Source organism: Lolium perenne, chromosome 6, assembly GCF_019359855.2.
Source record: "Lolium perenne isolate Kyuss_39 chromosome 6, Kyuss_2.0, whole genome shotgun sequence".
Lineage (NCBI taxonomy): Eukaryota > Viridiplantae > Streptophyta > Magnoliopsida > Poales > Poaceae > Lolium > Lolium perenne.
In genome coordinates this window covers 201,419,134-201,491,222 of record NC_067249.2, presented here as the reverse complement: position 1 = coordinate 201,491,222, position 72,089 = coordinate 201,419,134, and the positions used below count along the sequence as shown (strand labels likewise).

General features: G+C 43.3%; 3 protein-coding genes and 1 long non-coding RNA gene across 5 annotated transcripts; 1 reads left to right on the top strand and 3 right to left on the bottom strand.

Moving 5' to 3' along the window:
* Positions 1-43,446: 43,446 nt before the first annotated feature.
* Positions 43,447-46,130, bottom strand: LOC127306398 (rho GDP-dissociation inhibitor 1). The gene is made up of 5 exons (XM_051337032.2): positions 45,403-46,130; positions 45,210-45,276; positions 44,152-44,370; positions 43,954-44,078; positions 43,447-43,837 (listed from the first exon to the last, which is right to left on the bottom strand). The coding sequence occupies exons 1-5, from the start codon at positions 45,673-45,675 to the stop codon at positions 43,757-43,759; spliced, it is 765 nt and encodes a 254-aa protein (XP_051192992.1). The 5' UTR covers positions 45,676-46,130; the 3' UTR covers positions 43,447-43,756.
* Positions 46,131-47,406: 1,276 nt separating this feature from the next.
* On the bottom strand, positions 47,407-51,926 carry LOC127306396 (threonine--tRNA ligase, chloroplastic/mitochondrial 2). Its single transcript, XM_051337028.2, has 8 exons — positions 51,577-51,926; positions 51,224-51,370; positions 50,943-51,090; positions 50,606-50,859; positions 49,841-50,218; positions 49,123-49,431; positions 48,830-49,030; positions 47,407-47,921 (listed from the first exon to the last, which is right to left on the bottom strand). Exons 1-8 carry the CDS (start codon positions 51,850-51,852, stop codon positions 47,661-47,663), a joined length of 1,974 nt encoding a protein of 657 aa, XP_051192988.1. The 5' UTR covers positions 51,853-51,926; the 3' UTR covers positions 47,407-47,660.
* A 1,614-nt stretch (positions 51,927-53,540) lies between these two features.
* LOC127306397 (ADP,ATP carrier protein 1, mitochondrial) lies at positions 53,541-56,964 on the bottom strand. Of its 2 annotated transcripts, none has more exons than XM_051337030.2 (4): positions 56,812-56,964; positions 55,039-55,539; positions 54,275-54,646; positions 53,541-54,151 (listed from the first exon to the last, which is right to left on the bottom strand). In XM_051337030.2, exons 2-4 carry the CDS (start codon positions 55,528-55,530, stop codon positions 53,855-53,857), a joined length of 1,161 nt encoding a protein of 386 aa, XP_051192990.1. In that variant the 5' UTR covers positions 55,531-55,539; positions 56,812-56,964; the 3' UTR covers positions 53,541-53,854. The 2 variants fall into 2 exon arrangements, with proteins under 2 accessions (XP_051192990.1, XP_051192991.1); XM_051337031.2 differs by lacking the exon at positions 56,812-56,964 and adding an exon at positions 56,593-56,698.
* On the top strand, positions 56,959-58,421 carry LOC139832881 (uncharacterized). The gene is made up of 2 exons (XR_011747555.1): positions 56,959-57,372; positions 58,322-58,421. It is a non-coding gene; the product is annotated as an uncharacterized lncRNA (long non-coding RNA).
* Positions 58,422-72,089: the final 13,668 nt, after the last annotated feature.

The window sequence follows — 72,089 nt, the reverse complement described above, 5'->3', positions numbered from 1 at the left end:
ATTTCTTCCACTTTGATTTATTTGGTTGGTGATCTTCACATGATCACTCTAGGGTTTTAGAGCATAACAAATACAAGTAATAACAATCATCATGGCATATCACTCAAATGCACAAGTCCTATGCATGGTACTATATGCAAAAGAAAAGTTTTTGTTGGTTTGAAATTTTGTATTTCTGGAATTCTCTAACTTTCTTTTTCATTGAAATTTGGGGTGTTACACATTCTGTCGAACACCTTGTTGGCAGGGTGAAAATTTGAGCCCATACCTCATTTCTACCTTGGACTTGGTCCAACCCTGCCCTCTCTGCACCCTGGAGCCTCCCTCTCACCTCACCACACCATCACCACCACTTGCACTGGTCAAGGAGAGATCAAATAAATCAAACCTTGCCATGCCGTGGCATGGCAAGTCCATTTCATGCCATCCTCTCACCTGGTCGATTCTAGCCTGCACCACCTTGTCCAGTAGCTCCCTCTCACCCTTCTGAACCTGCTCGTGCCCTCCTTTGACCGAGAGAACGTGTGCACACGCCAGCCTCGACGCGCCCAGACACGCCCAGGAACACCCATGCCACGCCAGAGCGCGCATGGCGCCAGCCCTGGACGCGCCAGAGCGTCAGCCGCCCCGCGCCCCTGCGTCACCTCCGCCCTCACACTCACCGCCAGTCGACGCACGACGACCGCCTGCAACGCCTGGACATGGCCCCTGGCCCGCGGGAACGCCGCAGACGACGTGAGCATCCACGCCCTTCCGCCATGACCTGCAAGCTTCCATCACGCTCGCCGCCGCTGTAGTGCCTCTTTTTCATCGCCGTCACGCGCGTCATCTTCGCCAGAGCACCAGCGACACGCTGCGCCCATCACTTGCCCCTTGGCGCCCCTGGAACGACGACGCCGTCGACGACCGCTACTCCGCTCCACGGCCACCTCCCCCAACTATAAAAGCAGCACCCCTCCTACTGATCTGAGCACGCCACTCACTCCCCCTCATCCTCACAGCACTCCCCGCCCCCTCAATTTCACCAGATAGCCACCACACCGCCGCAATTGCTAGCTCGCTGCCGCCGCCAGTAGCCGAAGCTTGCCGGAGAAGGAGGCCGCCCCAGGACGCGCCGCTGCTTCCATCGGCTTCACCATCATCGACAACGTCGCGGCGCACCCCTCCGACGCTCGCCGGAGCTCCGACGACCGCTCCGACCCCCTACTGCCGCCGCGCTCGCCGCTGCTTCTCGCCGTCGACGACGACAACCCCTGGCCGTTCGATCATCGCCTGATCCAACGCCCCTCCTTTCCCGTACCGGTTCGGTGAGTAACTCGCACTGACGCGTGGGACCCGCCGTCAGACGGCCTGCTCGCGCTGGACGCGAAGTGGGCCGGCCCAACTCCTTTTCTCTCTGCAGCCCAAGTTCTTTTCCCGCGCGAGCCCACCGTTTGAATTCAATTTTGGAAATTAGAAAAATACTCTAATCTGATGCAAACTTTGAAATTCAATAGTGACAAATCTACTCGGCCAAATTTTACAAACTTTATATTTTTGGAAACCTTAGGAATTTATCTACACAATGCCACTGGATAGAACCCTAGATCTTGTGTAGAATTAAAATGACAAAATAAACAAAGCAGGGACTTTTCTGCCTTATAATAATTCTTAAAAATCAACCATAAATGCTTTTCAGTTATTTCCACCTCCAATAATTCACTTTTCACTTATACTAATTGTTTCTACAAAAATATGCCATGCCTACTTTGAATGATCATGGTTTAGTTGTTTTAAATGCCCTTATGGCTATTTCTAGTCAAAGATCTTGTCCAAAACTATTAAGAAATCCTATGAGGGAGTTTCTCTCATTTAAATCTTGTCACCACCAATCCCAAATGAAGTGGAGACCCTGGTTATTTAGGTCCCATAGGAATTGTTGGTGATATTAAATCTTTGTTATGCTAGAATTAAATGGTATGAGGTGCTCACCTCATTTAAATCTTTTCTCCAAATGATAAGTGTGAAGAGGTTGACTTGGGTCAACCTAGGTCCCATATTATGCATAAGAGAAATTAAATCTTAATAAGATAATGAGAGGAAATTATTTCTCTAAATAATTCAAAGTAACATTTAAGTTTAGTATGAGAGGAAATTATTTTTCTTAATTAATAAGAAGAACCCATCCACCAACTTAATAGTAATATGTGATGCTAGTTTAAGTGTGTGAACCATGTTTGTGCATAGTTTAGTAGATTAGTTTGGTGTGATGATTGTGTACCCCGTATTCGTATTTTAGACGCTAGTACCGAGGAGTACCAGGAGGAGGAGGAGGTCTACTTCCAGAAGAAGAAGACCACTTTGACCAGTATCCCAACCAAGGCAAGATAATACTCTTGCAAAGTGCAAAGCTCACCATGAGCAAGGCATTACCCCATTTACTTTATGCTTATGATCCTATTTCCCAGTTTTACTTACAAGCTTTATTTACCTTTGTTTTATCAAAGTACCTTTGATTTATGTTTTACTAGGTTAGTACGAAGTTAGTACAAGAGTATCAAACTTAGCCTAGAAGCAAAGCAAATACTTAGCACCCCTCACACATAGTGGCTAGTGCTAAATTTAAAATGACTACTCTAGATGGGAACATGTGTTGATGAAATGATGATGGTGAAAACCTTGGAATGATTAGTCATTTCCATTGAAAGATTTTTAAGGTGAATATGACTGAAGTTGACTTGGTGACTTTGGCTAAAAACTGATGATTGAGTGGATGCGATACCATTCCAATTTTGAGTACCCCCACAATACCTGATTATGGGTAGGGCTTAGCTGGAAATTTATGTGTCTTAGTATGGGTTCCCTCTAAACAAGCGTCATCGGGGTTATGCCGAAAGCTGCCTCTACAACAAAGGAGATGATGTGATATGACGTGATATGAGGTGAATGTCCGGCCCAAGCTCTGCAGTTCCGGGTTAACGGTTGGTTTTCACCGGGAGGCCAAGCTCATGGGGAGAGGTGCCTATACTAGGGTGTGTAAATGAAAGGTTAACGGTTGATGATCCGCGTCTTGAGTTACGATTATTCAGGGTTTTATCTCGACGGATGTAATCAAATGTTGTGGCACAAGTGTGCGACCTCTGCAGAGTGTAGAACTATTCGAATAGCCGCGTCCGCGGATATGGACAATTGGAAAGGCCATTCTGTTTCCGTCATCAGAATTTATATCTTTGTGACTGGTGTTTTGAACTTGAACTTGAACGGTGACTTTGGCTTTGTATCACAACAGAGTTGTGGGAATGACACTAATGTTCCCACTTGAGTTAGTTAGCACTTGGGGAGTTGTTTACAAAGGTGTTTATGAAATAAAATTGGCTTTATGCAAATAAACTTAGAGCTTAGAACACCATTATGTCAATGCTAGTACTTACTTTAGTGTTAGATTGCGAGTACTTAAAGTACTCACGGCTTTGTCCCTGGCTATTCAAATGGCCAGAATATGAAGCCGAGCAGCAGTACGAGGAGGACGATCAGCAGGACGTCTACCACAACTAGGAGCTTCTAACGTCAAGCGTTGGCCTGTGGACTAGAGAGTCCTTGTATCTTACGCTTCCGCTATGAACTTGTGTTTGTTCGTTGATCATTAGGTCAACTATTTGTGTAATATGGATCATGTGATTCCAAGTTGTAAGACATTATGGTTTGTAATGAATGATGACTGTGATACTTAACTATTATGCCTCGCAACAACAATTTTCCTGGGATTGCGATGTATGACATAATAGGCATCCGGACATAAAAACCCGGGTGTTGACAAGTTGGTATCAGAGCCATTGTTTGACCTTAGGGGACCCTAGTTAGAAATGGACGTTCTGAAAAATTGAGTTTCAAAAAGGAATGAAGTATTTCTGAAAATTTTAATCTTTGTCTTCTCCTTGAGCTCTTTGGAAAAACAAAAAGTCATGCTCTTCCTTAGAAATATAACTAAAATTTTGCCACACCTGTTCACTTCTCTAACTTAATCCTTTACTTCACTTTCAGATGGAGCCCGTGAACACGAAGTTTTATCAGCTTGGGAATGGGGGGAGCTTGATCTTCGAGCACGACCTCAACGCCCTGTCCGACCACCTTGGTCGCCCGCACCCGGAGTTCCACGGAGCCCAGATCGCGAACCAGCCAGGAGGCGAACTGCAGTGGATCATCACTGCTGACTTGAGGGGCAAGATGGAGCCTCCCACTTCTGAGAGGATCCTCTTCTCCTTCATGGAGAGCAACTGGCTGGACGGACTTGCTCGCGCCCTTCAGGAGGGACTCGCACGCCTGTGCGGGATGAGCGGGGAGGCACTCAAGCACCCTCGCTTTTCGCACCTCGCGAGGCGTAACTCTGCTGGAGAGCCCATGGACATGTCATCGCACCCGGAGCTGAAGCACCATGTGGAGCATCTCGACTTCATGCTGTACCACACTCAGCAGGATCTCGACCACTCCCGTGAGTACGCCAACCAGACTCACGCCCGCATCATCGAGCAAGGAGACGCCATCAAGATGCTCGCCAACGACCGCCGGACTCTCCGCCAGCAGCGCGCGAAGAGAGATGCCACCATCACTCGCCTCCGCGCGAAGATAGCCGCACTCGAGGCCACTGTCAAGGCCCAGGAGGAGCAGATGAAGAAGATGGAAGAAGATGGAGAAGACATTCAGGGAGGAAGCAACTACCTGAGTGACGACAACGACTTCGAGGAGGATGAGAACACCGAGGGGGAAGACTACGACTTCTTGGACGACGAGGATGATGACCACACCCCCATCGATGTTGATGAGGAGGAGGAGTAGTTCACTTATGCACTATCGTAGGTGTGAGTTGTATCCCGCCCCATGTATCGTAGCTTGGAGAAGAAGGGTTCTTAAAACCCTTAGTGTGTTAGCTTGTAATGTGTGTTGTTTGCTATGAATGAATGTATGTTTGTGTCATCATGAAAAGACTTCAAGTTCTAAACTTTTGAACTCAAACACAAAACAAGCCATAGAAAATTTCCCTCTTATCTCATGATCTATCTCAATACTCAGATGGCCCCTCCAACTCGCAACACGAACCAAGACGCTATGATGCAGATGTTGCAAGTTATGCTGGAAGATAGAGAAGCAGAAAGAGCTGAAAGGCAAGCCAACATTGCAGCACTTCAACAGCTTGTCAACAACAATCAGGGCCACCATGATCATCCAGGATCTAAGCTCAAGAACTTCCAGAACACCAACCCACCAGTTTTCAGCAAGACTGAGGAACCACTTGATGCAGATGATTGGCTCCAAACTATGGAGAACAATCTAGAAGTAGCTGGAGTGGAAGAGAATGAGAAAGTGCTGTTTGCCACGCACTACTTAGCAGGACCAGCAAGAGCTTGGTGGACAAGCACCCGTGCCATGAACGCGGGACAGTTCATGACTTGGACTGATTTCAAGCTCAAATTCAGCAAGTACCATGTGCCCCCGGGTCTGATAAAGAAGATGAGAGATGAATTCCGTGAACTGAAGCAAGGCCGGATGTCCGTGGTGGAATACCGCGACAAGTTCCTCACACTGTCAAGGTACGCCCCGGATGAGACAGACACTACTGAGAAGAGGAAGGAAAGGTTCCTGAACGGACTGCATGATGAGATGCAGACTGTGTTGATCAACATCCCCTTTGCCGACCTCGAAGCCCTTGTTGACTCCGCCATCCAGATGGAAGGCAAACTGCACCAAGCCAGCGAGAACCGCAAGCGCCGCATGATGAATCAGAGTGGGCCTAGCAATGCCCCAAGGTATCGCCCCAACTCAGGAGGAGGTTTCAGAACCAACAAGCCCAATGCACAGATGACACGCCCGGTTTATCAGAACCGGAGTGGAGGAAACCCCAGGCCAGGAGGCCACAACAACAACAACAACAACTACAACCCCAACAACAACTACAACCGCGCTCCGCCGAGAGCCCCCAACCACAACAACAGCAACAACAACACCAACACCGCACCAAGGACCGGGAGCAATGCTATCCCAGTCGCGAACAAGCAGGACAAGACCACCATCACTTGCTATGAGTGTGGTGTAGTGGGGCATTACTCCAATGAGTGTCCCAAGAGGCTCGCCAAGCTCGCAGGCAACCCCGCACCACCTGCTCAGCAGCAACGCCGTGTCTCCACCGGCAAGAAGTTCGCCCCCAACAACCCGAACAATCGCGGGGGTCGCCTCTACCACATGAATGCTGAGGAAGCCCAGGAAGCACCTGACGTGGTGCTGGGTATGTTCTCTGTTAACTCAATACCAGCAAGAGTGTTGTTTGATTCTGGAGCATCGCATTCGTTCGTTACAGAAGATTTTGTGTGCACTAGTAAGATTCAACCAATCAGCTTGAAACATGTCATGGTAGTTCAAATACCTGGATCAACAACTAAAGCTAGAAAATTTTGCAAAGATGTACCCATCAGAATCCATGAAATAGACTTTTATGCAAACTTGATTGTTCTGGGAACAAAAGGATTGGAAGTAGTCCTGGGTATGGACTGGATGGCGAAACATCATGGATTGATAGACTGCGCCAAGAAGGCCATCACCATGACAAGTAGCACCGGAATAATAATAGAACACCTATCTGAAAAACTACCCAGAAAATTTACCTGCAACCAAAGTGTAGCCAAGCCAACTCTGGATCAAATCAGGGTCGTTTGTCGATACCCTGATGTGTTTCCGGATGATCTACCCGGTATGCCCCCGGACCGGGATATCGAGTTTATCATCGAGTTAATCCCTGGAACAGGACCTATAGCCCAGAGAGCCTATAGCATGAACCCCGCAGAACTGATGGAACTGAAAAAGCAACTGGATGATATGCTGTACAAAGGTCTGATTCGACCAAGTGCGTCGCCTTGGAGATCACCAGTTTTGTTTGTGGATAAAAAGGACGGTGCCACTCGTTTGGTTACGGATTATCGTAAGCTTAACGATGTCACCATCAAGAACAAATATCCCTTACCAAAGATAGAAGACCTGTTTGACCAGCTAACCGGTGCCCAAGTTTTCTCAAAGATTGATCTGAGGACAGGTTACCATCAACTGAAGATCCGAGCAACAGATATTCCAAAGACTGCCTTTACCACCAGATATGGACTGTATGAGTACAATGTCATGTCCTTTGGACTGACCAATGCCCCCGCTTACTTCATGAACCTCATGAACAAGATCTTTATGGAATTCCTGGATAAGTTTGTCGTTGTCTTCATCGACGACATCCTTATCTACTCCAAATCAGAAGAAGAACATGAGCAACATTTGGAAGTGGTTCTAGAAACCCTTAGGCAACATCAGTTGTACGCCAAGTTTAGCAAATGTGAGTTTTGGTTGAGAGAAGTGGGATTCCTGGGACACATCTTGTCTGTAGGAGGAATTGCTGTAGATCCCGCAAAAATCAAAACCGTTGAGGAATGGAAGGCCCCAACCACCCAGACTGAAGTCAGAGCATTTCTAGGATTGGCGGGATATTACCGCCGATTCGTTGAAGGATTTTCAAGCATCGCAAGACCAATGACTCAACTGCTGAAGAAGGACCGGAAATTTGACTGGAATGACAAATGTGAAGAAAGTTTTCAGCTACTCAAGCTCAGATTAACCACAGCCCCAATTTTGATCATGCCCGATGTCACCAAGCCATTTGATGTCTATTGTGATGCATCCAAGACTGGACTTGGATGTGTACTGATGCAAGAAGGCAAAGTAATATCTTACCTATCAAGGCAATTGAAGCAACATGAACAGAATTATCCAACTCATGACTTGGAGTTAGCAGCCGTAGTGTTAGCCCTGAAGGTTTGGCGTCATTACCTCATGGGTAATCGATGCGAGATATATTCCGATCACAAGAGCCTGAAGTACATTTTCACCCAGAAGGAGCTGAACATGAGACAGCGCAGATGGATAGAATTAATCAAGGATTACGACATGGAAATTCACTACCACCCCGGCAAGGCCAATGTGGTAGCGGATGCCTTGAGCAGACTGCCGTGTCAGTTGAACTCCATGATCGCAATAGAGCAACCAAGCCTGTACCAAGAGTTTGAACAATTCCGACTAGAGCTAGTGAGCGAAGGATTCCTCGCCAGCATTGAACTCCAACCCACTTTGGTGAGCCAGATAAAGGAAGCCCAGAAGGGAAATGCCAGCATTGAAGGAATAAAGAGTCAGATAGCTGCAGGAAAGGCACCAGGATTTACCGTAGACGAAGCCGGAGTTCTTTGGTACAAAGAACGTCTCTGCGTACCATCGGACTCTGACTTGAAACAAGTCATTCTGCAAGAAGCCCATGACACCCTGTATTCAATCCACCCCGGAGGAACCAAGATGTACCAAGACCTAAAGGAACAATTCTGGTGGCACGGAATGAAGCGAGAGATAGGAAGCTACATCGCCAAGTGTGATATCTGTCAGCGAGTCAAAGCAGAACATCAACGACCCGCAGGACTGTTGCAACCTTTACAGATTCCGGAATGGAAATGGGATTCTGTCGGTATGGACTTTATCACAGGATTGCCCAAATCTAGCAGAGGAAATGACTCCATTTGGGTAGTCATCGATAGGTTGACCAAGGTTGCACATTTTATCCCTGTCAAGACCACATACCAAGGCCCAAAGCTAGCTGAGTTATACATATCCAGAATAGTCAGCCTGCACGGAACCCCGAAGACCATTGTGTCAGATAGAGGATCACAATTCACCTCAAGATTCTGGCAGAAAGTGCATGAAGGACTAGGAACCCGACTGAATTTCAGCACAGCATACCACCCACAGACTGACGGACAGACTGAGAGAGTCAACCAGATACTAGAAGATATGCTGAGAGCCTGTGTGCTAGAGTACGGATCCAAATGGGAAGACTGCCTACCATATGCAGAATTCTCCTACAACAATAGCTATCAAGCCAGCTTACAGATGGCCCCCTTTGAAGCCCTGTACGGAAGGAAATGCCGTACCCCTCTGAACTGGTCGGAAGTCGGAGATAGTCAAGTCTTCGGCCCCGATGTTCTCCGCGAAGCCGAAGAAAAGGTGCACAAGATCCGCGAGTACCTCAAGACCGCCCAGTCCAGACAGAAGAGCTACGCCGACAAGAGACGCCGAGAGATGACATTCGAGATCGGAGATTTTGTGTATCTCAAAGTCTCACCCCTCAAAGGAATGCAGAGATTCCAACTCAAAGGAAAACTCGCCCCCAGATATGTCGGACCATTCAAGATTCTGGATCGCCGAGGAGAAGTCTCATATCAGTTGGAACTGCCGGAAGAGATGTCCGCCGTACACGATGTGTTTCACATCTCACTACTTAGGAAGTGCCTAGAAGTGCCGGAAAAGACCGAAGTATTCAAGAACATCGACCACAGAGCCATTGATATCAACAAGGACCTAACCTACCGCGAAGTGCCTATTCGCATCCTTGAAGAAGCATTCAGGACCACCCGCACCAGAAGTATCAAGTTCCTGAAGATACAATGGAGTAACCACACCGAAGAAGAAGCAACTTGGGAACGCGAGGAAGATATGAAGAAGGAATACCCAGATCTCTTTAGTACCTAGTTTTCCCTAGATCTCGGGACGAAATCTTTTGTAAGGGGGAAGGGTTTGTAACATCCCAAGTTTCAATAAAATGAACAAGAGAAAGAATTCAAGAATCCAAAATTTGGAGCCAACAAAAACTTTTTCCCATCATATAGGACTATGCATATTAGCTCACCTTATTAAGTTAATTGAGTGTGCTTTTGCCATGATGCTTGTTTGTGTGTTACTCTCATCCTAAAACCTTAGCAATGATCACTTGATCACCCTTAGCCAAATAAAATTGAAATATAAAAGAAATTCCAAAAATCCTTTTCACTCTCACATAAGGCCTATGCCATTTTTGCAAATACTTAACCTAGACCACTTGGGCTTGCACCATTGGTTGTAAATGGTTACTAAACACTTTTAAACACTATTGGAAGTGAATAAACTCAAATCAAACCAAAATCAAATTCAATTCCCAAGTTACATGCAATATGGTCACTTGTGCCATTTTTACCTTGATGCCCACTTTGAGCCCCTGGATTTTCACTTTCCCCTTCTACACTTGGTCAAACCTTTTCACCTCATCCAAGACAACATCAAGCACTACAACCTTGCTCAAGAAACCCACCTCTAACTCTGTCTCAATTTCAAATGGGAAGCAAGCAAAGTTGGAACTTTCTCACTTATGTAAGATCATATGCAAAATGTGATTTTGCATATCAATTCCATTTTGACCACCACCACCACCAAAATGCTCCATTTAATATTTGTTTACAACCCACCAAAAAGATTTTCAAATTTCAAAAATTATTTTCTTGCGGGCATTCTGTCGAACACCTTGTTGGCAGGGTGAAAATTTGAGCCCATACCTCATTTCTACCTTGGACTTGGTCCAACCCTGCCCTCTCTGCACCCTGGAGCCTCCCTCTCACCTCACCACACCATCACCACCACTTGCACTGGTCAAGGAGAGATCAAATAAATCAAACCTTGCCATGCCGTGGCATGGCAAGTCCATTTCATGCCATCCTCTCACCTGGTCGATTCTAGCCTGCACCACCTTGTCCAGTAGCTCCCTCTCACCCTTCTGAACCTGCTCGTGCCCTCCTTTGACCGAGAGAACGTGTGCACACGCCAGCCTCGACGCGCCCAGACACGCCCAGGAACACCCATGCCACGCCAGAGCGCGCATGGCGCCAGCCCTGGACGCGCCAGAGCGTCAGCCGCCCCGCGCCCCTGCGTCACCTCCGCCCTCACACTCACCGCCAGTCGACGCACGACGACCGCCTGCAACGCCTGGACATGGCCCCTGGCCCGCGGGAACGCCGCAGACGACGTGAGCATCCACGCCCTTCCGCCATGACCTGCAAGCTTCCATCACGCTCGCCGCCGCTGTAGTGCCTCTTTTTCATCGCCGTCACGCGCGTCATCTTCGCCAGAGCACCAGCGACACGCTGCGCCCATCACTTGCCCCTTGGCGCCCCTGGAACGACGACGCCGTCGACGACCGCTACTCCGCTCCACGGCCACCTCCCCCAACTATAAAAGCAGCACCCCTCCTACTGATCTGAGCACGCCACTCACTCCCCCTCATCCTCACAGCACTCCCCGCCCCCTCAATTTCACCAGATAGCCACCACACCGCCGCAATTGCTAGCTCGCTGCCGCCGCCCGATGGCGAAGCTTGCCGGAGAAGGAGGCCGCCCCAGGACGCGCCGCTGCTTCCATCGGCTTCACCATCATCGACAACGTCGCGGCGCACCCCTCCGACGCTCGCCGGAGCTCCGACGACCGCTCCGACCCCCTACTGCCGCTCGCCACTGCTTCTCGCCGTCGACGACGACAACCCCTGGCCGTTCGATCATCGCCTGATCCAACGCCCCTCCTTTCCCGTACCGGTTCGGTGAGTAACTTCATGGCAGCCGACGCGTGGGACCCGCCGTCAGACGGCCTGCTCGCGCTGGACGCGAAGTGGGCCGGCCCAACTCCTTTTCTCTCTGCAGCCCAAGTTCTTTTCCCGCGCGAGCCCACCGTTTGAATTCAATTTTGGAAATTAGAAAAATACTCTAATCTGATGCAAACTTTGAAATTCAATAGTGACAAATCTACTCGGCCAAATTTTACAAACTTTATATTTTTGGAAACCTTAGGAATTTATCTACACAATGCCACTGGATAGAACCCTAGATCTTGTGTAGAATTAAAATGACAAAATAAACAAAGCAGGGACTTTTCTGCCTTATAATAATTCTTAAAAATCAACCATAAATGCTTTTCAGTTATTTCCACCTCCAATAATTCACTTTTCACTTATACTAATTGTTTCTACAAAAATATGCCATGCCTACTTTGAATGATCATGGTTTAGTTGTTTTAAATGCCCTTATGGCTATTTCTAGTCAAAGATCTTGTCCAAAACTATTAAGAAATCCTATGAGGGAGTTTCTCTCATTTAAATCTTGTCACCACCAATCCCAAATGAAGTGGAGACCCTGGTTATTTAGGTCCCATAGGAATTGTTGGTGATATTAAATCTTTGTTATGCTAGAATTAAATGGTATGAGGTGCTCACCTCATTTAAATCTTTTCTCCAAATGATAAGTGTGAAGAGGTTGACTTGGGTCAACCTAGGTCCCATATTATGCATAAGAGAAATTAAATCTTAATAAGATAATGAGAGGAAATTATTTCTCTAAATAATTCAAAGTAACATTTAAGTTTAGTATGAGAGGAAATTATTTTTCTTAATTAATAAGAAGAACCCATCCACCAACTTAATAGTAATATGTGATGCTAGTTTAAGTGTGTGAACCATGTTTGTGCATAGTTTAGTAGATTAGTTTGGTGTGATGATTGTGTACCCCGTATTCGTATTTTAGACGCTAGTACCGAGGAGTACCAGGAGGAGGAGGAGGTCTACTTCCAGGAAGAAGAAGACCACTTTGACCAGTTTCCCAACCAAGGCAAGATAATACTCTTGCAAAGTGCAAAGCTCACCATGAGCAAGGCATTACCCCATTTACTTTATGCTTATGATCCTATTTCCCAGTTTTACTTACAAGCTTTATTTACCTTTGTTTTATCAAAGTACCTTTGATTTATGTTTTACTAGGTTAGTACGAAGTTAGTACAAGAGTATCAAACTTAGCCTAGAAGCAAAGCAAATACTTAGCACCCCTCACACATAGTGGCTAGTGCTAAATTTAAAATGACTACTCTAGATGGGAACATGTGTTGATGAAATGATGATGGTGAAAACCTTGGAATGATTAGTCATTTCCATTGAAAGATTTTGAAGGTGAATATGACACTGAAGTTGACTTGGTGACTTTGGCTAAAAACTGATGATTGAGTGGATGCGATACCATTCCAATTTTTGAGTACCCCCACAATACCTGATTATGGGTAGGGCTTAGCTGGAAATTTATGTGTCTTAGTATGGGTTCCCTCTAAACAAGCGTCATCGGGGTTATGCCGAAAGCTGCCTCTACAACAAAGGAGATGATGTGATATGACGTGATATGAGGTGAATGTCCGGCCCAAGCCCTGTGCAGTTCCCGGGTTAACGGTTGGTTTTCACCGGGAGGCCAAGCTCATGGGGAGAGGTGCCTATACTAGGGTGTGTAAATGAAAGGTTAACGGTTGATGATCCGCGTACTGAGTTACGATTATTCAGGGTTTTATCCCTGACGGATGTAATCAAATGTTGTGGCACAAGTGTGCGACCTCTGCAGAGTGTAGAACTATTCGAATAGCCGCGTCCGCGGATATGGACAATTGGAAAGGCCATTCTGTTTCCGTCATCAGAATTTATATCTTTGTGACTGGTGTTTTGAACTTGAACTTGAACGGTGACTTTGGCTTTGTATCACAACAGAGTTGTGGGAATGACACTAATGTTCCCACTTGAGTTAGTTAGCACTTGGGGAGTTGTTTACAAAGGTGTTTATGAAATAAAATTGGCTTTATGCAAATAAACTTAGAGCTTAGAACACCATTATGTCAATGCTAGTACTTACTTTAGTGTTAGATTGCGAGTACTTAAAGTACTCACGGCTTTGTCCCTGGCTATTCAAATGGCCAGAATATGAAGCCGAGCAGCAGTACGAGGAGGACGATCAGCAGGACGTCTACCACAACTAGGAGCTTCTAACGTCAAGCGTTGGCCTGTGGACTAGAGAGTCCTTGTATCTTACGCTTCCGCTATGAACTTGTGTTTGTTCGTTGATCATTAGGTCAACTATTTGTGTAATATGGATCATGTGATTCCAAGTTGTAAGACATTATGGTTTGTAATGAATGATGACTGTGATACTTAACTATTATGCCTCGCAACAACAATTTTCCTGGGATTGCGATGTATGACATAATAGGCATCCGGACATAAAAACCCGGGTGTTGACATTAAGCAGCCATGGCAGAGCTCTGTGTGATCACAGGATCACCAGAGAGCAACAGAGCATGAGGAGGAAGAAGTACAGTAGCAAGGGAGGCGCACAGACATGGAGAAGAGAAGGAGGAGGTGAAGAACTTACACACACCTGGAAGCAGAAGCTAGGGCATGGCGAGGCAGTGCTCGCGCGGCCGTAGCAGCTGCAAATCCAGGGTAGGCGCCGACGTTACGCCGGCGAAAACAAACACACCACCGCAGCAGAGCACCTGAGACGACGGCACGAGTACTGCGAGCAGCACCCGCGCCAGGTCAATCTCAGGGGCGCACACGTCATCGGCGAGGACGAGAGCTCGCCGGAGATCGTCAATCGCCAGAGGCGATTCTCCACGAGATCCAGAGAAGGGCGATTCGCCGGGAGAGGAAGAGATGGGAGAAACCACGCGGATAGATCGGTAGATGTTCACGCGGCGGTCCCGATTTGGTAAGTGGCTAGGACAGGGGCGCATGGAGATGGCCGGAGAGTGGCGGCGACCATGGCGGCGACGCCATCGCCACGGGAGACGCGAGAGAGTTAGGGTTAGGAACGAGCGAGTGAGAGAGACGAGTGAGGAGCGAGGTGGGCCGCTTCGGCGCCACCGACCCATTAGGGGACATGCCTTAGTGGGCTGTCCCTGGGCCTTAGTTAAGTGGGCTGGCCTAATAGGGGCCAGGGGTATTTCTGTCTTTTTATTTTTAGAAAAAGACAGAATTTCACCAATTTTTAGTAAATAAAATACAACTCCAAAAATCCATTAAAAAATGGATCAGTGAATGAAAAATAAATCCTAACCAGAATAAAATATGAAATAGAATTAAAGAAACAAATTCAAAATTATGAATTTGCAGAATTTAAATAATACCTTGGAATTTTAAACTATTATTTCCTTGTATTTAAAATTCAAGGAAAAATCTCAAATAAGTTCAAATACTTATTTTTAAACATTTCAAAATAAAATTCTATTATTCCAAGTCATTTCCATTGAGAAAGGTATTTTTCAAAGAAAAATACTCTATAGAGGCAACTCTATTATTTTTATTCAGTTTTGAAATGATTGATGAACCACCAAGTCAAATAGTTTTAATTTGAATTATTGTACTTTATGTGAATTAAAATGGTTTACCCTTTTAAATCAATTGCAAGTAACTGAAGGAGATATGACCTAGAGGCAATAATAAAGTGGTTATTATTTATATCTTTATGTTTATGATAAATGTTTATATATCATGCTATAATTGTATTAACCGAAACATTAGTACATGTGTGATATGTAGACAACAAAGAAAGTCCCTAGTATGCCTCTTAACTAGCTTGTTGATTAATGGATGATTAGTTTCATAATCATGAACATTGGATGTTATTAATAACAAGGTTATATCATTATATGAATGATGTAATGGACACACCCAATTAAGCGTAGCATAAGATCTCGTCATTAAGTTATTTGCTATAAGCTTTCGATACATAGTTACCTAGTCCTTATGACCATGAGATCATGTAAATCACTTATACCGGAAAGGTACTTTGATTACACCAAACGCCACTGCGTAAATGGGTGGTTATAAAGGTGGGATTAAGTATCCGGAAAGTATGAGTTGAGGCATATGGATCAACAGTGGGATTTGTCCATCCCGATGACGGATAGATATATTCTGGGCCCTCTCGGTGGAATGTCGTCTAATGTCTTGCAAGCATATGAATGAGTTCATAAGAGACCACATACCATGGTACGAGTAAAGAGTACTTGTCAGGAGACGAGGTTGAACAAGGTATAGAGTGATACCGAAGATCAAACCTCGGACAAGTAAAATATCGCGTGACAAAGGGAATTGGTATCGTATGTGAATGGTTCATTCGATCTCTGAAGTCATCGTTGAATATGTGGGAGCCATTATGGATCTCCAGATCCCGCTATTGGTTATTGATCGGAGTGAGTACTCAACCATGTCCGCATAGTTCGCGAACCGTAGGGTGACACACTTAAGGTTGGATGTTGAAATGGTAGAACTTGAATATGGAATGGAGTTCGAATATTTGTTCGGAGTCCCGGATGAGATCCCGGTCATCACGAGGAGTTCCGGAATGGTCCGAAGAATAAGATTCATATATAGGATGTCATTTTATGTGAATTAAAATGATCCGGAAGGTTCTACGGAAGGTTCTAGAAGGTTCTAGAAAAGTCCGGAAGAAATAAGGATGGAAGGTGGAGTCCCAGAGGGACTCCACCCACCTTGGCCGGCCAACCTAAGGGAGGAGGAGTCCCAAGTGGACTCCCCACCATGGTGGCTGGCCACCCCACCAAGGAAAGGGGGGAGTCCCACTCCCCCTAGGTTTGGACACTTGGAAGGTTTTGTTGGGGTCTTATTCGGACTCTTTGACCTAAACCTTGGGGCCTCCACCTATATAAAGAGGGGGAGAGAGGGGCTGGCCGGCCACTCAAGCCACCACCATGGCCGCACCCCTCAAGGGTACCCTAGCCGGCGCCCCTCTCCCCAAACCCTAGCGGTCTCTCTCGTCCACCACATCCCGCACGCTTAAGCGAAGCTCCGCCGGATTTCTCCACCACCACCGACACCACGCCGTCGTGCTGTCGGATTCAAGAGGAGCTACTACTTCCGCTGCCTGCTGGAACGGGGAGGTGGACGTCGTCTTCATCAACAACCGAACGTGTGACCGAGTACGGAGGTGCTGCCCGTTCGTGGCGCCGGAGCGATCGTGATCAAGATCTTCTACGCGCTTTTGCAAGCGGCAAGTGAACGTCTACCGCAGCAACAAGAGCCTCATCTTGTAGGCTTTGGAATCTCTTCAAGGGTGAGACTCGATACCCCCTCGTTGCTACCGTCTTCTAGATTGCATCTTGGCTTGGATTGCGTGTTCACGGTAGGAAAATTTTTGTTTTCTATGCAACGTTATCCTTCAGTGGTATCAGAGCCGTGTCTATGCATAGATGGTTGCACGAGTAGAACACAATGGTTTTGTGGGCGTTGATGCTCTTGTTATCTTTAGTTTGAGTACTTTGCATCTTTGTGGTATAGTGGGATGAAGCGGCCCGGACTAACTTTACATGACCGCGTTCATGAGACTTGTTCCTCGTTCGACATGCAACTTGTATTGCATAAGAGGCTTTGCGGGTGTCTGTCTCTCCTACTATAGTGAAGATTCAATTTACTCTTCTATTGAAAACATTAGTATCAACGTTGTGGTTCATGTTCGTAGGTAGATTAGATCTCTCTCGAAAACCCTAAACCACGTAAAATATGCAAACCAAATTAGAGACGTCTAACTTGTTTTTGCAGGGTTTGGTGATGTGATATGGCCATAATGTGATGATGAATATGTATGAGATGATCATTATTGTATTGTGGCAACCGGCAGGAGCCTTATGGTTGTCTTTAAATTTCATGTTGAGTAGTATTTCAAAGTAGTTGTAATAGTTGCTACATGAGGTGAACAACCATGAAGACGGCGCCATGAACCATGACGGTACGCCGACGATGATGGAGATCATGCCCTTTGATGATGGAGATCATGTCCGTGCTTTGGAGATGAAGATCGAAGGCGCAAAGACAAAAGGGCCATATCATATCACATATGAACTGCATGTGATGTTAATCCTTTTATGCATCTTATTTTGCTTAGAACGCGACGGTAGCATTATAAGATGATCCCTCACATTAATATCAAGATAATAAAGTGTTCTCCCCTCGTATGCACCGTTGTATGATTAAATCGTTTGAAGCATCTCGTGATGATCGGATGTGATAGATTCAACGATTCACATACAACGGGTGTAAGCCATGTTGCACACGCGGAATACTTGGGTTTGCTTGACGAGCCTAGCATGTACAGACATGGCCTCGGGACAACGGAAACCGAAAGGTTGAACACGAGTCATATGGATGATATGATCAACATGTTGATGTTCACCATTGAAGCTACATCATCTCACGTGATGATCGGTTTTGGTGTAGTGGATTTGGATCGTGTACCACTTAAAAACTATGAGGGATGTTGTATTAAGTGGGAGTTCATTAGTAATTAGATTAAAACATGAACTAATTATCATAAACATAGTCTTAGTAGTATTTTGAATTAATTTTGTAGTATTGGCATCCGTTTTCTACCATGCGCTAGTCTTGTGATTGAGATAGAAATACTGTTAAAATCTGACAAGAAACTTTACGGAATGGTACCGTATTGTTAAAGAATCAAGAATTGATTAAGTCCTATTGCAAACTTTTAGTAAACTTCACATTGTTGATTCAAAGAGCTATGGTTTCAATTAGTACCTAAAGTTATCTGATACGCGTACAGCACGCGTCCGTTGGGAACCCCAAGAGGAAGGTGTGATGCGTACAGCGGCAAGTTTTCCCTCAGTATGAAACCAAGGTTTATCGAACCAGTAGGAGCCAAGAAGCACGTTGAAGGTTGATGGCGGCGAGATGTAGTGCGGCGCAACACCAGGGATTCCGGCGCCAACGTGGAACCTGCACAACACAAACCAAGTACTTTGCCCCAACGAAACAGCGAGGTTGTCAATCTCACCGGCTTGCTGTAACAAAGGATTAGATGTATAGTGTGGAAGATGATTGTTTGCAGAAAACAGAGAACAAATATGAGATTGTATTTCAGTAAAGAGAACTGGACCGGGGTCCACAGTTCACTAGAGGTGTCTCTCCCATAAGATAAACAGCATGTTGGGTGAACAAATTACAGTTGGGCAATTGACAAATAAAGAGGGCATGACCATGCACATACATATTATGATGAGTATTGTGAGATTTAATTGGGCATTACGACAAAGTACATAGACCGCTATCCAGCATGCATCTATGCCTAAAAAGTCCACCTTCAGGTTATCATCCGAACCCCCTCCAGTATTAAGTTGCTAACAACAGACAATTGCATTAAGTATTGCGCGTAATGTAATCAGTAACTACATCCTCGAACATAGCACCAATGTTTTATCCCTAGTGGCAACAGCACATCCATAATCTTAGAGATTTCTGTCACTTCCTGCATTCACGGAGACATGAACCCACTATCGAGCATAAATACTCCCTCTTGGAGTTACAAGCATCTACTTGGCCAGAGCATCTACTAGTAACGGAGAGCATGCAAGATCATAAACAACACATAGACATAACTTTGATAATCAACATAACAAGTATTCTCTATTCATCGGATCCCAACAAATACAACATATAGAATTACAGATAGATGATCTTGATCATGTTCGGCAGCTCACAAGACCCGACAATTAAGCACAATGGGGAGAAGACAACCATCTAGCTACTGCTATGGACCCATAGTCCAGGGGTAGACTACTCACACATCACTCCGGAGGCGACCATGGCGGCGTAGAGTCCTCCGGGAGATGATTCCCCTCTCCGGCAGGGTGCCGGAGGCGATCTCCTGAATCCCCCGAGATGGGATTGGCGGCGGCGGCGTCTCTGGAAGGTTTTCCGTATCGTGGCTCTCGGTACTGGGGGTTTCGTGACGAAGGCTATTTGTAGGCGGAAGGGCAGGTCAAGGGGCGTCACGAGGGGCCCACACTACAGGTCAGCGCGGCCAGGGCTTGGGCCGCGCCGCCCTATAGTCTGGCCACCTCGTGGCCCCACTTCGTCTCCTCTTCGGTCTTCTGGAAGCTTCGTGGCAAAATAGGACCCTGGGCGTTGATTTCATCCAATTCTGAGAATATTTCCTTACTAGGATTTCTGAAACCAAAAACAGCAGAACAAAGAATCGGCACTTCGGCATCTTGTTAATAGGTTAGTTCCAGAAAATGCACGAATATGACATAAAGTGTGCATAAAACATGTAGATATCATCAATAATGTGGCATGGAACATAAGAAATTATCGATACGTCGGAGACGTATCAGCATCCCCAAGCTTAGTTCCTGCTTGTCCTGAGCAGGTAAACGATAAACAAAGATAATTTCTGGAGTGACATGCCATCATAACCTTGATCATACTATTGTAAAGCATATGAGCTGAGATCAAATCATTCAAAGCAAGTATCTATATTGATATAAGAGATGATAATGCAAGAGTTAGACAAGCTAGAAGTTTTCATGAACCATTGCTTTAAAGACATGCAACCGTACAAAGTTCATTAAAGATGTATTAAGTATTCAGCATAGAAGTTCTATCCTTCATTCCAAGCATCAAGTAAATCTTCACAACATAAGAAGGATTCAGTCAAGTAAACATAAACATGAACGTCATGAATCAACTGTTTCGAAGTCTACTCAACCGGTGAGCGCAAGCATTTGGTATTAGCACCAGGATGTTATGGCATAAAGAACGTTAATGGGGGTTTGGAAGGCCAAATGGAAGAAAGGCTTGCAAAGCTGTAAATGGCCATTAGACAAGAGGAAGCCTTATGATCGAAGCTATGCAAGGAGTAGTGATTGCCATGCAACGGATGCACATAGAGCTATATGTGTATGAAAGCTCTCCAATGGAACTAGTGGGGGTGCATCCAACTTGGTTGCTCACGAAGACCTAGAGCACTTTTGAGGAGGCTCATCATTGGAATATACAACCCAAGTTCTATAGTGTAAATTCCCCACATAGTTATACTAGTAAAACATGAAAACTCTCTCATATGAATGTAGGTGCTAAACATGAGCACAAATGATGACTATGAATAATGCGGGTGCTAAAACATGAGCACAAGTGTGGACAAAAGATAGTAATGCTGCCCCCTTTTCTTTATTCTCTTTTTTTTCTTTTTTTCTTTCTTTTCATTTTTTTTCTTTCTTCTCTTTTTTTTCTTTTTGATGGCCTCCACGGCTCTTTTCATTTTTAGGGGCAACATCCTAATATGACAACACACTTTTTGGTACAAATAACTCATAATGAATGAAACATGATGTATGAAACTGTATGCCTCTGCCAGTGTAGCAGGATGTGCAATGATCTAGCGTAACATGGGTAAACCACACATCAGCTGTATATGATCATGCAAAGCAATATATAAATAATAAATGACAACATGGCATGTAATGTAAAAATGGATGTTGCATGGCAATATATCTCGGAACAGCTATGGAAATGCTGTGGTAGGTAGGTATGGTGGCTGTTTTAAGGAGATGTATGGGCTTATGTGTAGGAGAACAAGAGAAAGTTCTCCCACGGGTTTGGATGTACCGGCGAAGTATGCACAATTCTCAATGTGAGCAAAAGGCAATGCACAGTACCGAAGAGGCTAGCAAATTTGGATGGTGGAAGTGCCAAAAACCGTAGCTTAACATTAGTCAAAAAGAACTCACAAGCTTATTGCAAACAACTAGCAGGTTCATCATTAAGAGCATGATTAAAATTTTACTCCAAGGAGGGCCGTTCACGGTGGCACAAGTACCCCGCTAGCTCCCTCGACCTTCAGCACAACTTAGTTATTACGATGAACTCTCAGACATGGAAAGCTATCAAGTCCAACTACGCCTTCAACTATTTAAATAGAGTTTGTAGTACGACACAAGCTTAAAGACAACAATCCACTACTAATTTTAACTTATTTATCCAGCAAGCCTTACCATCTAAATATCTCAAAACATTTGCAAAGAATCAAGTTATCATAGATCAATGTCCTACAAGTATTTTATTATATATTACCACATGCAACATTTTCCGTTTCCAACCATACAACAATTTAACAAAGAAGAAACTTTGCCATGAATATTATGAGTAGAGCCTAAGGACATACTTGTCCATATGCTACAGCGGAGCGTGTCTCTCTCCCATACAATGAATTCTAGGATCCATTTTATTCAAACAAAACAAAAACAAAAACAAACCGACGCTCCAAGCAAAGTACATAAGATGTGATGGAATAAAAATATAGTTTCAGGGGAGGAACCTGATAATGTTGTCGATGAAGAAGGGGATGCCTTGGGCATCCCCAAGCTTAGACGCTTGAGTCTTCTTGATATATGCAGGGGTGAACCACCGGGGCATCCCCAAGCTTAGAGCTTTCACTCTCCTTGATCATGTTGTATCATCTCCCTCTCTTGATCCTTGAAAACTTCCTCCACACCAAACTTAGAACAACTCATTAGAGGGTTAGTGCACAATCAAAATATACATGTTCAGAGGTGACATAATCATTCTTAACACTTCTGGACATTGCACAAAGCTACTGGAAGTCAATGGAATCGAAATATCCATCGAACATAACAAAACTGGCAATGCGAAATAAAAGGCAGAATCTGTCAAAAACAGAACAGTTCGTATTGACGAATTTTACTGAGGCACCAGACTTGCTCAAATGAAAATGCTCAAATTGAATGAAAGTTGCGTACATATCTGAGGATCACTCACGTAAATTGGCATAATTTTCTGAGTTACCTACAGAGAATTGTGCCCAGATTCGTGACAGCAAAGAAATCTGTTTCTGCGCAGTAATCCAAATCTAGTATGAACTTTACTATCAACGACTTTACTTGGCACAATAAAACACTAAACTAAGATAAGGAGAGGTTGCTACAGTAGTAAACAACTTCCAAGACACAAAATAAAAACAAAGTACTGTAGTAAAAACATGGGTTGTCTCCCATAAGCGCTTTTCTTTAACGCCTTTCAGCTAGGCGCAGAAAGTGTGTATCAAGTATTATCGAGAGATGGTGCATCTACAGCGGGGTTTGGAGTTTTCTCAGCCAAGCATAGTATATTGGATACATAAGTTTTAGCATCTCCCTTTTCATTAGTCTTAGGCTTGCTACTCTCATCAAACAAATTTTCAGGAACAAGCCAAGCATTGTTATTTTCTAGTGCATCATTCATCGCTAGGAGCTTACATGGTATTGGTGCTTTGATCTCCCCACCATCATTAATATTATTAGTGTACCTTATTCTATCCATGTCTATCTTTTCAAGGATACTAACAAAATTGGTGCAAGAACCAAGCATATCATATTTAGCAAAGACCTTTCTAGCCTCCCTTGCTAGACCACCAAATTCTCTAAGAAGGGTTTCTAAGACAAAATCTTTCTTTTCCCCCTCTTCCATATCACCGAGTGTAAGAAACATGTGTTGGATTATAGGATTGAGATTAACAAATTTAGTTTCCAACATGCGAACTAGAGCAGCGGTAGCAATTTCATAAGTAGGAGCAAGATCTACCAAGTGTCTATCTTCAAAATCGTCAACAGTACTAACATGGTTGAAGAATTCTTCTATATTATTTCTCCCAACTATAGACCCGCGTCCTACCGGCATGTTTTTTACAGTAAAATTAAAAGGAAACATGATGAAATAAGTAAAGTAAATACAAGTAACTAATTTTTTTGTGTTTTTGATATAGCAAACAAGATAGCAAATAAAGTAAAACTAGCAACTAATTTTTTTGTATTTTGATTTAGTGCAGCAAACAAAGTAGTAAATAAAACTAAGCAAGACAAAAACAAAGTAAAGAGATTGGGATGTGGAGACTCCCCTTGCAGCGTGTCTTGATCTCCCCGGCAACGGCGCCAGAAAAAAGCTGCTTGATACGCGTACAACACGCGCCCGTTGGGAACCCCAAGAGGAAGGTGTGATGCGTACAGCGGCAAGTTTTCCCTCAGTATGAAACCAAGGTTTATCGAACCAGTAGGAGCCAAGAAGCACGTTGAAGGTTGATGGCGGCGAGATGTAGTGCGGCGCAACACCAGGGATTCCGGCGCCAACATGGAACCTGCACAACACAAACAAAGTACTTTGCCCCAACGAAACAGCGAGGTTGTCAATCTCACCGGCTTGCTGTAACAAAGGATTAGATGTATAGTGTGAAAGATGATTGTTTGCAGAAAACAGTAGAACAGTTGCAGTAGATTGTATTTCAGTAAAGAGAATTGGACCGGGGTCCACAGTTCACTAGAGGTGTCTCTCCCATAAGATAAACAGCATGTTGGGTGAACAAATTACAGTTGGGCAATTGACAAATAAAGAGGGCATGACCATGCACATACATATTATGATGAGTATTGTGAGATTTAATTGGGCATTACGACAAAGTACATAGACCGCTATCCAGCATGCATCTATGCCTAAAAAGTCCACCTTCAGGTTATCATCCGAACCCCCTCCAGTATTAAGTTGCTAACAACAGACAATTGCATTAAGTATTGCGCGTAATGTAATCAGTAACTACATCCTCGAACATAGCACCAATGTTTTATCCCTAGTGGCAACAAAGACATCCATAATCTTAGAGATTTGTCACTTCCCTGCATTCACGGAGACATGAACCCACTATCGAGCATAAATACTCCCTCTTGGAGTTACAAGCATCTACTTGGCCAGAGCATCTACTAGTAACGGAGAGCATGCAAGATCATAAACAACACATAGACATAACTTTGATAATCAACATAACAAGTATTCTCTATTTATCGGATCCCAACAAACACAACATATAGAATTACAGATAGATGATCTTGATCATGTTCGGCAGCTCACAAGACCCGACAATTAAGCACAATGGGGAGAAGACAACCATCTAGCTACTGCTATGGACCCATAGTCCAGGGGTAGACTACTCACACATCACTCCGGAGGTGACCATGGCGGCATAGAGTCCTCCGGGAGATGATTCCCCTCTCCGGCAGGGTGCCGGAGGCGATCTCCTGAATCCCCCGAGATGGGATTGGCGGCGGCGGCGTCTCTGGAAGGTTTTCCGTATCATGGCTCTCGGTACTGGGGGTTTCGCGACGAAGGCTATTTGTAGGCAGAAGGGCAGGTCAAGGGGCATCACGAGGGGCCCACACTACAGGTCGGCGCGGCCAGGGCTTGGGCCGCGCCGCCCTATAGTCTGGCCACCTCGTGGCCCCACTTCGTCTCCTCTTCGGTCTTCTGGAAGCTTCGTGGCAAAATAGGACCCTGGGCGTTGATTTCGTCCAATTCCGAGAATATTTCCTTACTAGGATTTCTGAAACCAAAAATAGCAGAAAACAGCAACTGGCACTTCGGCATCTTGTTAATAGGTTAGTTCCAGAAAATGCACGAATATGACATAAAGTGTGCATAAAACATGTAGATATCATCAATAATGTGGCATGGAACATAAGAAATTATCGATACGTCGGAGACGTATCATTATCTTGTCTCCATGAAACTTGAAGTTCAAATCTGTTTGAAAAGTAAGGAGCTGAAAATTTAGTTTTCAGAAATAATCAAGGTATGAGATATATGTGATATCTAAGACCTTATTGCAAGATGATAGAATATAATTTGGTGAGACTACATAAACTCATAAGTTTTATGGGAATGTACGAAGGTTGAAGACGCAAGGCGTCCCAATCCTCCAACTATTGGGGCACTAACAATATTCGCATATCCATGAAGTTATCATCCTTAGTATGCACCATTGCTAAGACTCGTCGTATCGTAGCATCACGTGATGATCGGGTGTTATAGATTCTACGTGTGCATACAACGGGTGCAAGCCAGATTAGCACATGTGAATACCAAGGTTAAAACTTTATGAGCCTAGCATGTACAGACATGGTCTCAGAAAGTCATCATGATACAATGGATAAAATTATGAGTGAAATTGTTCATCATATTACAAGGTTACTAATAGTGAAATCCGGAACACTTGTCATATGATGATCAAACTTCAAAGTAAGAACCTCAAGGTTATTGGTATTTGACCAACAAACCGAGAAGTTATTGAAGTTGATGTGTTTTTATGAATAATGAGGAAAACTAAAAGAGAAACTACAAAAGATTATTGGCAGAAAGAAAGAAAAGACTAGAATGTCTAGCTCAGGTGTATATAAATGATATACATGTTATGGTTATATTCCTAGTTAGGTCACACAATGAAATTCTTGGGTATTTGTACCATATTGGTTGGTATGAAGTGTCATACAAAACAACGCAATACAAGAATACAATGGCCTAAGTGACTGACAAGGAATATGATAGGAATGGACGTCTGGAACAAAAATAAAGTGTTATTATGTTCATCGTTGGCATTCTATCTAGCCCTTAGAATTTATAATAAAGAACTTAATAATTGTTATTTTGCTCTTGTCAAATAAAAACAATGAGTTGTTCAAATTATGACATTACTCCATGTACGATGGATAAGTTATTATAAATTTTAATGGTGAAACACACATACATAACACTGACGCTAAAATGCCGTAAGGCAAATGATTTGAATTCCACTTATTTGTGGAACCGCCATTTAGATCATGTTGGAAAGGAACGCATGAAGAAACTCCATGCAAATGGATTTTTGGAGTCATTTGATTTTTGAATCATTTGGCGCTTGCAAATCTTTTCTAAAGAGAATGATTAAAATACCGTTCATAGGCCAAGAGTTGAACGGGCAACAAACTTAGTGGAAAAATACATGATGATGTATGTGGTTCACTAGGAATAGTTGTGTGCGGGAGATTCTTCTACTTCATGAAAACTTTCAACAATGAATTGAGTATATATATGTGGATATATTCAATAAGGAAGAAGTTTGAAACATTTGAATAGATTCAAATAAATTCAGCATGAAGTGGAAATCATCGTAATAGAAAAGTCAAATATCTATGATTGGATCATGGTGGAAATATTTGAATTACGAGTTTTAGCGAACATCTAAGAGAGTTATGAAGTTGTTCTACAACTCACGTTTCTTGGAGTATCATAGTGATGATGAAGTATCCAAAAGACGTATCCAAACCTTGTTGGATCAATGATGAGATAAAATATTGATGCCATTATATTTTGTGGATTATGCTTTAGTGACTACCGCTTTTACACTTAATAGAGCATCATCATGATCCGTTGAAATGACACCATACGAGTTATGGTATGGGTATGAATCCTAATAGTCTTTTCTTAAAATTTTGGTATGCATAGCATAAGTAAATAAGTTTACAACCAAAATCGGATAAATGTCTTTGTCGGTTATTCTAGAGAATTTAATTGGGAATTCTTCCCACGAGACAAAGACAAAAGTGTTTGTCAATGTTTCTTATTTCCGAGAAATTGTTTCTAGTGAAATATTTGAGTGGGAGGACAATATAATTTGATAAGGTTTATGAACCTGAGCATAATGATCAGAGTAGCGCAGCATCGGAATTGGTTTCGGAAGCGGCCACAACGATCATGGCTCCCATGACTAAAAAGTGTTTTAGCCATGGAGATCGAAGTACATATTGAACCTTGTAGGTATGGTTTACTTTGTGATCAAATAAATGATTTGTGGACAAAGGATTGATTGTGAACAATGATAAACCAACTACAAACAAAGAAGTTATGATGGGCCCTGACTCCGTTAAAATGGCTATATGCCATGAAATCCAAGATAGATAAATACTTTTTGAAAGTAAATGGATCTATAAAATTGATGGACTTGGATGGAATATCCTTAAAGAAGCTCGACTTGTCGAAAAATTGTTTACGACAAAGTTCAAAGAGTTGACTATGATAAGATTAGATCTTCCGTAGCAATGCTTATAGTCTATGTGGATTATTCTAGTAATCACTACATATTTCTTTTATGAGATATGCTAGTAGGATGGCAAAATACATTACTTATCAGAAGTATATATTAAAAGGTGTATACAAGATATAACCAAGAGTTTTGCTGGTCCGTGGAATACTAGATAGGTATACAAACTTCAATTTGATGAAGTAAGTATAGCGGAGTTTGAATCTTCACTGGATGAAATAGTCAAAGAGTTTTTGATTTCATCAGAGGCGATGAAGAGGCTTGCATTTGCAAGAAATTAAGTGGGAGCGCTAAGACACATTTATAATACTTTATGTAGATGACATATAGTTGGTTATAAATGATGTAATTATTGAGAAATTAACTTCAATGAAAAAATATGGACTGAAACAAATTTAGTGTCAAGATCTATGAAGATAGATTGAAACACAAAATAAGTTTAAGTCAAAGTACATAGAATGGATATTGAAATAGTTCAATATAGAAATAATAAGAAGGTGTTCTTGTCATGTGAAGTTTGAACAAGACTTGAGTGTATCTGACACTAAATGAGTAAAAACACATGAGTGATTATAGATCACGAATAATATGTACACAATCAGATATCATGTGCTATAAAGTGTTATGAGCATATACCAGAATGATTCATATGATGATCATTGGACGACAGTAAGAATATCCTTGAGTACTTTAGAAGAACTAAGGATATATATATATATTTTTGTATGAAGAAATGACAAACAAATCGCTGTAAGGTGTTACACCGATATTGGTTTTGTCACATATAAAATATAATTTCAATCTCAAATTAGACTAAGTGTTGTTTAAAAGGTAGCACAATGAGCTAGAAGTTGTCTATGCTAGATTTAGAAGAGTTCTAAATATTGTGACGGATTCTACAAAAGAAGGCAGAGTATATCATTGTTTTGACAATGACAAAGGATGTTGAGTCAAGAGGTTCTTTGAGAACTTGGTGTAGTTCCGACAGAGTCAGAACTTTGAAGCTATATTGTGTGTGACAATATTAGTAACATATTTCAGACCGCGGAATTAAGGTTCCACCAGAAGATCAAACATATTTAAATGCCGACTCATTTGGAAATGAGTGATGCGTTGAGATGCAAATGAATTACAAAATACATACGTTTCTGAGCGTGTCAGATCCGTTGACTAAAACCTCTCCCGTGAGCAAAACATGATAAAACACCAGAAGGCCAAGGTGTTATATCTTTACAAATGTAAACTAGATTATTGACTCTAGTGCAAGTGGGAGACTGAAGGAGATATGCCCTAGAGGCAATAATAAAGTGGTTATTATTTATATCTTTATGTTTATGATAAATGTTTATATATCATGCTATAATTGTATTAACCGAAACATTAGTACATGTGTGATATGTAGACAACAAAGAAAGTCCCTAGTATGCCTCTTAACTAGCTTGTTGATTAATGGATGATTAGTTTCATAATCATGAACATTGGATGTTATTAATAACAAGGTTATATCATTATATGAATGATGTAATGGACACACCCAATTAAGCGTAGCATAAGATCTCGTCATTAAGTTATTTGCTATAAGATTTCGATACATAGTTACCTAGTCCTTATGACCATGAGATCATGTAAATCACTCATACCAGAAAGGTACTTTGATTACACCAAACGCCACTGCGTAAATGGGTGGTTATAAAGGTGGGATTAAGTATCCGGAAAGTATGAGTTGAAGCATATGGATCAACAGTGGGATTTGTCCATCCCAATGACGGATAGATATACTCTGGGCCCTCTCGGTGGAATGTCGTCTAATGTCTTGCAAGCATATGAATGAGTTCATAAGAGACCACATACCACGGTACGAGTAAAGAGTACTTGTCAGGAGACGAGGTTGAACAAGGTATAGAGTGATACCGAAGATCAAACCTCGGACAAGTAAAATATCGCGTGACAAAGGGAATTGGTATCGTATGTGAATGGTTCATTCGATCACTAAAGTCATCGTTGAATATGTGGGAGCCATTATGGATCTCCAGATCCCGCTATTGGTTATTGGTCGGAGTGAGTACTCAACCATGTCCGCATAGTTCACGAACCGTAGGGTGACACACTTAAAGTTGGATGTTGAAATGGTATAACTTGAATATGGAATGGAGTTCGAATATTTGTTCGGAGTCCCGGATGAGATCCCGGTCATCACGAGGAGTTCCGGAATGGTCCGGAGAATAAGATTCATATATAGGATGTCATTTTATGTGAATTAAAATGATCTGGAAGGTTCTAGAAGGTTCTAGAAAAGTCCGGAAGAAATAAGGATGGAAGGTGGAGTCCCAGAGGGACTCCACCCACCTTGGCCGGCCAACCTAAGGGAGGAGGAGTCCCAAGTGGACTCCCCACCATGGTGGCCGGCCACCCCACCAAGGAAAGGGGGGAGTCCCACTCCCCCTAGGTTTGGACACTTGGAAGGTTTTGTTGGGGTCTTATTCGGACTCTTTGACCTAAACCTTGGGGCCTCCACCTATATAAAGAGGGGGAGAGAGGGGCTGGCCGGCCACTCAAGCCACCACCATGGCCGCACCCCTCAAGGGTACCCTAGCCGGCGCCCCTCTCCCCAAACCCTAGCGGTCTCTCTCCTCCACCACATCCCGCACGCTTAAGCGAAGCTCCGCCGGATTTCTCCACCACCACCGACACCACGCCGTCGTGCTGTCGGATTCAAGAGGAGCTACTACTTCCGCTGCCCGCTGGAATGGGGAGGTGGACGTCGTCTTCATCAACAACCGAACGTGTGACCGAGTACGGAGGTGCTGCCCGTTCGTGGCGCCGGAGCGATCGTGATCAAGATCTTCTACGCACTTTTGCAAGCGGCAAGTGAACGTCTACCGCAGCAACAAGAGCCTCATATTGTAGGCTTTGGAATCTCTTCAAGGGTGAGACTCGATACCCCCTCGTTGCTACCGTCTTCTAGATTGCATCTTGGCTTGGATTGCGTGTTCGCGGTAGGAAATTTTTTGTTTTCTATGCAACGTTATCCTTCAGTTACAGCCAAAGGCATAAATCTTAACTCAACCCTAAATTGCTATAACTCAGCGGGGTAAAGGGATTCAACATAAAATAATACATCCATGATTGCATTATTTGGATTTTATAACATTGTCCTTACCGGACAATGATGCTTCTTACAGAACCCGAGGTCCAGGTTCCATCAACTGCATTGAACTGCACTATCTCGCAGTCCACAGGCAAGTTCACCCTTGCTCATGTCAACTTGATTATTTTCTACTACTTTAATGCAAAGCTATATACTTATCATTCTTGCATCGCAAATAAAATGTTACTTTCCAACTATGAATATGACTATGTGGTTGGCAATGGAACCATGGTATGTGTTGATATGGTGGAGGTTCCATTGCATGGGTTATATCACCCTAGGATTAAATTGCCAATGCCGTCCAGTGATTCTAGCGCCGTACAAACCGCGTTGACCATGAGATCTATAATGGCTCTGGGGAAGCCAGCCGTATCTTTTCCCTTCTGCACGCCAACGGATTGGTAGAGCCGGCGGGGTGTTGGAAGCACTGCCGTAGGTTGGGATAGCCTTTTAAATCCCCATCCATTAGTGATGATGGCTCTACGATCTATGAAGGATTGTCCAAAGTACACCGTGAGTAAAGCCGTATTATCGGGAGAAGTCTACTGGGGGTGTGCGGGTGGACAAAAGGGTGGGTTTGCAGTCGCGGAGATGGCGGTGTGGGCTTGGATCTTTATACCTGGCCTCACACCAAAGGAAGTGTGAACGGGGGCAAGTCCCTGCGGATGGCAAAAAGGGTGAGATCTCTTGTGGGAAAAGTAACGCACCTCTGCAGAGTGTATAAAATTGTGGCTGTCACTCCCTGTTCCGGGAAGGGAACTGCGAACGCGGCAGGAAAGGAACTCCACGAAGTTCTGGTCAACCTGTGAAGACTGACGGGCATAGTTTTCATAATAAAAGCAACCTTTTGAAGAAATGATTTCTGAAGGAGATATGCCCTAGAGGCAATAATAAAGTGGTTATTATTTATATCTTTATGTTTATGATAAATGTTTATATATCATGCTATAATTGTATTAACCGAAACATTAGTACATGTGTGATATGTAGACAACAAAGAAGTCCCTAGTATGCCTCTTAAACTAGCTTGTTGATTAATGGATGATTAGTTTCATAATCATGAACATTGGATGTTATTAATAACAAGGTTATATCATTATATGAATGATGTAATGGACACACCCAATTAAGCGTAGCATAAGATCTCGTCATTAAGTTATTTGCTATAAGCTTTCGATACATAGTTACCTAGTCCTTATGACCATGAGATCATGTAAATCACTTATACCGGAAAGGTACTTTGATTACACCAAACGCCACAGCGTAAATGGGTGGTTATAAAGGTGGGATTAAGTATCCGGAAAGTATGAGTTGAGGCATATGGATCAACAGTGGGATTTGTCCATCCCGATGACGGATAGATATACTCTGGGCCCTCTCGGTGGAATGTCGTCTAATGTCTTGCAAGCATATGAATGAGTTCATAAGAGACCACATACCACGGTACGAGTAAAGAGTACTTGTCAGGAGATGAGGTTGAACAAGGTATAGAGTGATACCGAAGATCAAACCTCGGACAAGTAAAATATCGCGTGACAAAGGGAATTGGTATCGTATGTGAATGGTTCATTCGATCTCTGAAGTCATCGTTGAATATGTGGGAGCCATTATGGATCTCCAGATCCCGCTATTGGTTATTGATCGGAGTGAGTACTCAACCATGTCCGCATAGTTCGCGAACCGTAGGGTGACACACTTAAGGTTTGATGTTGAAATGGTAGAACTTGAATATGGAATGGAGTTCGAATATTTGTTCGGAGTCCCGGATGAGATCCCGGACATCACGAGGAGTTCCGGAATGGTCCGGAGAATAAGATTCATATATAGGATGTCATTTTATGTGAATTAAAATGATCCGAAAGGTTCTACGGAAGGTTTTAGAAGGTTCTAGAAAAGTCCGGAAGAAATAAGGATGGAAGGTGGAGTCCCAGAGGGACTCCACCCACCTTGGCCGGCCAACATAAGGGAGGAGGAGTCCCAAGTGGACTCCCCACCATGGTGGCCGGCCACCCCACCAAGGAAAGGGGGGAGTCCCACTCCCCCTAGGTTTGGACACTTGGAAGGTTTTGTTGGGGTCTTATTCGGACTCTTTGACCTAAACCTTGGGGCCTCCACCTATATAAAGAGGGGGGGAGAGGGGCTGGCCGGCCACTCAAGCCACCACCATGGCCGCACCCCTCAAGGGTGCCCTAGTCGGCGCCCCTCTCCCCAAACCCTAGCGGTCTCTCTCCTCCACCACATCCCGCACGCTTAAGCGAAGCTCCGCCGAATTTCTCCACCACCACCGACACCACGCCGTCGTGCTGTCGGATTCAAGAGGAGCTACTACTTCCGCTGCCCGCTAGAACGGGGAGGTGGACGTCGTCTTCATCAACAACCGAACGTGCGACCGAGTACGGAGGTGCTGCCCGTTCGTGGCGCCGGAAGCGATCGTGATCAAGATCTTCTACGCACTTTTGCAAGCGGCAAGTGATCGTCTACCGCAGCAATAAGAGCCTACTCTTATAGGCTTTGGAAATCTTCAAGGGTTAGTCTTGATCATCCCCTCGTTGCTCCCGTCTTCTAGATTGCATCTTGGCTTGGATTGCGTGTTCGCGGTAGGAAATTTTTTGTTTTCTATGCAACGAATCCCTACAGTGGTATCAGAGCCGTGTCTATGCATAGATGGTTGCACGAGTAGAACACAATGGTTTTGTGGGCGTTGATGCTCTTGTTATCTTTTGTTTGAGTACTTTGCATCTTTGTGGCATAGTGGGATGAAGCGGCTCGGACTAACTTTACATGACCGCGTTCATGAGACTTGTTCCTCGTTCGACATGCAACTTGTATTGCATAAGAGGCTTTGCGGGTGTCTGTCTCTCCTACTATAGTGAAGATTCAATTTACTCTTCTATTGACAACACTAGTATCACCGTTGTGGTTCATGTTCGTAGGTAGATTAGATCTTACTCGAAAACCCTAAACCACGTAAAATATGCAAACCAAATTAGAGACGTCTAACTTGTTTTTGCAGGGTTTGGTGATGTGATATGGCCATAATGTGATGATGAATATGTATGAGATGATCATTATTGTATTGTGGCAACCGGCAGGAGCCTTATGGTTGTCTTTAAATTTCATGTTGAGTAGTATTTCAAAGTAGTTGTAATAGTTGCTACATGGAGGACAATCATGAAGACGGCGCCATTGACCTTGACGCTACGCCGACTATGATGGAGATCATGCCCGAAGATGATAGAGATCATGTCCGTGCTTTGGAGATGAAGATCAAAGGCGCAAAGACAAAAGGGCCATATCATATCACATATGAACTGCATGTGATGTTAATCCTTTTATGCATCTTATTTTGCTTAGATCGCGACGGTAGCATTATAAGATGATCCCTCACTAAAATCTCAAGATAATAAAGTGTTCATCCTTAGTAGCACCGTTGCCAAGTCTTGTCGTTTCGAAGCATCTCGTGATGATCGGGTGTGATAGAATCAATAAGTACATACAACGGGTGCAAGACAGTTTTGCACATGCGGATACTAAGGTGGCCTTGACGAGCCTAGCATGTACAGACATGGTCTCGGAACACGTGATACCGAAAGGTAGAGCATGAATCATATGGTTGATATGATGAACACTTTGAGTGTTCGCCATTGAAATCACACCTTATCTCGTGATGATCGGGCTTAGGTGCGGTGGATTTGGTTCGTGTGATCACTAAGACAATGCGAGGGATATTGTTTTGAGTAGGAGTTCACCTAGATTTTTAATTATGTTGAATTAAAATTTGAACTCAATTTATCATAAACATAGTCTGAGTAGTATTTTGAATTAATTTTGTAGTATTGGCATCCGTTTTCTACCATGCGCTAGTCTTGTGATTGAGATAGAAATACTGTTAAAATATGACAAGAAACTTTACGGATTGGTACCGTATTGTTAAAGAATCAAGAATTGATTAAGTCCTATTGCAAACTTTTAGTAAACTTCACATTGTTGATTCAAAGAGCTATGGTTTCAATTAGTACCTAAAGTTATCTTGTCTCCATGAAACTTGAAGTTCAAATCTGTTTGAAAAGTAAGGAGCTAAAAATTTAGTTTTCAGAAATAATCAAGGTATGAGATATATGTGATATCTAAGACCTTATTGAAAGATGATAGAATATAATTTGGTGAGACTACATAAACTCATAAGTTTTATGGGAATGTACGAAGGTTGAAGACGCAAGGCGTCCCAATCCTCCAACTATTGGGGCACTAACAATATTCGCATATCCATGAAGTTATCATCCTTAGTATGCACCGTTGCTAAGACTCGTCGTATCGTAGCATCACGTGATGATCGGGTGTTATAGATTCTACGTGTGCATACAACGGGTGCAAGCCAGATTTGCACATGCGAATACCAAGGTTAAAACTTTATGAGCCTAGCATGTACAGACATGGTCTCAGAAAGTCATCATGATACAATGGATAAAATTATGAGTGAAATTGTTCATCATATTACAAGGTTACTAATAGTGAAATCCGGAACACTTGTCATATGATGATCAAACTTCAAAGTAAGAACCTCAAGGTTATTGGTATTTGACCAACAAACCGAGAAGTTATTGAAGTTGATGTGTTTTTATGAATAATGAGGAAAACTAAAAGAGAAACTACAAAAGATTATTGGCAGAAAGAAAGAAAAGACTAGAATGTCTAGCTCAGGTGTATATAAATGATATACATGTTATGGTTATATTCCTAGTTAGGTCACACAATGAAATTCTTGGGTATTTGTACCATATTGGTTGGTATGAAGTGTCATACAAAACAACGCAATACAAGAATACAATGGCCTAAGTGACTGACAAGGAATATGATAGGAATGCACGTCTGGAACAAAAATAAAGTGTTATTATGTTCATCGTTGGCATTCTATCTAGCCCTTAGAATTTATAATAAAGAACTTAATAATTGTTATTTTGCTCTTGTCAAATAAAAGCAATGAGTTGTTCAAATTATGACATTACTCCATGTACGATGGATAAGTTATTATAAATTTTAATGGTGAAACACACATACATAACACTGACACTAAAATGCCGTAAGGCAAATGATTTGAATTCCACTTATTTGTGGAACCGCCATTTAGATCATGTTGGAAAGGAACGCATGAAGAAACTCCATGCAAATGGATTTTTGGAGTCATTTGATTTTTGAATCATTTGGCGCTTGCAAATCTTTTCTAAAGAGAATGATTAAAATACCGTTCATAGGCCAAGAGTTGAACGGGCAACAAACTTAGTGGAAAATACATGATGATGTATGTGGTTCACTAGGAATAGTTGTGTGCGGGAGATTCTTCTACTTCATGAAAACTTTTAACAATGAATTGAGTATATATATGTGGATATATTCAATAAGGAAGAAGTTTAAAACATTTGAATAGATTCAAATAAATTCAGCATGAAGTGGAAATCATCGTAATAGAAAAGTCAAATATCTATGATTGGATCATGGTGGAAATATTTGAATTACGAGTTTTAGCGAACATCTAAGAGAATTATGAAGTTGTTCTACAACTCACGTTTCTTGGAGTATCATAGTGATGATGAAGTATCCAAAAGACGTATCCAAACCTTGTTGGATCAATGATGAGATAAAATATTGATGCCATTATATTTTGTGGATTATGCTTTAGTGACTACCGCTTTTACACTTAATAGAGCATCATCATGATCCGTTGAAATGACACCATACGAGTTATGGTACGGGTATGAATCCTAATAGTCTTTTCTTAAAATTTTGGTATGCATAGCATAAGTAAATAAGTTTACAATCAAAATCGGATAAATGTCTTTGTCGGTTATTCCAGAGAATTTAATTGGGAATTCTTCCCACGAGACAAAGACAAAAGTGTTTGTCAATGTTTCTTATTTCCGAGAAATTGTTTCTAGTGAAATATTTGAGTGGGAGGACAATATAATTTGATAAGGTTTATGAACCTGAGCATAATGATCAGAGTAGCGCAGCATCGGAATTGGTTTCGGAAGCGGCCACAACGATCATGGCTCTCATGACTACAAAGTGTTTTAGCCATGGAGATCGAAGTACATATTGAACCTTGTAGGTATGGTTTAATTTGTGATCAAATAAATGATTTGTGGACAAAGGATTGATTGTGAACAATGATAAACCAACTACAAACAAAGAAGTTATGATGGGCCCTGACTCCGTTAAAATGGCTATATGCCATAAAATCCAAGATAGATAAATACTTTTTGAAAGTAAATGGATCTATAAAATTGATGGACTTGGATGGAATATCCTTAAAGAAGCTCGACTTGTCAAAAAATTGTTTACGACAAAGTTCAAAGAGTTGACTACGATAAGATTAGATCTTCCGTAGCAATGCTTATAGTCTATGTGGATTATTCTAGTAATCACTACATATTTATTTTATGAGATATGCTAGTAGGATGGCAAAATACATTACTTATCAGAAGTATGTATTAAAAGGTGTATACAAGATACAACCAAGAGTTTTGCTGGTCCGTGGAATACTAGATAGGTATACAAACTTCAATTTGATGAAGTAAGTATAGCGGAGTTTGAATCTTCACTGGATGAAATAGTCAAAGAGTTTTTGATTTCATCAGAGACGATGAAGAGGCTTGCATTTGCAAGAGATTAAGTGGGAGCGCTAAGACATATTTATAATACTTTATGTAGATGACATATAGTTGGTTATAAATGATGTAATTATATACTTGATTAAAAAGGTTTCATTGAGAAATTAACTTCAATGAAAAGATATGGACTGAAACAAATTTAGTGTCAAGATCTATGAAGATAGATTGAAACACAAATAAGTTTAAGTCAAAGTACATAGAATGGATATTGAAATAGTTCAATATAGAAATAATAAGAAGATGTTCTTGTCATGTGAAGTTTTAACAAGACTTGAGTGTATCTGACACTAAATAAGTAAAAACACATGAGTGATTATAGATCATGAATAATATGTACACAATCAGATATCATGTGCTATAAAGTTTTATGAGCATATACCAGAATGATTCATATGATGATCATTGGACGACAGTAAGAATATCCTTGAGTACTTTAGAAGAACTAAGGATATATATATTTTTTTTTTGTATGAAGAAATGACAAACAAATCGCTGTAAGGTGTTACACCGATATTGGTTTTGTCACATATAAAATATAATTTCAATCTCAAATTAGACTAAGTGTTGTTTAAAAGGTAGCACAATGAGCTAGAAGTTGTCTATGCTAGATTTAGAAGAGTTCTAAATATTGTGACGGATTCTACAAAAGAAGGCAGAGTATATCATTGTTTTGACAATGACAAAGGATGTTGAGTCAAGAGGTTCTTCGAGAACTTGGTGTAGTTCCGACAGAGTCAGAACTTTGAAACTATATTGTGTGTGACAATATTAGTGACATATTTCAGACCGTGAAATTAAGGTTCCACCAGAAGACCAAACATATTTAATGCCGACTCATTTGGAAATAAGTGATGCGTTGAGACGCAAATGAATTACAAAATACATACGTTTCTGAGCGTGTCAGATCCGTTGACTAAAACCTCTCCCGTGAGCAATACATGATAAAGCACCAGAAGGCCAAGGTGTTATATCTTTACAAATGTAAACTAGATTATTGACTCTAGTGCAAGTGGGAGACTGAAGGAGATATGCCCTAGAGGCAATAATAAAGTGGTTATTATTTATATCTTTATGTTTATGATAAATGTTTATATATCATGCTATAATTGTATTAACCGAAACATTAGTACATGTGTGATATGTAGACAACAAAGAAGTCCCTAGTATGCCTCTTAAACTAGCTTGTTGATTAATGGATGATTAGTTTCATAATCATGAACATTGGATGTTATTAATAACAAGGTTATATCATTATATGAATGATGTAATGGACACACCCAATTAAGCGTAGCATAAGATCTCGTCATTAAGTTATTTGCTATAAGCTTTCGATACATAGTTACCTAGTCCTTATGACCATGAGATCATGTAAATCACTTATACCGGAAAGGTACTTTGATTACACCAAACGCCACAGCGTAAATGGGTGGTTATAAAGGTGGGATTAAGTATCCGGAAAGTATGAGTTGAGGCATATGGATCAACAGTGGGATTTGTCCATCCCGATGACGGATAGATATACTCTGGGCCCTCTCGGTGGAATGTCGTCTAATGTCTTGCAAGCATATGAATGAGTTCATAAGAGACCACATACCACGGTACGAGTAAAGAGTACTTGTCAGGAGACGAGGTTGAACAAGGTATAGAGTGATACCGAAGATCAAACCTCGGACAAGTAAAATATCGCGTGACAAAGGGAATTGGTATCGTATGTGAATGGTTCATTCGATCTCTGAAGTCATCGTTGAATATGTGGGAGCCATTATGGATCTCCAGATCCCGCTATTGGTTATTGGTCGGAGTGAGTACTCAACCATGTCCGCATAGTTCGCGAACCGTAGGGTGACACACTTAAGGTTTGATGTTGAAATGGTTGAACTTGAATATGGAATGGAGTTCGAATATTTGTTCGGAGTCCCGGATGAGATCCCGGACATCACGAGGAGTTCCGGAATGGTCCGGAGAATAAGATTCATATATAGGATGTCATTTTATGTGAATTAAAATGATCCGGAAGGTTCTACGGAAGGTTCTAGAAAAGTCCGGAAGAAATAAGGATGGAAGGTGGAGTCCCAGAGGGACTCCACCCACCTTGGCCGGCCAACCTAAGGGAGGAGGAGTCCCAAGTGGACTCCCCACCATGGTGGCCGGCCACCCCACCAAGGAAAGGGGGGAGTCCCACTCCCCCTAGGTTTGGACACTTGGAAGGTTTTGTTGGGGTCTTATTCGGACTCTTTGACCTAAACCTTGGGGCCTCCACCTATATAAAGAGGGGGAGAGAGGGGCTGGCCGGCCACTCAAGCCACCACCATGGCCGCACCCCTCAAGGGTGCCCTAGCCGGCGCCCCTCTCCCCAAACCCTAGCGGTCTCTCTCCTCCACCACATCCCGCACGCTTAAGCGAAGCTCCACCGGATTTCTCCACCACCACCGACACCACGCCGTCGTGCTGTCGGATTCAAGAGGAGCTAATACTTCCGCTGCCCGCTGGAACGGGGAGGTGGACGTCGTCTTCATCAACAACCGAACGTGTGACCGAGTACGGAGGTGCTGCCCGTTCGTGGCGCCGGAAGCGGTCGTGATCAAGATCTTCTACGCGCTTTTGCAAGCGGCAAGTGATCGTCTACCGCAGCAATAAGAGCCTACTCTTATAGGCTTTGGAAATCTTCAAGGTTTAGTCTTGATCATCCCCTCGTTGCTCCCGTCTTCTAGATTGCATCTTGGCTTGGATTGCGTGTTCGCGGTAGGAAATTTTTTGTTTTCTATGCAACGAATCCCTACAATTTTAAAACATGCATTGACCTGCGATTTCCTGATCAATGGTCGTAGCTAGTGCATCAAACACCTTTTTTACTCTTTTAGAACTTGCTGAGTACCTCTGTACTCACTTTCTTTCGACACCCTTGCTAGACTGTGATCCGGAAGTGGAGGCCATCAACGATGGAGCACCAGAAGGAAGTTACGAGCTGGTCTACGAGGAACATGATCTTACCGGCGGAGTGGAAGGAGTAGACTATGGAATAGTCTACGGACCAGATGACACGGAGGTGGAGGAGTAGTGACATACCCTAGCATCATAGAGCCGAGCAACGTAGAACTTACTTAAATAAGTTGTTGAGCTCTCTTATAGTTGTTATGAGTTGTAATCGTACTTAAGTAGTATTTTAGGGTGTTCTCATAGGACCCGTGAGAATACCAACTTGTTAAGACAATGTTTGTAATAAATTATGGAGTGTTATGACCTGCAATGTTTCTGTTGTACCACTCTGAGGGATATGACAATTTGTGAAGAAGTCCCTTCACAAAGATCATATCAACGACTTGTATACTACAACATGCAGTGGTATGCTGGGTCACCGCACGTCCTCACGACGGCGTCCAGATTTTTGACTCGGTGGGATCTAGGCGAAAGCTACGCGCATGGCCTTGCCATCGTCGGTGACGGCGTCACCCTTTTGGGTGTCGTCCCCTTGTTGACGGCGTCCCGAAAATGATCCCCCGTTTCGAGCTGATGGATTTCGTCCCTCCGCCTCATTCTGCTCCCCTTGGTGGCCCCGCTTCGGGCAAGCTTCTCTGGTATTGTCTTGTGGATCACCCTTTGATCTCTCGCTGGCGTTCTAGCCCTCTCATCTCGTCATCTGGGCTACTTCTACACGGCTTGCTTTGGTAGCTGATGGCCCGTCTAGTGCCTTGGGGGACTTTGCTAGGTCGGCGTATTGTCGTAGTTTCACTGGTGTGCCTATCCCAAAGCCTATGGGAGATGGTGTGTTTCTGGTCTGGACCTAGCCTGAGCTCGGGGGGTGGCGGTTCGGGGTGTGGGTGAAAGCAGGGCTGGCTCTGGCCCAGGGCAAGAAGTGCGACGGCCCGGGGGGCAACCAAAACGGGGGTCCATTATTTCTGTCACAGTGCATATAGGAAAAGGTAGAAGATTTTTTTTAAGCCCATCTAGCATGCACGCAGCTTAAATTGGGCCCATTTATAGAATTTGCCCTATGGCCCTCCAAATCCTAGAGCCGGCCCTGGGTGAAAGCTTTGCAGGACCTTGGTCTCCGCCGACGACGATGACGCATTCGCGCGCCACACACCTTCTTGGAGGCATTGTTGCAGGACACCCCCCTTTGGATCCTCAAGCTCTGCTAGGCTGCTGGCCCGTCGTCGAGTCACCCTTAGGCCGTTGTTCTGGTGCGTAGGAGGTTTGTTGGCGTGGACTAAGACGTGCTCTCTCCGGTGCAACAAAAGTCAAGGCTCCCTCAACCTAGCGCTTCTTGGCGTTTTCCGTGTTATCTCTTGTTGTTGATTTTTCGGTGTGCGTGTTGTAAGTGTGTTGTTAATCTTGGTGTAACTTCTAGCCGGTTAATGATTTCGTTAATTCAGAATCGGACTCATTTGGAGCCTTATGTTTTTTTTAAAAAAAAGCGTCCGGCGGTCGGCGGCGCCTCCAACAAGAACCGCAGATGGCCACTCGCCAGGCTTGCGCCGCACACGACGAATGGAGGACGGAGGAGCAGGGCTGAATGGATCGCCAGGACATCCGTTGGCTTATTAAACGTGGATCGGGTCCAGAAGAATTATGTTGGGCACGTGATACCAGCGGTGCTCGCGGCTTTTGCTTTCCATGGTTTGCTCGTCGGGTCACGTGCGACCGACTACATGTAGGGAGTGGCCTCAACGTGCTGGCGATGTCCTGGAAAAAAAAAACGTGCTCGCGGCTTTTGCTTGAGGGGACTGCTCGTGGCTTTTTCGTTTGGAACGAACGAGAAGAGGTCGCTCCTTTTCGGGCTTGAACTTTCTGCCCATTGCGGCTGATGCGCATTCTTCCCGAATATGCTGCTGTCTGGGCCGACCTTTATGCGAGAACAGCTTGCTGGGCCTATCTATCCACGCGTACATGCACTTGTCTCGTTTTTGACGGGCCGGCCCCAAGCGTGCATACTAGGCCGTGCTATCCCTATACCATCCACGTTGGCCTCTTCATCTACCATGTGAAACACGAAACCTCTATAAAAAATCCACCTACTCTTTTCAAAAATGACAAGTGGAATGTTAAAAAAAATCTGAGAAGTGGTCCCCTACTCGGCACCTGCACCGTGTCGCACACCCCCGCGCGATGCCAACCAGCTCGGTTAGGCGTTTTTTTTTCATGTTCTTTCTCCTTTTCCTTTTCATTTATATATATTTCCTTTTTTCTTCTCTTTTTCGTGTTTATTTTTCCGTTTTCTCGTTCTGTTTAAAAATAATTTCACGAAGACGAGTAGCTGATATTGGCGTTTCTCTGGTTAACTGCATGAACTCAACATACGGTTCGGATGATAATTTCATATATTTACGAATGCTTTCAGATTTTATTAAATAACAAGAAATGATCAGGATGATCTCATGCGTAATTGTCTATTTATTGACAATTTTCATAGATATTAGAGTGTCCTAGTTAGCGAAGAATAAAGTAGTGGCCTCGATGTAGAATGCTAATACATGGTGGTTCTAAATCGTTCTAAATTGTGAATACTAATATCATTCATGTGCGGCTATCATTGTGTGTAATTAAATCCATTTATAAAGTAATTAGTGTTAAAGTACTTTATAATTTTGTTATGGGTATATGTTCTATAAGTTGCTTTCTGCATATTAACCACATATGTACACTGACATATAGAATGTATATGCAGATCGAGAGTTAGTATATGCAGATGGTAAATTGTACCATAAGTTATTATATGTTTACCTAGGATTTGAAGAAAAAGATACCAGATGGCCTATTAGATCATACCAAACGAGATATCTCGCATTCTTGCGGGGAGGCTCCCAAATCCCAGTACTTCTCGGCGGCAATAGTTGACATACTTACGACTGAAAGCTCTCTTTGGCTCCCGAGCTCCAGGGATCCTTTATTTATTTACATACAAGAATTATTCTTACAAGTTCTAGTAAAAATAAAAAATAAAAGTAGTCAGTAATGTACCTATAAGCAAGTGAAATCACAATTTCGAGCTACACAAAAATGGCAAAATTGTGGTAAACTTTGGGGTTTTGAAAGTATGCATTGTTCAACGTACTCAGATCCATAAAGATGATTTTTGAATTTTTAAAAATAAAGTAAGAGCTCAGAGAACCGAATAATTTCCTTAAAGGTGCAAAGCAGTTATCCTCGGAGAAGCCGAACAATTTCCTTTACACGCGAACGCCAAGGGTTAGAAGATGAACACGGATATTCAGTGAGTGGGTGACAGATATCCTTTTTCCAGCTGCATTGCTCTGGTGCATGACATGCATGAACCCACATACAGTTCGATCGAAAGCCGGACCCTGATAGAGCTCACAACGCAGTGACACGGACGGATTCACTGTCCTGACAAGTTAACGGCCGAACAGAGTGGCAATATACACACGCACGCACAAGAGATAAGAACCCTAGGGGCAAAACGGAAAGAAAAATGGAGGTGAAACTTAAATGGAACCAAAGACTCTCTGCTTCAACGGGTAACTGTAGCCCAGGCAGGCCGGCCAGGAGCTGGTCCGCGGCAAGGCTCAGCTCGATGACGGCCAGTCCCGGCGTATGTCGAAGGTGTAGTCGATCTGCAGGTAGCACTTCCGGTCGTCGTCGAGGAACTACGAAAACCAAGAAGCACGATGAGGATCGGCTCTGAACCCTGAAGTAAGTAGCAGCATAGGCTGCACATCTGAATAATAAGCTCGTGTGAGCAAGAATCCGTCGGTTAATTTACCTTAGTCCTAGCAGAGTATGATCCCCGTGCAAACATCCCCGACGGCGTGGTCTCCTCCGGCGTGACGTAGGTGTACTCCTCCGGCTGGGGGCTGAACGTGCCGAGCATCTCCTTGGTGCTGTCCACTGCGCCAGCAGACCAAATAATTAGTCATCTGCAGAATTGGTCGTTTTAGTCAGTTCGTTTAACTGATCTCACCTTTGATGCCGGTCTTCCAGACGCGGTTGGTGTAGCGGAGGCCGGAGACGATGTTGTTGCTGACGGAGAAGGTGAACTTGAGCTTGTACATGGAGCCCTCCTTGAGCGTGAACCACACGCCCTTGCTGTTGGGCTCCACCGGCAGCGGCAGGACGATGTCCGGCCGCCCCGGGGACTGGATGGACAGGCTCATGATCTTCACGTCCGGCTCCAGCGTCTCTGCAGCAGAGTTAATTCAGTGCCGCGGATTCAAATCTTCTGAATGTTCTTGCGTCCAACTGGACAAAAATTTGAATTCTAAGCAGCTTCTGATGTGAAATGCAGGCGCTAGCTTATCTTGTTGAAAACAGGAACCTGCATAATGGTCCGTTCTGCCTAAGCAGAGAAACTTATCTATCACCACGACAATCAGAACGCATTATTCCCCGGACAGATCGCTTTCAGTGTTTGAAGAATGCACTCCTTATCACTTGTACCTTCGATCTAAAATCGTCTCGTCACGTTATTAGAAAGAAACTGAACTATCACCATGAACAATCAGAAAGCAATATTCCCCGGACACATCACTTTCAGGGTAAGAAGAAGGCAGTGTTCGTCAGTACCCTGGATCTGAAATTCTGAATTCACATCATCATTGGCGAAGACGAGATAACGATGCACGGCCATGTACGGGGACCGACCAAACCAGTGCAATCAACAAAATGAGGGCTCCAATCCTTTTCTTGCGAAAATGATTAGTACGAAAAGACAAAAGGCCGGACCGCCGGCCTTCCGGGTCCGGCCGGCCAGCCCCACCACCTTTTACAATTTCTCCGCTTCTGTATACTATGGCACGGCCGGCCGGCCGGCAACGGTGCACAGATAGATAAACTTTCGTTCAGATTAATCACGGAAAGCTACGGCTGGTTCACGGGATCGTACGTGCTGACAACACGACGGTGCTCACATGCGAAACTGATGCTACCAGTTCCAGCCATTAAGCAGGATCGCGACGCAAGGACGACGATCCAAATTAAACGCCAGCAACTATGGAAACTGAAGCTGGGTTTGCGGTTTACCTCCGACGGAGTTCAAATCCACGCTGCCGAGGAGCTGCTCCTTCCACCTCCTCAGGCTCTCGTCATCCTGCAAATCAAGCACGCGTAGAAGAAACGCATTCATCTATCGATCGACAGCCACAGCAGCAAATGCGATTGCAAGAGCAGCAGGAAGATAGAAGAATTCAGGCGATGGCGCGAAGGGAGGGAGTACCTTGTCCTTCTCGAGCTGGTCCTTGATGCTGAGGATGGGGCCGAGGTCGATGTGCTCGGGGACCTTCTCCCCGTCCTCCTCGTCGTCATCCTCCTCAGCCTTGCGGCAATGCGACGCCGCCTCGGCGCACTTCTTCCCGTTCGTCGCGGCGGCGGCACAGTCGCCGTTGCCGTGCTCCAGCACCACCGCGCGCTCCTTCACCTCCTCTGGCCCGGCCGGCGCGATGTCGACGACCTTAGAGCAGGGAATAGCCGCTTCCACCGCCGACGACATCCTCACCGTCCCTCGTGCGCTGCAGCTCCCACCACAATGGGCTCGTTCAACGGGCGGCCGGCCAAGAACGTGGAGACAAAAAGAGGAGAGCGTGGCAAAAGACGAGGGGGAGTGGCACGGCACGGGTACCGAGAGCTCGATGCACCAAAAGGAGAGAGGGCAAAGCACAAGGCGCTGCTAGAGAAACGTCGAAGCGGGCTGTGACAGGGGGAAAGGAACGCGGCGCAAGGCTCCAAAAAGAGAGAGAGAGATACAAAGAGACCAGGGAGGAATGAATGGTTGGATCCAGCAGCTAGCAATGGCAGCAGCGCGCCAGAGAGGATAAGGAGGTTTTAAATTCTCTGCAGGAGGAGGCGACCAGGGAGGGGGAGGAAGAAGAAGAGGGAGGGAGGGGAGTGGAGACGACGTGAGGGCCACGACTCGCGCTGCAGCTGCAAGCCCTCTCCTCTCCTCTCGTCGTCCCGCCCGCGCACTGGTACAACTGTAGCGTTAGTTGAGGGGAGTTTTAATGTTTTCCCTTGCGTGCACAACCCTGCCCGTAGAGTGCACATTAATTAGTTAGCATTTTCCCGTCTCTCAAATCGGTAATCCTAGACGTACGGATTATTTGCTTACGGAAAGAGTTACAGGCTGATGTGTAATATACCGGTTGGTTCAGATTTGATTCGTTGCTGAAAAATCGGAAACGACCTCCCTGTGTGCTGCGTGAGTCCGTAAGTGTTTCCGTAAGCTAAACGTCCGTATGTGTAGCATTACCGCTCTCAAATCATTGCTGTCAAAGCTGAAAGCAACTAAAAAATGGATCCAAGTGGCGCTTACTATCTTCGGATTTTGGATCTATCCGGCAGCGGCGGCCTAGGAGCAATTGCTTCATTTGTAAAGACGGAAGTTGCAACTTGCGTTTTGTAATTGTAAGTTGGAAGTATGTAACCTATAGCAGGATGGTTAGGAGGATAGCGGTACCCTATGTCCACTAGAATTCAAATTGTGGGTTCAATACTTTGGTGTCTCGTAAAAAGGAATGTTTTTCCGATGGAAGATGAAGTTTTCGTCCATAGTGAGGTGTATGTGCGTGCTTTCATACAAGTGAGTGCATGTACGAAGCGTCTGCACCTTTCTGTATTTCGATAAAAAAGAATCCTGACAGACTTCATGTGTTGGATTTCGACGGAGACCGGGCAGAGTAGTTCTGTCAAGAAACTGGCGGTAGAATTTTCGAATCACTGGAGAATCTGACGAGCTGCTGGAGTTTTTACTGACGGGGCAGGTGAAGATCTGGGAGGCAACTCAGATGTGCCACCACCCTATCCCAGTGTACTCCATCCTGCAGGTTTTTGTCCCAGGTGCTGTCGACTTGCCCGGTAAAATTGGGTCCGTCCATCGCGCCCCAATCCACGCGGAGCGAGTGATGCTCAATCAATCAACCGGGTCCCCGGCACCGCCCCACAGCCACAGGTTCAGACCAATTCATCTCGTCTCGCCTTAACGAGCGAGCAGTGCGCAATTGCTCCCGTTCTGCAGCAGCAAGTGGCCACCTCTGAAACCATTACAATCTCAGTGTTGTCTGACCGACCAGGCAAATTGTCGCAGCAAATACGCCCGCCCATTCATGGCACAGCTAGCAATCGAGCTCTTCCCTGCCTGCAGATCCATGACATGCCAATGATGTGCAAGGTTGCAATCGCATCAGGTGTAGTATGACCATTGTGATCATGTAAGGGCCTGTGTGTGTAAAAATGCGCAGCTGGAAGTTGCAATAAAATGTGGTAAGTAGTTTATCTAAGTACCCCTGCTCAGAAGCTAAGTATCTACAATGAAGAATCTGGGCTTCTGTTCCGGAGCGAAACGTGATGATGACAACTGTGCAAAAAAATCGTCGGAATTCTCCTGCAGACCCCAGTTGCTGAGCTTCGTCTGAGGCACCGGTGGGCGGAGTATGGAGTATGTGCAGAAGACCTATTGCTCTACAGTAGGAATGGCAGTATCTACAGGGAAGATTTGTCGGCGATAGCGGATTGGACTTTGCTGATGAAGTCGTCGACGGGCATGGTGCCCATCTCCCCGCTGTGCCTGGACCTGATGGTGAGTGTCCTGGCTTCGACCTCTTTAGGACCGACAACCGCCATCAGCGGCACCTTCTGTGTCTCGGCATTCCTGATTAACTTTGGCAGGCGCTCGCCATGGCATACCTCCGCACGGATGCCTCTTGATTTCAGCTCTGAAGCCACCTCCTGGCAGTATTGCAGCTGAAAATATAAAAGGACGGTGTCATGGCTTTGTAATTAACGTTTAGAAGGCAAACATCTGGTGTATGTGTCCTGTAAGTATCTACTTCTTGAAAAAAGTTTCACAAGCATTCTTAGAACAAAAGTACAAGAAACGATATTTCAGTGGAACAGCAATTTTGACAAAATGTAATGTAATGTACACTCGTAAAAGAAACAGCGACTAGAATCAGGAAAGAGATTTGGTGCACATGGGCACCAGTGATCCCTTTTTAAAAAGGCAACTGAAAATCATATTTCTAAGTTTCAGAAAAATCTGAAAATAAATTATGATGTACCCAGTATTGTATTCCACAAACGTGTAAACTTTCAACTGGAAATAATTTGTATTTTGGGCTACACAAAAATAACAAATGTGTGGATCTGAGTATAGTGATTCAAATCTCCATAAAAGAATCTGACTTCGTCATTTTTGTGTAGCTCAGAAAACAAAACATTTGTAATTGACATTTTGTATGTTAGTGGGATTCATCATCAGCTCCTTTTTAGAAATATGTTCCATAATTTTTCTGAACAGATAAATATAATTTTTGAATGTTTTAATACGATGAGAGCAGTGGCGCCCAGGATTCAAAAGGACTTTTCGCTAGAATCAAGTAAAAATAATGATGTTGTATTTCCTTCGGTTATTTAGATATAATATAGTACTACCTCTGTCTATAAAAGGATGTCGAAAGTTTGTCTAAATTCAGATTTATCTAGACACTCTTTAGTGTAATACATCCGAACTTAGACAAATTTCTGACATCCTTTTATGGACCGAGGGAGTACCTTTCTTTGCTCGATGCTATGCACAAATCTAGTAAGTAGCAAATAATTTCCCATAATTTAACAACACGTGAAAGTATTGCAAAGTAAATGGAGCGAACCTCATTGTTTGTCACAGGTAGAATACGGGCTTGGGTTGGAGCAAGCCAAAGTGGAAAGTCGCCAGCGTAATTTTCAATTAGGATACCAAAAAAGCGCTCCAAAGACCCAAGGACAGCTCTATGAATCATGATAGGTCGCTTCTTCTCGCTATTTGAGTCGACATAAGTGATGTCAAACCGTTCAGGCAAATTGAAATCAACCTAAAATAGAGGAAAATCAATGGTGTTATATGGCATTTTCCTCAATGAAACCACAGATATACTTTTTATTCGTAGAAAGATATATGACTAACCTGCACAGTAGAACATTGCCATTTTCTTCCAAGAGCATCCTCAATCTTAAGATCGATTTTTGGACCATAAAAAGCACCTCCCCCTTCATCAACCGTGTACCCCCAACCTTTGTCATCTAGCGCGTCTTTCAGAGCAATTGTTGCCTTTTCCCATATGTCATCACTGCCAACAGATTTTTCTGGCCTGGTTGAAAGGTTTACCTCGTAACGCCGGAAGCCAAACTGCCCCAGTATTTCTTCAGTTAAATCAAGAACCCCTCTAATTTCATCTTTTATCTGGTCCTCGAGACAAAATATGTGGGCATCATCCTGCATAATTAACATATTTAAAGACAACACCAAGAACAGTTGATAAGGTATTTGCATGTTCTAAAAACTTGTTGCATCCACGAAGTGCAGCCTTGTTAGTAAATGTAGTAAGCTAATTTAACAAAATAACATATCTAGACTAAGATACAGAATTGGGCCGGGACTCAAAACTTCGACATTTTCTTTATAGGACACAAGAAAGGTGTCCCCTTGGAGTGCAAGTTAATGGCCAATGGCTTTGCTTAAGAATTCGTAATAGGTAGTATACAATTATGGAAAACAGTCCAGAGAAAAAGAAAACCTTCTTTGAAAATAACGTACAATATTTATCTGGTAACTGCGGGCAACAGGAGAACGTCATCATGCAATCAGGCGGAAAGTTATAAGAGAATCAGAATCAACGAAATACCTGTGTAAACCCTCTTACACGGAACAGCCCATGCAGAGCACCAGAGAGCTCATATCTGTAGACAGTTCCAAGCTCTGCTACTCTGATGGGTAGATCCCTGTATGAGTGTAGCTTTCTCTTGTATACCAAGATGTGGTAAGGGCAATTCATGGGCCGAAGTTGATATGGCTCATCTTCTACATCCATTTGGTTGTACATGTTCTCTTTGTAGAAATCTATGTGTCCACTAATCTTCCAGAGATCAGCCTTCGCAACATGTGGCGTGTACAGTAGATCATAACCACGCTGCAGGTGGATTTGTTTCCACGAATCTTCTAAGACGTGCCTTATAATAGCACCTTTTGGGTGCCAGAATACTAAACCCCCACCAGCATCTTCCTGTTAAATGTTCAGAGGCTACAGTCACTATTAATTGAAAAGGCTCACGGGCACACAACATACATGGTATATACAATTATACAGTACGCAGGTATGGATACCGATGCTAGAGTAACAGAGTTTACCCGATGCCAGATAGTTTGTTAGAATTGACACGGTGACAAGTTACAGAAAATACAGATGAAACATTAACAAATATTACTAGTTGGAGACATGCAGTCTGTTCGGTGCTAGGTCAATATTCGTATCCCATGGCACAACACTCCATTCTAGTATTTGGACTCAGAATGTTCGTATTCTACAAACTGGTATTGTTGGATAATAGGTGGATGGAAAAGCCAAGGCTATGATTGGTCTGGTAAGGAAATTTAGAAGTAAGATCCATACCTCTATAGAGAATAGATCAAGGTCCTGACCTAGTCGCCGATGATCTCTGCGCTTGGCCTCCTCCTTGAAGTGGATGTAAGCCTTCAGTTGATCTTCACTCTCCCATGCAGTCCCATATATTCTTTGTAGCATCTGATTCTTCTCATCACCTTTCCAGTAAGCACCAGCAACAGACTCGAGCTCAACAGCCTTCCTTTGTATTTTGCCAGTAGTCTCAACATGAGGGCCAGCACACAGATCCCACCACTCTTCTCCTGCATGACCCAACAAATTTGGCGGTCAGTACATAAATCCACCAACCAGTATTCAGCAACAAATAACAGGCAGCAACAATTACCAATGTGATAAATTGTGATGGGTTCTTCCTTAATTCTCTCCAAAATCTCCAGCTTATATGGCTCATTAAGCGCTTCGATCCTCTTTTGGGCCTCTTCCCTGGACACCTCCTCCCTCACCAGTGGGAGGTTCTTCCGGATGATCCGGTCCTACCAACATACCGTGGTAAACAAGTCAAATGATCCCTCCCTAACAACATACCGTGGTAAACAAGTCAAATGATCCCTCCCTAACACTTGAATCCAGTCCACTCAGGATGAAACTCAACTAATGGATGCTCACCATCTCCTTCTTGATCTTCTTGAGGTCCTTATCTGTCAGGGGTTCCATGTCGAAGTCGTAGTAGAATCCATTTTCTATCCAGGGTCCTATGGTCACTTTGGAGTTGGGGAACAGCTTCTGGACGGCCATGGCCATGACATGGGCACACTGCAACAGTGAGCACCCAACAGAAATTAACCAATACTGCCACTACTGACAATTTGGGACACTAACAAGACCGATCAGCCGAACACGAAATTAGCCAACAGCAGTCAGCACTACGCATCCAACTATAACAAACTGATTGATTCAAACAACGACATTGCAGTTTAAGCACTATATGGAAGAGGGGAAATGGAGGGTGGGAGAATTACGGTGTGGCGGATGCGGAGTAGGTTCTCGGAGGACTCGTTGGTGGGGAGCACGACCCGCGCCTCCTCCTCGACAGCTTCGCTCTGGGCTGCCTCGGCCGCTTCCGGTGCCGCCGGTGACGCGGTGGAGGAGGAGCGGACGACGGTGTGCGAGGGCCTAGAGGAGAAGAGGGACTTGAGTGGCGAGAACCTGTGCGAGAAGGCGGCGGCCGGAAAGCGGCGCGGCGAGGAGCGTATGGGGAGGAGAGAACGGAGCAAGGGAGCGGAGAGAGTCGCCATTGGGGCGGCGCCGAGGTCCGGGGCGAGCGTGTGGCGGGCGTTCTGGCCCTTGGCCCGTTGGTCGTTGGATATCCTCTCATCGTCTAGATGGAGCCGCCGTTCCTCAAATTACACTTCACACCCCTCAAATCGTTCCTTTCTGTTCAGATTAGTAAATCCAGATTTTGTTACTCGTTTTTTCGGTTAAAGTTTATCTTCGAATACATGTATACCCAATTCAATAAAATAGAGACCTTAGTATATAAATGCGCCAAATTTTTGTCAGATTTTCTTTGACAATTTGAAATCTTTTCTCGGATAGCGAGACCATATGCTTCCAGTTCAAAAATGGTTTTCCGTAGTATAGTCTCTGTTAGTGATTATAAGGTCTCCAGGTATTCCTAGATCGTGAATTTAACGAACATAACATGAATTATACTATACAAAAATTATGTCACCATAAGTAGAACATCAGCTTTTCTCATGATATATGTTTTGTAACATCTATCTGTTATTACGTTAGTTAAATTTACGACATAGGGATACCTGGAGGCCTTGTAATCCCTAACGGAGAGAGTACAGTGTATTGTATTTCACGACGTATTTTAGAGTTGAAGAGATATAAGATATGTAGAAGGAGATATAAGGCAAATTATGAAAAATGGGTCTAATAATATGTGGCAACTAATAAAGGCCAAGTAAGATGTAGCAACATATAAGTGCTCTTTTGATTCATGGGAAAAACAAAGACATATCAAAGAAGTAGAATTTAGATGTCATACCTAATTAAATTCTATGTAAAGAATTTTTTATAAGGTATGATCTAACATTTTTTCTATAAAATTGACACTACCAAGATTTCTATGGGATTAGTTCCTAGGGATATATTTCTATAAATCAGGCAGCTTTTATAGGAAAAAATAATAGGATCCAAATTCAATATAAATTCCATGAATCAAATAAGCCCTATAGAAAAACGCAATAAATTATCTTCCCAAGCACACAGCAAATTATCTTAACCTCCAAATGTTTGGAAGCAGAGCCGTATCCCACGCCATTGCATCTACTCATTTGGATGGATATTGAGCTCTTTTGATGTCTGGTGTAAAAACTATGCCATTGCCGTAAATTATCTAACCTCCAAATTCTATGAGACCTCTTTTGATGTCTGGTGTAAACACTATTTACGGAACTTGTCCAAATCGGTTCCCAGCAAACTATGGGATGAAGATGTAGAAGTTCACACGGCAAACATAAGCCGAAATTTCATCTACACAAGGCCTTGTTGAGGATGATTTCCTGCGTGATTCCATCCCATTTATACGAGAAGTGCCGACACCAAAGTTCATAATCAAAGGGCGTGTTTCAACCGGTTGCCAAAGGGTGAACATACCTAGACATTCCATCTACAAGATAATGACCCTGACAATTCACATGAATTTTGCAGGCAAGCTAACAAACGAACACTGTAACAGGTGGTCAGGAAGTTTATTTTGAATTCAGGGATGCAACCAACGAAAAAGAGCAAGGAAAAACTAAAATAAAATAAGCAGCCAAGAGTGCAGATCACATAACAATGATTATAAGATGATCACCTATCAAGTGCAAATAGGAAAGTAAAGGAACATTGGCAGCCAAAGCATTATCTACCAAGAAATTGCTAACGGCAAACAACAGATTGAATCAAAAAAACAAGCCAACCAGGAAAATGAGTGAACACCACCAGCTTAAACTTGACTTAACTCATTTGATCCGAGGACAATGTATGGAAGGAAAATTGCCCGATATGGTTCAGGGCACATACTCGAACTCAAACTCAACCCTAAGATAGTAATTGTCTGGGACTGCTGCCGCAACCTACGACAACCATTGGAGTTCGATGCCTCCACCAAAAACGAATGTTGGGAAAATCCACCCTCTACAGAAATTATTGCCTTTCAACGTTAAAAAGATAAAGTTCACCAGATCCTGAAAGGGCAGGACTGGGAACAGAGTTCTCTTGTTCGTCATCATTTCTCCCCATTTAGGCACCGCCTGAGCCGTACTTCTTGCCGAAGAAGAGGATCTGGAGCTGGTCGTAGCCGGAAAGCACACCAGCACCAGCAATGGCACGGAGGATGTTGGCACCAGCACCCTTGAAGAGAGACTTGGCACCCTCCTTCGCCAGGATCTGCTGGAAAGCATCGAACGAGCTCTTGTACTTGACAGCCTCACCAGAGGTCATCATCATCCTTCTGCGGACGGTGTCAATGGGGTAAGAGGCAAGACCCGCACCATTTGTGATCAACCAACCAAGAGCAAAGCTGGCAAAGAAGTTGTCCTGCAAACAGGTGAAGTTGGATAAGAATGTGCTCATAAGAGGCATTCAAAAGTAGAGATGGATAAGAATGTGTTCATAAGAGACGTGCCAAAGAAGATCTGAAGGGTGAGAGAAGTAGCAAACCTGGAGAGTGCCAGTGAGGAGAACTGGCTTCAGAGAGTCGTACAGACCAAAGTACAGACCACGGTAGACAATGATTCCAACACAAGAGATGTTGAATCCACGGTAAAGCCCAGCAATACCATCTGACTTGAGAGTCTTGCGGTAGACATCAACAAGGCCATTGAATTGCCTCTCACCTCCTCCCTTGGAGGCCTTGGCATCATTGGCCAGCCTTGTCCTAGCATAGTCAAGGGAGTACACGAAGAACAGCGAGGAAGCACCAGCAGCACCACCAGAAGCAAGGTTGCCAGCAAACCACTTCCAGTAACCATCTCTGTCCTTCTTGAAGTTGAACAGGCTCTTGAAGTAATCCTTGAAGGCAAAGTTCAGGGCCTACAGAACAGAACAAGAGAATGTTAGGCCACCAGAAATTTTTTGAAGGAAATTTTATACATATACAAGATACTGTATACATTTCAGCATTAAAGAATATGCAGTCATCTATGATTGATATTGATGCAAACTACATAAAACATGAACACTTGAACTAAACAATTTCACAGGCTAATGCTGTACCAGACATTTTGAAGTATATAAATAAATGCACGGTCAAGGTGTTCATAATAGTTAAATGATAGCATCAAAAGGTACAGAATGTATGCACGATATGGCAACAGAGGTTTAAATTTATAGTTGGATATTCTGATAATCAAACAAAACATTAGTGAGCATGTTCAAAGGCAAATGCAAAATATGCCATAGAAGACAAAATAAGAGATAGATACCTGGGTGGGGAAGTAACGGATAACATTGGCAGTGTTTCCTCTCCACAGTGAGCCAAAACCTTCATCCTTGATTGTGCGGCCAAAGCACTCACCAATACCCTTGTATGGCTCAGAGAGCCTGCCAGACTTGAGCATCTCATCCTGGTTCTGGATAAGAAGCTTGACACGCTCAATGGGAGCAGCAGCAGTCTTTGAAACTGCAGCAGACACTCCTCCCATGAGGAAATCGATGGCAAAGTTCTTGACACCCTTCTTCTCTTGTGGCGAGTTGGCAAAGATGGGAGAGGTCGACACCATGTTGCTGCCATTGAAGGACATAGTTGGAGCATAGATGCTCTGGGTCATGTAGCTGCTTGTGGTGAAGCGCCTGTCATTGGCTGACACAGAGGGGCACATGTTGCGGGCACGGACGACTCCAGAGAAGCTGGAGCCAAGGTGGAACTGTCCACCGAACTTCTGCACAACAGATGGCTGGTTGGCCCTGTCCGCCATTGTACTGTCCTGCAGAACCAAGAGATTAATACACTAATCAGTAAGGATGATTGATCCAGGTGAAATAGATAAAACTTAAATAATATCATAAACAAGGAGTGAATAAGACAAAATATAAATATCATGCATTTGACAGAGGGAAGCTAATGACACAATCCCTAGTTAGGTATCAATTAAACTAGTACAGATACAATGGTAATTTGATGAAACATAACAATTAACCATGATTAACTAAGCTCCTACGGGCATGAATAGCATAAACAGAATAAACTACCGATACAAGCATAACAGGACTACCACTAGTTCAATGAAGAAACAGGATAATGTACCCTTTTTAGTTACAAAAATACTAGTTATGAAACAAGGGAACAGTGAAAATTACACATATAGGATATACAGCTATGGCACCGTACATAATGAGCACAGGCAGTGCTAAGTGCACATTGAATTAGGCAAATTGACGAGCACAAATATCTAAATTAGAAGAGCACTGTAAGAAAACATTACATGTTACTAAACCAGAATTGTCTAATTCTTCAGCAATAATAATCGAATCGGAAGCAAACAGTACAGAAGTAGAAAACGTACTGGAAAACAAAATCAGGCGTGCACTCCTAAAAGGTGGGAAATGCCCAAACAGTTACGTTCGTGCTGTATAAGCTTAGGATCTACAAGATGAACCAGAGCATAATTCTACTAGCATCCAAAGCAAAAGGGGTGAAGGCACACTGGAAATGTTTCTGTTTCATGTCAATCTAAAAGACCAAACAAGTTCATCACGTTTTTGGACGGGATGAAAATCCGACAGATCACACACAAGACGGCAAAAAACAACACTAGATCCAACAGTCCGACACGACCTCCTTTGATCCAGATGCTAAACATCCACTACATGTCTAGCGGCTTCCCGATCTACAGATCCCGAAACAACGACGCGATCTATACAGGCTAAACAACCGTATACATCGAGAATGAAAAGGAAAAACGCGCATCTGAACATAAACGAACGGGATCTGACGAACAGAAGAACCGAAGAGCACACAAATAGCAGATCCAGCTTACCGGGAAGGAAACGAGCACGGATCTGAGCACTACCACCCTCGCCTAACACCACCAACGATCAAACGAAACGAAGGAAATGGATCTACGAGAGCAACGTCTACACAGATCTATATATACACACCACGGACCCGAGAAAAAACAATAGCGCGGCCACAAATAGACAGATCGAGAGCGGGGAAGCCGAGAGGCTGCCATGCACGGGCGGACGGGGGAACTCACCCTTCGGAAGCGGAGGCTGAGGCGATGGGGGTGGTGCTCGGCGGCTCCGCTCCTTCCGGTCTTCAGCGAGAGAGGACTGGCGAGGCGGAGCGGGGGAGGGCGAATATAAGAGGGACGGCTAGGGTTTCTGGGATGCGTGCCTTTTTATCTTCGCCCTCCCCTGGAGCCTAGCGGGTCGGGTCGCCCGTTACGCCGCTGCGGCCGCGCTGGCGGTGTGCGGGTGGGAGGGATCCCGATCTGGACCGTCGATCTGGGCGCGGTTGGTGGATCGGCGGAGGTGGGCCACGTGGGTGGGGGCAGGTCGTTCCGGTCCGGGTGTTTCGGCTCGGTCCAATGGAGACGTGCGAACGCTGACGTGGCGCGCGTTGGTTGGTGGTCCGAGAAGGAGGGTGCAAAAAATGACGGGAAGAGTCGTGTTTGGACTTTGGAGGGTCAGATCGGGCCAGCCGGTGGTGTGGGAATGAGAACATGGGCTCGTGGGGAACGTGCAAGTGGGTTGGGAAAAAGTTTGGAATATCGCGGCCTCTTCTTTTCTGCTGCCCCTTTGGAATGGTCAGCTAGGCTGTACCACAGGCCCTTATCCGTCTCCCACCTCTCGTCTCCCACCTCTCCTCTTCCTGGTCTTATCCGCTCCGGGCCGGCAGGCCCCTCCCCTCCTCTTCTCCGGCGGAGGCCGGCGTTGAGTCTGGGCGAGGGTCCCTCCCCCATGTATAGCAGTAGATAGGTTGTAGTCTAGGTTTCTTTGTGCCTTAGTGCCGTCTGGCTTCATGCCTTGGGGAGTTTCACCGGCTGGGCGCTCAAAGCCGCCGTCGTCGGCGGTGGTGGAGGTGGGGCCGCCGGCCATCGTGCTCGGGAGGTTGGGGCCGTTGATGGCGGGCGTCTCTTCCTCTCGATCCTCTTCGTAATAAGCCCGGGATGCGGCCGGATACGCCGGTCTCCCTCTGTTCTGGTTGCCGCGGTGGTTACCAAAAGAGGACTCCGACGTTTTCCGGCGACATCTTGCCCCAGAGGTGCTTTGCTGCTACTGCAGGCAGCTTTCTTCGTGCGGAACACATGGCGCCCAAGCTTGGCGTCGTGATCATCGGCCGGAAGGGCGGCCCGTCTTCAACCTCCAGCTCGGAGGCCTCTTCTCGAATCGGTTGCAGGAGCTCGACGCTGCGACGCCATCAAGTGGTTTGTCCCCGGTGGTATCGTGGTGGCCTGCAGCTTTGGTTCATCGTCGGAGCGGAGTTTCCGAGCGCACTGCTCTCAGACCTCGGCGGCGACGCCTTGAGGTCACCGACGATTCGTGGCGGAGGTACCCAGGGACCCGATTGCGTTTTATCTTTTTGTTCCAGGGTGCTTTTTGTAATATCGAGGGCCCTTTCTTCAAATAATAGGTTCTTAGTGCGAGTGTTGTTTAAGGGGCCTTCTTGTAATATGTACCTGCCACGTTTTATTTAATGCAGTCCTCTCGGGTCTTCCAGACCCGTGACTTTGTTCAAAAAAAAAAAAAAAAAAAAAAAGCTAGGCTGTACCGCTGCGTGTAGCTCAATCATATCCTTTGTTTATACGATTCTGCTGTATATAATTTTTCCTCTTGAAAAGAAAGTTTGCTCACACTTTTCGTCTCTCTTTTTCTAGAATCGGTGTCACCCGTTCTTGTGGTGCAGGCGAGTCTCCATCGTCCATTGTTAGACTCAAAGGTCATTTTGCACGATGGGTGGCTCTGGTGTGGAAGGGCGATTTGTATTTGTAAATCCAAGGTGCCTGTTGCAAAATAGAGGTGTTCCATTTGGGGTTTGACCCGTCGTTTTTATACAGTTGACGCCTGATGTGCATAAAAAAAAAGTACTCCTCTAAATCGTTAAATTGATCAATATAATATGGATTATGCAACGAAAAAGTGCTTTTGGCTCCCAAGCTCCAGTGCTCTCGTCATTTTTAAAAAATATATATATAATGTTTATAAGTTATTTTTAAAAATCTGAAAAATAATTCTGGAGATTGTCAGTGATACATCTCGCAATCATGCAAAATCTTGACCCAAGATTCTTTTTACTTTGTGCTAGACAAAAATAATAAAATCTGACATGTTTTTTGAGATTGGAAAATGACTACTCACATCCGCGCTTTTGTCATTTTTGTGTAGCTTAAAATATAAAGTATTTGAGATTTATATTTTACACGTTTGTGGGATAATGCAATACATAAATTATATATCATTGGAAAGTAGAACATCTAAATTTCCTAATGATATGTAGTAAATTTATTATGTAATATATATTTTGTATTACGTTGGTGAAATTTACAGCCCAGAAATACGATCACGGCATGTAAGCCGGAACGGATGTAGTAAAATAAATTAATACAAGGCGGAAAAAAATGCCCAGGTTATTAGTTAAGAAGAAAATAATGACATGTTTATTTATCGGGAGACCGGACGAAAACCGATACAGATATACCGACACGAACCCTCCCAACACAAAACAGCGTAACCACAATCCCTAACATCAAAAACATAAAAGAACCCTCAATGAACACCCCAACAAAAAATCAATGGGCAACACCAAAGCCAACCGTAGATCATCCACCAAGCTGTTGCATGCGCCTTTCCTATGGCGCCACTCTTCTTCTCCTTTACAAAGAGAACCTCGGCATTATGTGCCGGTGGGTGTGGAATGCGCGCAGAAGCCACATCCAATTACCTTGAAGATCTCAAGTTCGTCGGCAAGTTGACAGTGAGAATACCAACCAGGTAGTCCCATAACAAACAAAAAAGCCCAAACGACAATGCAGGTCCATAATCGAGTTGTGGTTGTTTCCCATAGTAGGGCTTGCACAAAAATTACCTTCGAACGAACAAGACACCACAAATTAATACTTGTGATAGAAAGACAAGCTCATCTCAAGCTTCTTCTAGATCTTTTTGGCACGATTTATTACCATCTCAACCTCAATATTTACTCTTAAAGTCGGTCTCTAGTTTGTAGACAAACTCTGCATATCAACACAAGCTTTTCGGCATGTTTTATCCTTGCTCATGCTCACCTATGAAACTTTATAGGAGGTAACTGATTCCACGCTTGGCGGGAAAGCTTATTTCATATGAGCTCTCTCTGGAGAAAAAAATGTGACGTGCTAGCGTGGGTAATACTGTCAATCAATTTAAGCAAGGGGCGAGGATGTCACATGTGTTAGTTTTTCAAAGAACTTGAACATCCCAAAAGAAAATCGGGAAAACCAATGAAAGAGATCTACACCCGCCAATGGAGATCTTGGTGGAATGTTGAGGGAAGGAGATTCTAAGTATTTGCCCCATATTCCATATATGCAGGGAGTTGGAAAAAACCAGCATGCAGACATACATTGCTAAACAAAACCAGGACCTTTGAAGGTAGAAATTGAAACCAGTTGATGTGAGCATTTCCCTTCGCGTAACCAACATTAGACTACCTCCTCCGACCCAACTAGGGGCCTATGAAGATTGCCCAACAATCAAGGTGGGCATATACGTTGGTTCCAGAGAAGAAGACTTATCCAAAGAAGTATTCTTAACGAACAAGGCAAGAAGACTCTATACAAGGAAAGATTAGAATAGATCTCTTTGTAACCTAGTCGAGTCCGGACAGAACTCTCGGGACCTGGCCTACTATATAAAGGCCAGGAGAGGGTCTGCCGAGACACAACTTCAACACATAGATCCACCGTAAGTCAGAGCTACAACCCTAGAACTTTAGCCTATCGACGAGACAACCACCACAGCCTGTCAGCTATTGTAACCCGATATATTCGGTAATCAAGATAAGATAAGCAGGAAGTAAGAGTTTTATCTCATCTAGGGCCTCGAACCTGGTTAAATCTCTCTCCCCGTTTGTTTGGTATCCGATGTCTCGTGTCAGCCTGCAGGATTCCGTCAATCATAAGCCCCTCATGGTGGGAATTTCCGGGGAGCACCCTCGTCATTTGGCGCCATCTGTGGGAACCCTGTCGGTACAAGGCACATCATCCTCTGCTCCAGTCACATCAGTTGCGTTCTTGCTGACATCACCAACACCATCATCACCAACACGTTCAGGCTCAAGGGACCTGATTTGTTGCGGATCCTTCGAGTTCACTCCACGCAACAACGCGTCGCTGTAGCGTGTATACACACGTCCGTTGGGAACCCCAAGAGGAAGGTGTGATGCGTATAGAAACAAGTTTTCCCTCAGTAAGAAACCAAGGTTATCGAACCAGTAGGAGCCAAGAAGCACGTTGAAGGTTGATGGCGGCGGAGTGTAGTGCGGCGCAACACCAGGGATTCCGGCGCCAACGTGGAACCTGCACAACATAACCAAATTACTTTGCCCCAACGTGACAGTGAGGTTGTCAATCTCACCGGCTTGCTGTAACAAAGGATTAGATGTATAGTGTGGAAGATGATGTTTGCAGAAAACAGTAGAACAAGTATTGCAGTAGATTGTATTCGATGTAAAAGAATGGACCGGGGTCCACAGTTCACTAGAGGTGTCTCTCCCATAAGAAATAGCATATTGGGTGAACAAATTACAGTTGGGCAATTGACAAATAAAGAGAGCATAACAATGCACATACATGTTATGATGAGTAGTGTGAGATTTAATTGGGCATTACGACAAAGTACATAGACCGCTATCCAGCATGCATTTATGCCTAAAAAGTCCACCTTCAGGTTATCATCCGAACCCCCTCCAGTATTAAGTTGCAAACAACAGACAATTGCATTAAGTATGGTGCGTAATATAATCAACAAATACATCCTTAGATATAGAATTGATGTTTTATCCCTAGTGGCAACAGCACATCCACAACCTTAGAGGTTGCTGTCACTCCCCCAGATTCAATGGAGGCATGAACCCACTATCGAGCATAAATACTCCCTCTTGGAGTTACAAGCAATGACTTGGCCAGAGCCTCTACTAGCAACGGAGAGCATGCAAGATCATAAACAACACATAGATAGATTGATAATCAACATAGCATAGTATTCATTATTCATCGGATCCCAACAAACGCACATGTAGCTTTACAGATAGATGATCTTGATCATGTTAGGCAGCTCACAAGATCTAACAATGATAGCACAATGGGGAGAAGACGACCATCTAGCTACTGCTATGGACCCATAGTCCAGGGGTGAACTACTCACTCATCAATCTGGAGGCGACCATGGCGGTGTAGAGTCCTCCGGGAGATGATTCCCCTCTCCGGCAGGGTGCCGGAGGCGATCTCCTGAATCCCCCGAGATGGGATTGGCGGCGGCGGCGTCTCTGGAAGGTTTTCCGTATCGTGGCTCTCGGGTACTGGAACTATCTTCGACGAAGGCTTAAGTAGGCGGAAGGGCGGAGTCGGGAGGCTCACGGGGGCCCCACACCACAGGGCCGCGCGGCCAGGGTCCAGGCCGCGCCGCCCTAGTGTGGCGGCGCCCCGTGGCCCCACTTCGTCTCCCCCTAGGTCTTCTGGAAGCTTCGTGGAAAAATAGGACCCTGTGCGTTGATTTTGTCCAATTCCGAGAATATTTCCTTTGTAGGATTTCTGAAACCAAAAACAGCAGAAAACATCAACTGGCTCTTCGGCATCTCGTTAATAGGTTAGTGCCGGAAAATGCATAATAATGACATATAATGTGTATAAAACATGTGAGTATCATCATAAAAGTAGCATGGAACATAAGAAATTATAGATACGTTTCAGACGTATCAAGCATCCCCAAGCTTAGTTCCTACTCGTCCCGAGTAGGTAAACGATAACAAAGATAATTTCTTAAGTGACAATGCTACCAACATAATCTTGATCAATACTATTGTAAGCACATGTAATGAATGCAGCGATTTGAAACAATGGTAAATGTAATGAGTAAACAATTGAATCATGTAGCAAAGACTTTTCATGAATAGTACTTTCAAGACAAGCATCAATAAGTCTTGCATAAGAGTTAACTCATAAAGCAATAGTTTCATAGTAAAGGTATTGAAGCAACACAAAGGAAGATTAAGTTTCAGCGGTTGCTTTCAACTTGTAACATGTATATCTTATGGATATTGTCAACATAAAGTAATATAATAAGTGCAATATGCAAGTATGTAGGAATCAATGCACAGTTAACACAAGTGTTTGCTTTTTGAGATAGAAGAAAATGGGTAAACTGACTCAACAATGAAAGTAGAAGAAAGGCCCTTCGCAGAGGGAAGCATTGATTGCTATATTTGTGCTAGAGATTTTATTTTGAAAACAAGAAACAATTTTGTCAACAATAGTAGTAAAGCATATGTGTTATGTAAATTATATCCTACAAGTTGCAAGCCTCATGCATAGTATACCAATAGTGCCCGCACCTTGTCCTAATTAGCTTGGATTTACATGGATTATCATAGCATAGCATATGTTTTAACCAAGTGTCACAATGGGGTACCTCTATGCCGCCTGTACAAAGGTCTAAGGAGAAAGCTCGCATTGGATTTTTCGCTTTTGATTATTCTCAACTTAGACATCCATACCGGGACAACATAGACAACAGATAATGGACTCCTCTTTAATGCTTAAGCATTCAACAACAAATAATATTCTCATAAGAGATTGAGGTTTGTTGTCCAAACTGAAACTTCCACCATGGATCATGGCTTTAGTTAGCGGCTCAATGTTCTTTTCTAACAATATGCATACTCAAACCATTTGATCATGATAAATCACCCTTACTTCAGACAAGACGAACATGCATAGAAACTCACATGATATTCAACAAAGAAATAGTTGATGGCGTCCCCAGGAACATGGTTATCGCACAACAAGCAACGTATAAGAGATAAGACACATAAGTACATATTCAATACCACGATAGTTTTTAGGCTATTTGTCCCATGAGCTATATATTGCAAAGATAAAGAATGGAAATTTTAAAGGTAGCACTCAAGCAATTTACTTTGGAATGGCGAAGAAATACCATGTAGTAGGTAGGTATGGTGGACACAAGTGGCATAGTGTTTGGCTCAAGGATTATGGATGCATGAGAAGTATTCCCTCTCGATACAAGGTTTAGGCTAGCAAGGTTGTTTAAAGCAAACACAAGTATGAACCGGTACAGCAAAACTCACATAAAAGACATATTGAAAGCATTATAAGACTCTATACCGTCTTCCTTGTTGTTCGACTCTTACTAGAAAATATCTAGACCTTAGAGAGACCAATTATGCAAACCAAATTTTAGCAAGCTCTATGTATTTCTTCATTAATAGGTGCAAAGTACATGATGCAAGAGCTTAAACATGATCACAACAATTGCCAAGTATCACATTATTCAAGATATTATACCAATTACCACATGTAGCATTTTCCGTTTCCAACCATATAACAATTAACGAAGCAGTTCAACCTTCGCCATGAATATTATGAGTAAAGCCTAAGGACATACATGTCCATATGCAACAGCGGAGCGTGTCTCTCTCCCACACAATGAATGCTAGGATCCAACTTTATTCAACCAAAACAAAAAACAAAAACAAACAGACGCTCCAAGTAAAGCACATAAGATGTGATGGAATAAAAATATAGTTTCACTAGAGGAACCTGATAATGTTGTCGATGAAGAAGGGGATGCCTTGGGCATCCCCAAGCTTAGACGCTTGAGTCTTCTTGAAATATGCAGGGGTGAACCACGGGGGCATCCCCAAGCTTAGAGCTTTCACTCTCCTTGATCATATTGTATCATCCTCCTCTCTTGACCCTTGAAAACTTCCTCCACACCAAACTTAAAACAAACTCATTAGAGGGTTAGTGCATAACCAAAAATTTCACATGTTCAGAGGTGACACAATCATTCTTAACACTTCTGGACATTGCACAAAGCTACTGAAAGTTAATGGAACAAAGAAATCCATCTAACATAGCAAAACATGCAATGTGAAATAAAAGGCAGAATCTGTCAAAACAGAACAGTCTGTAAAGACGTATTTTTAAGAGGCACCAGACTTGCTCAAATGAGAAAACTCAAAACTAATGAAAGTTGCGTACATATCTGAGGATCACGCACGTAAATTTGCATAATTTTCTGAGTTACCTACAGAGAATTCAACCCAAATTCGTGACAGCAAGAAAATCTGTTTCTGCGCAGTAATCCAAATCTAGTATCATCCTTCGATTAGAGACTTTACTTGGCACAACAATGCAATAAAACTAAGATAAGGAGAGGTTGCTACAGTAGTAACAACTTCCAAGACTCAAATATAAAATAAAAATACTGTAGTAAAATGATGGGTTGTCTCCCATAAGCGCTTTTCTTTAACGCCTTTCAGCTAGGCGCAGAAAGTGTGTATCAAGTGTTATCAAGAGATGAAACATCAACATCATAATTTGTTCTAATAATAGAATCAAAAGGTAACTTCATTCTCTTTCTAGGGAAGTGTTCCATACCTTTCTTGAGAGGAAATTGATATTTAATATTACCTTCCTTCATATCAATGGTAGCACCAACAGTTCGAAGAAAAGGTCTTCCCAATATGATGGGACAAGATGAATTGCATTCAATATCCAAGACAACAAAATCAACGGGGACAAGGTTATTGTTAACCATAATACGAACATTATCAACTTTTCCCAAAGGTTTCTTTGTAGAGTTATCAACAAGATTAACATCCAAATAACAATTTTTCAATGGTGGCAAGTCAAGCATATTATAGATTTTCTTAGGCATAACAGAAATACTTGCACCAAGATCACACAAAGCATTACAATTAAAATCATTGACCCTCATCTTAATGATGGGCTCCCAACCATCTTCTAACTTCCTAGGAATAGAAGTTTCAAGTTTTAGTTTCTCTTCTCTAGCTTTTATGAGAGCATTTGTAATATGTTTTGTAAAGGCCAAATTTATAGCACTAGCATTAGGACTCTTAGCAAGTTTTTGTAAGAACTTTATAACTTTAGAGATGTGGCAATCATCAAAATATAAACCATTATGATCTAAAGCAATGGGATCATTGTCCCCAATGTTGGAAAAAAATTCAGCAGTTTTATCACAGTAGCTTTCAAATAGCTTTAGCAGCTTTTAGCAGCTTTGTGCAGTTTTGCTCGCTTTACATTAGGAGTAGAAACATTGCTAACACCAATTATTTTATCATTGATAGTAGGAGGTGCAGCAACATGTGGAGCATTAGCATTACTAGTGGTGGTAATAGTCCAAACTTTAGCTACATTATTCTCTTTAGCTAGTTTTTCATTTTCTTCTCTTTCCCACCTAGCATGCAGTTCAGCCATTAATCTTATATTCTCATTAATTCTAACTTGGATGGAATTTGCAGTAGTAACAATTTTATTTTCATTATCCATATTAGGCATAACTTTCAATTTCAAAAGATCAACATCAGCAGCAAGACTATCAACTTTAGAAGCAAGTATATCAATTTTCCCAAGGTTTTCTTCAACAGATTTGTTAAAAGCAGTTTGTGTACTAATAAATTCTTTAAGCATGGCTTCAAGTCCAGGGGGTGTATTCCTATTATTGTTGTAAGAATTCCCATAAGACTTACCATAACCGTTACCATTATTATAAGGATATGGCCTATAGTTGTTACTAGAATTGTTCCGATAAGCATTGTTGTTGAAATTATTATTTTTAATGAAGTTCAGATCAACATGTTCTTCTTGGGCAACCAATGAAGCTAAAGGAACATTATTAGGATCAACATTAGTCCTACCATTCACAAGCATAGACATAATAGCATCAATCTTATCACTCAAGGAAGAGGTTTCTTCAACAGAATTTACCTTCTTACCTTGTGGAGCTCTTTCCGTGTGCCATTCAGAGTAATTTATCATCATATCATTTGTTGCCACCCCCAAAGTGATGTACATAAAGGTACCTCCAGCAGCTGAATCCAATAGGTTCCATGAAGAAAAATTCAATCCTGCATAAAAGGTTTGGATGATCATCCAAGTAGTCGGTCCATGGGTTGGGCAATTTTTAACCAAAGATTTCATTCTTTCCCATGCTTGTGCAACATGCTCAGTATCTAATTGCTTAAAATTCATTATGCTACTTCTTAAAGAGATAATTTTAGCAGGAGGATAATATCTACCAATGAAAGCATCCATACATTTAGTCCATGAATCAATACTATTCTTAGGCAAAGATAGCAACCAATCTTTAGCTCTTCCTCTTAATGAGAAAGGAAACAATTTTAACTTTATAATGTCACCATCTACATCCTTATACTTTTGCATTTCACATAGTTCAACAAAATTATTAAGATGGGCAGCAGCATCATCAGAACTAACACCAGAAAATTGCTCTCTCATAACAAGATCCGGTAAAGCAGGTTTAATTTCATAGAATTCTACTGTAGTAGCAGGTGGAGCAATAGGTGTGCATAAGAAATCATTATTATTTGTGTTTGTGAAGTCACACAACTTAGTATTTTTAGGAGTATTCATTTTAGCAATAGTAAATAAAGTAAACTAGATAGAGTAAATGCAAGTAACTAATTTTTTTTGTGTTTTTAATATGGCAAACAAGATAGTAAATAAAGTAAAACTAGCAACTAATTTTTTGTGTTTTATTTTAGTGCAGCAAACAAAGTAGTAAATAAAAGTAAAGCAAGACAAAAACAAAGTAAAGAGATTGGAGGTGGAGACTCCCCTTGCAGCGTGTCTTGATCTCCCCGGCAACGGCGCCAGAAAAAGAGCTTGATAGCGTGTATACACACGTCCATTGGGAACCCCAAGAGGAAGGTGTGATGCGTATGGAAGCAAGTTTTCCCTCAGTAAGAAACCAAGGTTATCGAACCAGTAGCAGCCAAGAAGCACGTTGAAGGTTGATGGCGGCAGAGTGTAGTGCGGCGCAACACCAGGGATTTCGGCGCCAATGTGGAACCTGCACAACACAACCAAATTACTTTGCCCCAACGTGATAGTGAGGTTGTCAATCTCACCGGCTTGCTGTAACAAAGGATTAGATGTATAGTGTGGAAGATGATGTTTGCAGAAAACAGTAGAACAAGTATTGCAGTAGATTGTATTCGATGTAAAAGAATGGACCGGGGTCCACAGTTCACTAGAGGTGTCTCTCCCATAAAAATTACCTTTTGGATGAACAAATTACAGTTGGGCAATTGACAAATAAAGAGAGCATAACAATGCACATACATGTTATGCTGAGTAGTGTGAGATTTAATTGGGCATTACGACAAAGTACATAGACCGCTATCCAGCATGCATCTATGCCTAAAAAGTCCACCTTCAGGTTATCATCCGAACCCCCTAATGACCCACAAGTATAGGGGATCGCAGCAGTCTTCGCTGGTAGTAAAACCCAATTTATTGATTCGACACAAGGGGAGACAAAGAATACTTGAAAGCCTTAACAGCGGAGTTGTCAATTCAGCTGCACCTGGAAACAGACTTGCTCGCAAGAGTTTATCAGTAGTAACAGTTTTATAGCAGTAGCAGTAGTGAAATAGTAGCAGCAGAGTAGCAGAGAAAGCAGTAGTGATTATAGTAAACAGCAGGATTAAAATACTGTAGGCACGGGGACGGATAACGGGCGTTGCATGGATGAGAGAAACTCATGTAACAATCATAGCAGGGCATTTGCAGATAATAATAAAACGGTGTCGAAGTACAAAGCAATCAATAGGCATGTGTTCCAATTATAGTCGTACGTGCTCGCAATGAGAAACTTGCACAACATCTTTTGTCCTACCAGCCGGTGGCAGCCGGGCCTCAAGGGAATCTACTGGATATTAAGGTACTCCTTTTAATAGAGTACCGGAGCAAAGCATTAACACTCCGTGAACACATGTGATCCTCACGTCACTACCATCCCCTCCAGTTGTCCCGATTTCTGTCACTTCGGGGCCATTGGTTCCGGACAGCGACATGTGTATACAACTTGCAGGTAAGATCATAAACAATAAATATCACGATGAAACAATAACATGTTCAGATCTGAGATCATGGCACTCGGGCCCTAGTGACAAGCATTAAGCATAACAAGTTGCAACAATATCATCAAAGTACCAATTACGGACACTAGGCACTATGCCCTAACAATCTGATGCTATTACATGACCAATCTCATCCAATCCCTACCATCCCCTATAGCCTACAACGGGGAATTACTCACACATGGATGGGGGAAACATTGCTGGTTGATGGAGAGGCGTCGGTGGTGATGGCGGCGATGATCTCCTCCAATTCCCCGTCCCGGCGGAGTGCCAGAACGGAGACTTCTGGCTCCTGAGACGGAGTTTCGCGATGTGGCGGCGTTCTGGAGGGTTTTTGGCGACTTCGACCTCCTCCCGTGCGTTTTTAGGTCGAAGGCAATAAGTAGTCCGAAGGAGGGCGTCGGGGGCCGACCGAGGCCGCCACACACTAGGGCCGCGCGGGCCCCTCCTGGGCCGCGCCGGCCTAGTGTGTGGGGCCCTCGGGCCCCCACCTGGCTTGCCCTTCTGGCTCCGCCAATATTCTGGGAAAATAGGACCTTCTGCATAAATTCCGAGGATTTTCCTGAAAGTTGGATTTCTGCACAAAAACGAGACACCAGAACAGTTCTGCTGAAAACAGCGTTAGTCCGCGTTAGTTGTATCCAAAACACACAAATTAGAGGCAAAACAATAGCAAAAGTGTTCGGGAAAGTTGATACGTTTTGGACGTATCAAGTCCCCCCAAGCTTAGCTTATTGCTTGTCCTCAAGCAATTCAGTTAACAACTGAGCGATAAAAGAACTTTCACGAACACATTTGTTCATATGATGTAAATATTCTCATGCTATGGCTAACACTTAGGTAGTTCATAATAAGATACATGCAAATAAGATCATCTAACAGCCATGTCAATCATGGAGAGGTACCAACAATTAATAATAAGCATCATGAATCATGTCTATAAGCAGGATTGCAATGTTCATAAAAGAGTATGATAAAGTGGTATCTCGCTTGCCCATATTTGATCAGCAAAACATAAATGCTCAGGCACCTCTGAAGTTCATAGAAAGACTAGAAATAGTGATTGTCAAAGATAAAAGCATCAAAGTTATACTACAATCAATCATATTTTGAGACAAGCATATTGTACTAAGAATGACAGTTGTGCTCTCAAGAAAGTGCTCAAAGAAAGGATGGAGACACAACATAAAAGTAAAAGATTGACCCTTCGCAGAGGGAAGCAGGGATTAACATGCGCTAGAGCTTTTTATTTTTAAAGCAGGAGTAAAATTATTTTGAGAGGTGTTTGTTGTTGTCAACGAATGGTAATGGGTACACCAACTACCTCGCCAACCAGACTTTCAAGAGCGGCTCCCATGAAGGACGTTATCTCTACCAGCAAGGTAGATCATCTCTCTTCTCTTTTGTTTACACACGTATTTTAGTTTTATTATGGGTGACACTCCCCCAACCTTTGCTTACACAAGCCATGGCTAACCGAATCCTCGGGTGCCTTCCATCAATCATATACCATGGAGGAGTGTCTATTTGCAAAATTAAGTTGCTTACTGATGAATCAGAGCAAAACATGTGAAGAGAATTATTAATGAAGTTCGATTAATCGGGGCTGGGAACCCCATTGCCAGCTCTTTTTGCAAAATTATTGGATAAGCGGATGTGCCACTAGTCCATAATGAAAGTCCGTCAAGAGTAAATGACAAGGTTGAAAGTTAAACACCACATACTTCCTCATGAGCTATGAAACATTAACACAAATTGAGAAGCATTTTGAAGGTTTTAAAGGTAGCGCACGAGAATTTACTTGGAATGGTTTGAAATGCCATGCATAGGTATTTATGGTGGACACTTTGGAACAACTTGGTTTTCAGGTGTTTGGAAGCACGAGCAGCGTTCCCGCTCAGTACAAATGAAGGCTAGCAATAGACTGGGGAGCGACAAATCAAGAGAGCAAAGAATCGTCATAATCATGCTTGCGGCAAAATAAATTAACGGAGGCATAAAAGTGATACAAGAACTCTAAAGCAGTGTAAATCATCGAGGCTTAATTGACTTTTGTTCAGTCATATGCATGCGTGAGCATGTGCCAAGTCGATATAAATGAATTATTCAGAGGAGGATACCACAATGTCATACCTACTTATGAATAAAACAATGCAAGCAAACATCCATGACATGCTACTCATATTAATAAATTGGAGCTAAACATGAGAGATCATGAACTACTAGACTTTCTCAAATGACATATACCTCACATGAACCAACTAATCATGCTCACATGGATGAGTATATGTACAAAAATGAAAACAAATAGAGTTCATATCAGCCTCTCACCACAATCCAATTGTCGTAGATCGTCATTATTGCCTTTCACTTGTGTAGCTTGGATAATATGAAATGAAAACCACGCTCCAGCCACCGAAGACCATTGAACTCAAAATGAACTTTACAAACCAAAGAAGAACAGCAAATATTTTTGGTGTTTTCGAATTGGAAACAAGAACAAGAGGAAACAAGCGAACAAAGCAAAATCTTTTTGGATTTTCTTATAGCAAACCAACGATAGCAAATAAAGCAAAGTAAAAGCAAGAAACCAAAACAAACAAATGGTGAAGAGAAACAACAGAAATATTTTTGGTCTTTTTGTGTTTTAGGAAAGAAACAAAGAAAAAACAAGAAATGGCAAACTAGAAGAGTCACATAAACACAAAGCAGCAGAAATTCGTCAAACTTGACAGCAGTACAGTACTCGATTTTTAAGAAATTCTTCCACTGCTCAAATCGAAAAGTGTTCAACTAATGAAAGTTAGATAACAACCTGGGGAACATGCTCAAAAATTGGCTTCGCAAAATAACGTTCTGGCTGTTTTTGAGAATTTTTATGGTGACAGCCCATAATCTGTTTTCAATCAGCACTTCCCCAAATATCATCTCCCTCTCATTAGAAAACCACTCAAACAAACTAAACAAGTATATACAAGTATCCAGTAATCATAATATGCAAGGAATGAGTGATGCCGGTATACCTCCCCCCAAGCTTAGGCTTTTTGGCCTAAGTGGAGATCAACCCCAGCGAGGGTCAGGGTTCCACGCCGGTGGATCGTACATGGCGTAGTCATAGTAAGGTCCCTGTGCAGAAGAAAAGCGCGGAGGCTCCACATGTCCAAAATGTTGATGCGAAGAACTTGCTGCATCGGATGACGAGTCGAGGTGTTCCTCGGCCTCCTCCATGCCGCCTCTTGCATGCTGGCCATCTCCCTCCAAGTATACATTCAGTTCACCTTCTGTGACCGACCAATCCTTCCTGGAATCAAAGTTAAACAGAGCAGGTGCAGGCAATCCTAC

Bases quoted from the DNA above. Each gene is read 5' to 3' on its own strand.
- LOC127306398 (XM_051337032.2), bottom strand. From the start codon at position 45,675: ATGTCGTCGGCGGTGGAAGCGGCTATTCCCTGCTCTAAGGTCGTCGAC. The intron at 44,079-44,151 runs GTGAGATCAGTT...CTGCTGGCGCAG, and splicing joins CTGGAAGACCGGCATCAAAG to TGGACAGCACCAAGGAGATG. The intron at 43,838-43,953 runs GTAAATTAACCG...TGGTTTTCGTAG, and splicing joins CATACTCTGCTAGGACTAAG to TTCCTCGACGACGACCGGAA.
- LOC127306396 (XM_051337028.2), bottom strand. From the start codon at position 51,852: ATGGCGACTCTCTCCGCTCCCTTGCTCCGTTCTCTCCTCCCCATACGC. The intron at 49,031-49,122 runs GTTAGTCATATA...CCTCTATTTTAG, and splicing joins GGCAATGTTCTACTGTGCAG to GTTGATTTCAATTTGCCTGA. The intron at 47,922-48,829 runs GTTCGCTCCATT...TTATATTTTCAG, and splicing joins TACCTGTGACAAACAATGAG to CTGCAATACTGCCAGGAGGT.
- LOC127306397 (XM_051337030.2), bottom strand. From the start codon at position 55,530: ATGGCGGACAGGGCCAACCAGCCATCTGTTGTGCAGAAGTTCGGTGGA. The intron at 54,647-55,038 runs GTATCTATCTCT...TCTGTTCTGTAG, and splicing joins TCCGTTACTTCCCCACCCAG to GCCCTGAACTTTGCCTTCAA. The intron at 54,152-54,274 runs GTTTGCTACTTC...ACCTGTTTGCAG, and splicing joins TCCTCACTGGCACTCTCCAG to GACAACTTCTTTGCCAGCTT.